This window comes from Schistocerca gregaria, chromosome 6 (assembly GCF_023897955.1).
Source record: "Schistocerca gregaria isolate iqSchGreg1 chromosome 6, iqSchGreg1.2, whole genome shotgun sequence".
NCBI classification, from domain to species: domain Eukaryota; kingdom Metazoa; phylum Arthropoda; class Insecta; order Orthoptera; family Acrididae; genus Schistocerca; species Schistocerca gregaria.
In genome coordinates, this window is record NC_064925.1 from 549,279,334 (window position 1) to 549,351,422 (window position 72,089).

Below are 72,089 nucleotides of genomic sequence, written 5' to 3' on the forward strand. Positions count from 1 at the left end.
TTATGACCTCAGAAGTGAAGTCCCAAAGCGCTCAGAGTCATTTATATATTATTTCTTACCTAAAACGCTTCCTCTTCCTCTGTTTTCATATCAAACGAGTAAGCAAACTGGTAAACGTACTGGTTAGATAGCTGCTTACCGACCAACCTAACGCAATTCTCATGAAAAGTATCACGTAAGTTATTGAATACTGATCGGAAAGAGGTACAACTGAGATGCAGGCGGTCGCAGAGGGTGGGCTTACTGGCAGTTGGGAGCTCCAACGTCAGGCGCGTAATGGGGCCCCTTAGGGATATGGCAGCAAGACAGGGGAAAAAACCAATGGGCACTTTGTGTGCATGTCAGGGGGAGTCCTTCAAGATGTGGAAAGGGTCCTTCCGGATGCCATGAAGGGTACAGGGTGCACCCATCTGCAGGTGGTCGCTCATGTCGGAACAAATGATGTATGTCGCTATGGATCGGAGGAAATCCTCTCTGGCATCCGGCAGCTATCTGATTTGGTGAAGACTGCCAGCCTCGCTAGCGGGATGAAAGCAGAGCTCATCATCTGCAGCATCGTCGACAGGACTGACTGCGGACCTTTGGTACAGAGCCGGGTGGAGGGTCTGAATCAGAGGCTGAGACGGTTCTGCGACCGTGTGGGCTGCAGATTCCTCAACTTGCACCATAGGGTGATGGGGTTTCGGGTTCCGCTGGATAGGTCAGGAGTCCACTACACGCAGCAAGCGGCTACACGGTTAGCAGGGGCTGTGTGGCGTGGACTGGGCTTTTTTTTTTAGGTTAGATGGCCTCGGGCAAGTACAGAAAGGGCAACAGCCTCAACGGGTGGGGGGCAAAGTCAGGACATGTGGGGACCAAGCACCGATCGGTATTGTAATTGTAAACTGTCGAAGCTGCGTTGGTAAAGTACCGGAACTTCAAGCGCTTATAGAAAGCACCAAAGCTGAAATCGTTATAGGTACAGAAAGCTGGCTGAAGCCAGAGATAAATTCTGCCGAAATTTTTACAAAGATACAGACGGTGTTTAGAAAGGATAGTTGCATGCAACCGGTGGTGGAGTGTTCGTCGCTGTTAGTAGTAGTTTATCCTGTAGGGAAGTAGAAGTGTATAGTTCCTGTGAATTATTATGGGTGGAGGTTACACTCAACAACCGAGCTAGGTTAATAATTGGCTCCTTTTACCGACCTCCCGTCTCAGCAGCATTAGTGTCAGAACAACGGAGAGAAAATTTGGAATACATTTCACATAAATTTTCTGAGCATGTTATAGTCTTAGGTGGAGATTTCAATTTACCAGATATAGACTGGGACACTCAGATATTTCGTATGGGTGGTAGGGACAGAGCATCGAGTGACATTATACTGAGTGCACTATCCGAAAATTACCTCGAGCAATTAAACAGAGAACCGACTCGTGGAGATAATATCTTGGACCTACTGATAACAAACAGACCTGAACTTTTCGACTCTGTATGTGCAGAACAGGGAATCAGTGATCATAAGGCCGTTGCAGCGTCCCTGAATATGGAAGTTAATAGGAATATAAAAAAAGGGAGGAAGGTTTATCTGTTTAGCAAGAGTAATAGAAGGAAGATTTCAGACTACCTAACAGATCAAAACGAAAATTTCTGTTCCGACACTGAAAATGTTGAGTGTTCAAGGCAATCGTAAAATGCGTTTTAGACAGGTGCGTGCCGAGTAAAACTGTGAGGGACGGGAAAAACCCACCGTGGTACAACAACAAAGTTAGGAAACGACTGCGAAAGCAAAGAGAGCTTCACTCCGAGTTTAAACGCAGCCAAAAACTCTCATACAAACAGAAGCTGAACGATGTCAAAGTTAGCGTAAGGAGGGCTATGCGTGAAGCGTTCAGTGAATTCGGAAGTAAAATTCTATATACCGACTTGACAGAAAATCCTAGGAAGTTCTGGTCTTACGTTAAATAAGTAAGTGTCTCGAAACAGCATATACAGACACTCCGGGATGATGATGGCATTGAAACAGAGGATGAAACGCGTAAAGCAGAAACACTAAACACCTTTTTCCAAAGCTGTTTCACAGAGGAAGACCGCACTGCATTCCCTTCTCTAAATCCTCGCACAAACGAAAAAATGGCTGACATCGAAATAAGTGTCCAAGGAATATAAAAGCAACTGGAATCACTCAACGGAGGAAAATACACTGGACCTGACGGGATACCAATTCGATTCTACACAGAGTACGCGAAAGAACTTGCCCCCTTCTAACAGCCGTGTACCGCAAGTCTCTAGAGGAACGGAAGGTTCCAAATGATTGAAAAAGAGCACAGGTAGTCCCAGTGTTCAAGAAGGGTCGTCGAGCAGATGCGCAAAACTGTAGACCTATATCTCAGACGTCGATCTGTTGTAGAATCTACTCTGTAGGAATCAACATGGATTCCGGAAACAGCAATCGTGTGAGACCCAACTCGCATTATTTGTTCATGAGACCCAGAAAATATTAAATACAGGCTCCCAGGTAGATGCTATTTTCCTTTACTTCCGGAAGGCGTTCGATACAGTTCCGCACTGTAGCCTGATAAACAAAGTACGAGCCTACGGAATACCCAACCAGCGGTGTGGCTGGATTGAACAGTTTTTCGCAATCAGAACACAGCATGTTGTTTTCAATGGAGAGGCGTCTACAGACGTTAAAGTAACCTCTGGCGTGCCACAGGGGAGTGTCATGGGACCATTCCTTTACAGAATATATATATAAATGACCTAGTAGATAGTGTCGGAAGTTCCATGCGGCTTTTCGCGGGTGATGCTGTAGTATACAGAGAAGTTGCAGCATTAGAAAATTGTGGCGAAATGCAGGAAGATATGCAGCGTATAGGCACTTGGTGCAGGTAGTGGCAACTGACCCTTAACATAGACAAATGTAATGTATTGCGAATACATAGAAAGAAGGATCCTTTATTGATTGATTATATGATAGCGGAACAAATACTGGTAGCAGTTACTTCTGTAAAATATCTGGGAGTATGCGTGTGGAACGATTTGAAGTGGAATGATCATATAAAATTAATTGTTGGTAAGGCCTCTATCAGGTTGAGATTCATTGGGATAGTCCTTAGAAAATGTTGTCCATCAACAAAGGAGGTGGCTTACAAAACACCCGTTCGACCTATACTTGAGTATTGCTCATCAGTGTGGTATCCGTACCAGGTCGGGTTGACAGAGAACATAGAGAAGATCCAAAGAAGAGCGGCGCGTTTCGTCATAGGGTTATTTGGTAACCGTGATAGCATTACGGAGATGTTTAACAAACTCAAGTGGCAGACTCTGCAAGAGAGGCGCTCTGCATCGCGGTGTAGCTTGCTCGCCAGGTTCGAGAGGGTGCATTTCTGGATGAGGTATCGAATATATTGCTTCCCCTACTTAAACCTCCTGAGGAGATCACGAATGTAAAATTAGAGTGATTAGAGCGCGCACGGAGGCTTTCAGACAGTCGTTCTTCCCGCGAACCATACGCGACTGGAACAGAAAAGGGAGGTAATGACAGTGGCACGTAAAGTGCCCTCCGCCACACACAGTTGGGTGGCTTGCGGAGTATAAATGTTGATGCAGATGTAGGTATATATCGACGCCCTTCAGCAGCTGAAGGTTGTTGTTGTGGTGTTCAGACCTGAGACTGGTTTGATGCAGCTGTCCATGCTACTCTATCCTGTGCAAGCTTCATCATCTTCCAGAAACTACTGCAACCTGCATCCTTCTGAATCTGCATAGTGTATTCATCTCTTGGTCACCCTCTACGATTTTTACCCTCCACGCTGCCCTCCAGTACTAAGTTTGTAATCCCTTGATGCCTCAGAACATGTCCTACCAACCGATCTCTTCTTTTAGTCAAGGTGTGCCACAAATTTCTCTTCTCCACAATCCTATTCAATGCCTCCTCATTAGTTATGTGATCTTCAGCATTATTCTGCAGTACCACATTTCGAAAGCTTCTGTTCTCTTGTTGTCCAAACGGTTTATCGTCCATGTTTCACTTCCATGCATGGCTGCATTTCCATACAGATACAAACGACTTCCTGACACCTAAAACTATATTCGATGTTAACAAACTTCTCTTCAATCAGAAACGCTTTCCTTGCCATTGCCAGTCTACATTTTATATCCTCTCTACTTCGACCACCATCAGTTATTTTGCTCCCTCCTTTGCAAACCTCCTTTTCTACTTTAACTGTCTCATTTCCTAATCAAATTCCCTCAGCATCACCCGATTTAATTTGACTACATTCCATTATCCTCGTTTTACTTTTTTTATGTTTATCTTATATCTTCCTTTCAAGACACTGTCCATTCCGTTCAACTGCTCTTCCAAGCCCTTTGCTGGCTCTGAGAGAATTACAATCTCATCGGCAAACCTCAAAATTTTTATTTCTTCTCCATGGATTTTAATACCTACTCCGAATTTTTCTTTTGTTTCCATCACTGCTTTCTCAATATACAGATTGAATAACATCGTAGAGAGACTACAGCCCTGTCTCACTCCCTTCCCAACCACTGCTTCCCTTTCGTGTCCCTAGACTCTTATAACTGCCATCTGGTTTCTGTACAAGTTGTAAATAGCCTTTCGCTCCCTGTATTTTACCCCTGCCACATTCAGAATTTGAAAGAGAGTATTCCAGTCAGCATTGTCAAAAGCTTTCTCTAAGTCTACAAATGCTAGAAACGTAGGTTTGGCTTTCCTTAATCTAGCTACTAAGATAAATCGTAGGGTCAGTATTGCTTCACATGTTCCAATATTTCTACGGAATCCTAACTCATCTTCCCCGAGGTCGTCTTCTACTATTTTTTCCATTCGTCTGTAAAGAATTCGAGTTAGTATTTTGCAACTGAAGGTATTAATATATTATTCTATATTCGTTCTAGATGACTGCAGGTCACCATATCCATACAAGTATGTAGAAAGTTAGTGATATCGGAGGTTTCAGACAGTGGTAATGCGGCTCATCTTCCTTCTTCCTCGTGATATTATACATTCTTCTTTACAAACTTCACAGATATTAAACACTAAAGTAACGCCATAAAGATGTCTACACAAATATGTTTGCTTCATTAAGGTGGAAATTTCTCTGGGGTGTACCATTAAACTTAAAACTTCTCCTAAAACAATACCAATTACAGTTACTTTAAAGGTAATACTTCAGACTAATCAGGAGTTGTCACAGAGGGGCCACGTAACTGCCTCCTGCAGCGGCCTGTAGAGCGATGTTCCAGTATTATATCCTTTGGCATTCACCGTGGCTCTCTCGTGTTTTACGTCTACTCGATGGTTGATGATTCAGGTCGTCTGTCCCTGTGTCTCTTACACACCAGCTTTACATCTGCCACTGTTTCTCATGTAACTTCCGTCTGCTTCTGTTTTTATTATTTAACTTTCCCTCTTGAAACATGATCCTTTCGAATACCATATAACTTATGGCCAGTACCCCTTTTACGCATGAGACTGTCTTAAGATGTCTGTAGAATCAGAAACCCTGACTCATATATTTACTGTGCTTTTTTTTCCACTTTCAATCCCCCTGACGACCGCCTTTTCGATCCTGTCCACACCTCACACTCAGTCCTGAACAAACTGGTGTCTGTAAGTGGGATGCCTTGCATCTATTTTCATTTTCTTCGGCCTTCAATGCGGCTGTCAGATATACTTCCATATACAAAGCGTGAAAATGCACTGTTGTTGTGACTCGTTCTTCTCCTTGCCATTTTCGAGGGACCAGTGAGTTACTCGAAGCTACTACACGTGGAGCATACGCACACAGTTAGTCCACACTGCACGGCCATTGGCACAAGATTGCGCTGCAGTCAGGTGCAAGCCGGCATCCCATATGCTGGTGCTACCACGTCGCAACGCTATGCATTCCACTGCCGCACCAGAGCTCAGCCAGGCTTGCATCAGCAGTCTCGAGCCACTATACTGTTTGTCGCACCCATGTCGACCACGGGAGACTTCATGTCGCAGACTCCCTATAATACAGTTCCACCGCTGTCCGCCTCTAAGCATGTTGTACGTCTTAAATTAAGAAAATGCATTTCAGTTCTTGTACCTAGCTCGCTGGAAGCTGCACATGAGAAATCGCCGCACGCAAGATGTAGTTACCACTTTCTGCTGACGGAAAAAGCAGCTTCTCAAGAAAGGCCTTCATGTCATATTTTATTTGTGACTTGCTCTTTACTCGTGGCTTCACCCACACACTTTTGTGTCACGTACTGAGTACACATGTATTCCTCAGGGCCTGAAATACATCGACATAGTTACGTTAAATTTATCTGTGGTTATTAGCCCTGTAGCGTGCTTTTTAGTCCCGAAACAAGTTCACAATTTTACTGCCTCGCTGAAGTGCTCATTTTTTTGACCCGGTTGACACAATGGTCAGCACAAATAAGAGATAAATTGCACTACATACTTTTAAACAAGCCTGCTACATCCAGGAAAGAAATATAAACAGTTTCTTTTCGAATATTTTTACATAACACTCCCGTCTCATACGCATCCGAATCCATAGGAATAGTAGGTACTACCTAACTACACTGATACAAGATGTGTATCGTGCATATACCACATTTTTTTTCAAATGAATTCATCAAAATTATTACGGAAAAATTGTCTCTCCTTTAATTTATCTTTCCCCTTCCATTTCCCTCTACCCCCTTCGACCTGCTTCATTATACTCAGTCTCTTTCCCACCTGTCTTCTCAAACTCTGTCCCCCTGCCTCCTCGCATTGTTCCCATCTTTCTCCCCTCTCCTCTTCTAACTTCCACTGTCACCTCACACCCTTCATTCTTCTTGCCAATACACTTCCTTTTTAATATCCTCCCCCTCCTCACCTTCTCCACTTTCTACTTGCTTCCTAGACCTCCACCTCCTCCCCAGTCCCAATGTCCTTCCTCTCTCTGCCCATCTTTCCCCTCTCTCCGTCCATCCGCTACTCCTCCCCCTCCTTGTTTCTCCTCAAGTCACCCTATTTTGGACCGTATCATCACTCCCAAGCGAGGTATTTGGTTCTTACCCCTACAGTGCTTCCGTTTACTCAATGATTGGTATGTGTACGAAGTGCAGTTGGACTGACCCGTGGTTTTGTGACATGTATGGATTCGCAGACCATTCGATTAGTGTTGTGAACTGAATTATTTTGTAGATCTACTTTAATACATCCTCTTTTCTGTGCCATGAAATGCTACTGCTACTTTGCTAATTCTGTGATAGTGGTTTAATATTATCCTCAGAGTTAGTATGTGATTGGTAGTCACGAGATTCTCAGTTAGCAGTAGCATGTTACCATTTCAGTGTTGCAGTTCTATCCTTTGACTGTCCTATACTCTTACAAAACTTCGTTAATTCCTAAAATACATGAAATAGTGCATCTCAGTTATCTTAAATGAGCTGGCTTTTACTGAAACTTTAGGCTTAGTCGGAATTTTCGTAATATTTGGAACGGTAAATATTTTTGTAGCCTCAGATGTCACATGTATTTTACTTTACGGTATTTATGAATTTAATGTCGATACAGAGCTTCTGTTATGTCAGGAGTTTCGTAGAAAATAACATTATGTGTAGGAAAAACTGAGCTACAATAAATGGTAGAAAGAAATGTTGAATTGTAGCTTCAGTTAATTTTCTGTAGTTTGTTTTCGTGGAAGCTATTATTTGGACAACTGAGTTTTCTTATTTGGTGACCTCAAAGTGGGAGTGTATGAATATTACAGTATACTGAGTAATACAATATGTTTAATGTAGTATTACACGGAGATCATGTTGCCACACCACAGTTAACGTCGCAAATCGATACCACAGACATTAGAGAAAGCTCGCTGCAGTCCACAACGACGTATTTTAAGCGGCATCTAGCGATACGAGGGAACCATATTTCAAAAACTGAAGTATAAATCAGGGTGACACTTGGTCAGTATTTCTTCTGGAAATTCATTTTAAAATTTCAACAACTCGGCAGTCTTCCAACGTGAATGTGCTGGAATGCTTCCTCTGCTCGGTACGTTCACTGTGTAGCTTTCAATGCACTTATTAAGCCACAATGTATGAGAATTTTGCAGCTCGAGCAAATATGACCTATTCTAGGGGCTTCAAGATCACCTCCACCACTGCGTCGTCCACAGTGTGGACGTCTGACAAGGTCTGGGTAAACCGCACGACAAACAACGTTTTCATCGCTGGTTTACGTCCATCACAGTAGACAAATATCTGCACTGCAGTTTCAAACATTGTATTACGTGATTTTTTGCTTCCTCTCTTATAATCCGCTAATTTTAATATAATGTTCTGCCTCATCAACAACCTGAGTATCCGATGATTCAAAAATTTTGGAACATTTCATCATGAACTGGTTCCACGACCCCTCCTTTTGCATGTATTGGAAATGGCTTTGCAACTGGTATATAGTTTGCGAAAGCCTGTTCCATGGGTGGTCGCGTAACTGTATAGAATACTGCTGGGCACCGGAACGTGTGGGAATTTCAGTTAACGAATTGGTGGATGTAGCAGCCAAAGTGCCCTGCACAAATCGACAGCGTCTTTATGTATGGTAACCACTCTTTTGAGGGAACAGTTACTGAATCGTTGGGAGAAAGAGTGGCTGAAAGTGTCAGACAATATACTGTGATTGGTGAATCCCATAACAAGACGGTTGAGCAGTTCCTTCCATCAAAGAAGCCGCGTCAGCACACCTCCATTAGTTACTATTTTATTTACGAGTAAGCAGACAGCTCGTCCACTGCCCAGACACTCGCACTCTATTTTAGTTGGCTGTTAGACGTACCCGTGGTCTAGAGGGGAAAAAAAAGGGTCGCGTTTTTGATTCATACTCAAAAAGGTTCGGTCCCGGGTTCGAATCCTGCCGCTGCTTAAATTTTAATTAATAATCGGCATTGGCAGCTGAAGACTTTCGGCATGAGAAGTCATCCTCATTCTGCCAACGGCCTTGTCAAAGAGGGTGGAGGAGCGGACAAAGGTTCAGGGCTCTCTCTTGCCATAGGGGTGGGAAACTGCTCCTAAAGTCGGAAGAACAAAAAATGATCAAAGGTATGACGATGCAGAAGGCAATGGGAACCACTGCATTAAAGACACGTATCGAGTATTAACAGGACATGTGGCCTGTAACCGAAGAAGTGTCATGATGATCTACCCATTGACAAAAGATTCCGAAATAGTCCCCTATTCGGATCTCCGGGAGGGGACTGACAAGGGGGAGGTTACCATGAGAAGAAGATTGAATAACCAACAAAAGGATAACGTTCTACGAGTCGGGGTGTGAAATATCAGAAGCTTGAACGTGGTAGGGAAACTAGAAAATCTGAAAAGGGAAATTCAAAGGCTCAATCTAGATATAGTGGGGGTCGGTGGAGTGAAAGGGACAGAAGACTAGGATTTCTGGTCATATACGTTCATGGTAATATCAAAAGCAGCAGAAAATGGTATAAAGGGAGTAGGATTCGTTATGAAAAGGAAGGTAGGGCAGAGAGAGTTTTACTGTGAACAGTTCAGTGACACAATTGTTCTTGTCGAAATCGAAAGCAAGCCAACACCGACAACGATAGTTCAGGTACACATGCTGAGGTAGCAAGCTGAAGGTTAAGAGATAGAGAAAGTCTAAGAGTATATTGAAAGGGTAATACAGTATGTAAATGGGGACGAAAATCTAATAGTCATGAGGGACAGGAATGCAGTTGTAGGGGAAGCAATAGAAGAAAAGGTTACAGTAGAATATGGGCTTGGTACAGGGAATGAGGAAGGTGAAAGACTAATTGCGTTCTGCATCAAGTTTCAGGTAGTAATAGCGAATACAGTGTTCAAGAATCACAAGAGGTGGGGGTATACTTGAAAAGGTCAGGTGATACGATAAGATTTCTATTAAATTACATCAGGGTCTGACAGACATTTAGAAATCAGATACTGGATTGTACAGTGTATCCAAGAGCATATGTAGACTCAGGTCACAATATACGAGTAGTAGTGATGAAGAGTATGCTGAAGTTTAAGATATTAGTCTGGAAGATTCAATACGCAAGGAAGTAGGACAGGGAAGTACTAAGGAATGATGAGTTACGATTGAACTTCTCTAAGATTATAGATACAGCAATAAGGAAAAGCTTAGTAGGCAGTACAGTTAAAGAGGAATGGACATAACTAAAAAGGGCTACCATAGAAGTTGGGAAGGAAAACGTGGGTACAAAGAAGGTAACTGGGAAGAAACCATGGCTAACAGAAGAAATATTTAAATTTATCGATGGAAGGGGGAAGTAAAAAAATGTTCCGGGGAACTCAGGAACACAGAAGTACAAGTAGCTGAGGAATGAAATAAATAGGAAGTGCAGGGAAGCTAAGACAAAATGGCTGCAGTAAAATTGTGAAGACATCTAAACAGAAATGATTGTCGGAAGGACAGTCTCAGCATACAGGAAACTCAAAACAATCTTCAGTGACGTTAAAAGCAAGGGTGATAACATTAAGAGCGTAAAGGGAATTCCACAGTGAATTCCAGAGAAGAGAGCGGATAGGTGGAAAGAATACACTGAGAGCCTCTATGAGGGAGAAGGTACATCTCATGTGATAGAAGAAAAAAACAGTCGATTTAGAAGAGGTAGAATCACAATTACTTACGATCAGATAAGGCAGATGAGATAGATAATATTCCTTCAGAATTTCTAAAATCATTGGAGAAAGTGTTAACGAAACAACTGTTCACGTTGGTGTGTAGAATATATGAGTCTGGCGACATACCATCTGACTTTCGGAAAAGCATCATCCACCCAATTCCGAAGACGGCAAGAGCTGACAAGTGCGAGAATTATCGCACAATGAGCTTAACAGCTCATGCATAGAAGCTGCTTACAAGAATAATACACAGAAGAATGGAAAAGAAAATTGATAATGCGCTAGGTGACGATCAGTTTGGCTTTAGGAAAAGTAAAGGCAGGAGAGAGGCCATTCTGACGTTACGGATAGTAATGGAAGCAAGGCTAAAGAAAAATCAAGACACATTCATAGGATTTGTCGACCTGGAAAAAGCGTTCGACACTGTCTAACGGTGCAAAATGCCCGAAATACTGAAAAAAGTAGGGGTTAGCTACGGGGAGAGACGAGTCATGTAAAATATGTACAACAGCCAAGAGGAACTAATAAAGGTGGACGATCAAGAACGAAGTGCTCGTTTTAAAAAGCGTGTAAGACAAGGTTGTAGCCTTTGGCCCTTAGTGTTCAATATGTACATCAAGTAAGCAATGATGGAAATGAAGGAAAGGTTCAGGAGTGGAATTAAAATTCAAGGTGAAAGGATATCAATGATACGATTCGCTTATGACATTGGTATCTTGATTGAAAGTGAAGAAGAATTACATGCTCTGCTGAACGGAATTAACAATCTAATGAGTGCAGAGTATGGATTGAGAGTAAATAGAAGAAAGGCGAAGGTAATGAGAAGTAGTAGAAATGAGAACAGCGAGAAACTTAACATCAGGATTGATGGTCACGAAGTAGATGAAGTTAAGAAATTCTGCTACCTAGGCAGTAAAAAAAACCAATGACGGATGGAGCAAGGAGGACATCAAAAGCAGACTAGCAATGGCGAAAAGGGCATTCCTGGCCAAGAGAAGTCTACTTGTATCAAATATCAGCCTTAATTTGAGGAAGGAATTTCTGAGAATGTACTTCTGGAGTGCAGCATTGTATGGCAGTGGAACATGGACTGTGTGAAAACAGAAACAGAAGAAAATAGAAGCATTTGAGATGTGGTGTTGCAGACGATGTTGAAAATTGGGTGAACTGATAAGGAATGAGGAGGTTCTGCGCATAATCTGATAGGAAAGGAACACTAATAAGGAGAAGGCACAAGGATGATAGGACATCTGTTAATACATGAGGGAATGACTTCCACGGTACTAGAGGGAGCTGTAGAGGTCGAAGACTGTAGAGGAAGACAGAGATTGGAATACATCCAGCAAATAACTGAGGACGTAGGTGGCAAGTGCTTCTCTGCGAAGAAGCGGTTGGCACAGGAGAGAAATTCGTGGCGGGTTGCAGCCAACCAGTCAGAAGACTGACGACCAAAAAAATAAAAAAAAATGAGATGTACACCGTTGTAACAATGATTTCAAAATGTAGTCAGTTAAAACGATTAAATCCTAAAACATTACAACTGAACTGAAAATGAGTTACTGAATGTTTCAAATTTTTATAACTGTAATCAGCCAGCTACAAGAATTCAACCAAAAAATATTTTAGGTAGTTTCTTTGACCACCTAAGTTTTTATGAGCTGGTGAGTGAAACTTAAGGTCGAAAGTAACTTTCATATGCTATGTCACCTCCAAGTAACATAGCTTGATGATACTTTGACCATATACAGAAAGAACTGCAACAGTATAGTAAAGAAGGTAATTGAAAGAAATACTCAATGACACCAACAGCAATGAGAGGTGGTTCATATTTCTCTGAGCACAATGGGACTTAAGATCTGAGGTCATCAATCCTCTAGAACTTAGAACTACTTAAACCTAACTAACCTATCGACATCACACACATCCATGCCAGAGGCAAGATTCGAACCTGCGACCTTAGGGGTCTCGCGGTTCCAGACTGAAGCGCATAGAACCTCTCGGCCACAGCGGCCGGCTAATAGGAGGTGGGAACACATAATGCTCCAAAGAACGTTTTCGAATATAATCGTTTTGATAGCATTGGTATTATTGTGTGGAGAGGCATGGTACTGCATGGTCGCACCGGCACTCATAGGACAACGTTATTTTGACACCTTACTTCTTCCCCAATACCCTACCAGAAGAAATCTTCGCCAACCTTCTGGCCAGCAAAGGGAGCATGTCACAGCGCACCCACTGCCGTTCGTGGTGATCACACAACAACATTGCCCCGCCTTTTGTAGTCTCTAGGGAACCATCAGACCAGAGAGGTAATTTCACTGTAATTGGTGCCTTTGAACAATAATGTCATTTCTATTCGTCTTTCTTCGTTATTCATTCACTTATCTTTTGCACTGGACTGTAGCAGTTCTTCTGCGTATGACCGTAGTTTCATAGAGCTGTATTTGTTTCAAAGTGACGCATCAAGCGAAAGTTTTTCACGTGTATTTCAGCTCATACAGCATCTTCGAACAGTGAGGTTGTGTACCTGAATGAGTATATGTGTATATTTCTGCGTATGTGTGGGATCCACATCAAAGGCTTTCACGTGTTTTAACATTTCTCAGAAGCACTGATTCTCTCTCTCTCTATTGTTAGTGGTCAACCAACACCTACTTTTAAGGCTTCTACAACGTTAATGGATCGTCCATTGGATGTTATTTTATCCTATGTCCATTCATGTTGTTTTAAGGATAGTATATGAAACATTTTGTTATTTTTTAAGATCACTAGTCTAAGGAGTCTGACAACACTAGTCTACGGGCTCTGACAATACAGATAGTAACTGTGTGAACACAACAACGGCAAATGACACAAATGGCGATGGAATATTCTGGGTCGTCACCATCAGCTCTATCCGATGATGAACTCTACATCAACATTACCGAGACACTTCTTCCTGCAAAGGTACTGTAGTTCAGGGACATGCAGTTGACTCACAAACAGACACAGCTAGTGTAACTTGTCGAGAATCGTCTGCTTGAAGCCGGCACATCTGTTACTAAGGGACTTTCACACAGCGCTGCAGTAGTAAGACACACGCCTCTCAGGTAGTCTTCAGGAGACTGCACGATGATGTTATGAGAGAACATGGCAGTCACAGAAGGCATTTGTACTCAAAACTCATCACATCAAGACAAGAAGTTGAAATATTTTGACAATGTAATCACAAAAAAAATGGTTCAAATGGCTCTCAGCACTATAGGACTCAACTGATGAGGCCATAACTCCCCTATAACTTAGAATTACTTAAACATAACTAACCTAAGGACATCACAGACATCCATGCCCGAGGCAGGATTCGAACCTGCGACAGTAGCAGTCGCGCGGTTCCAGACTGTAGCGCCTACAACCGCTCGGCCACTCCGTCCGGCTGTAATCACAACCTGAAATATAATGGAAGTAGTAGATCATAATAAAAGACCTACTTGTAATTCACTATATAACGGCCAGACAAAATGAAACCAAATGAAATGAAAAAACAGAAAGTTCGCTTACTCCACAAAGTAGTCAGGACACACAGAAGAAGACCTTGCTGCCGTTCAACTACTGCGTTGATGGTCTAACGGTCTTGTCTGGAGTGGCAAAACCATAAGAATACGCACACCATTATATATCCTACTATAGTGGGATGAACGTAATTTAGCCTAAGTCGTAACAATCCAGAGCTGTTCCAATAAAAAGTGTTACGTACCTTCGCTGATCGTCATTCCGTTCGGACACTGTCGCGATATCGCTGTGCATAAAATCGAACTATTTATTTGACGTTCCTTCTCCTTTCTCCACAAAGAAGTATACTGTGTAGTATGTGACATACACGTTTCCTTCAAAGGAATCAGAGATCAGAGATCGATAATCGTGAAGTACCCTGACGTAACATAAGCTTTATTTCATATATGTCAAGTTTGAACTGAGGTAACAAAAGTCATTAGATGACAAAAGTCATGGGATGATGAAAGTCATGGTATACCGATATGCACACATGCAGATGGCTTAAGTGTCACGTACGCAAGGTAGAAAAGGGCAGTGCATCGGCGAAGCTGTCACTTGTACCCAGGTGAATCATGTGGAAAAATTCCGGACCGCTTGGCCACCCCGGCCAGCTGGGCTGGTCAGATGAGTCCCCATTGCAGTTGGTAAGAGCTGGTGATAGGGTTCGGGTTCGAGTGTGGCGCATACCTCACGAAGCCATCGACCAAAATTGGCAACAACACACTGTGCAACCTCGTAGTTTTTCCCTAATGGTGTGGGCTGTAGCCGCGCGGGATTAGTCGAGCGGTCAGGGGTGCTACTGTCATGGACTGTGCGACTGGTCGCAGGAGGAGATTCGAGTCCTCCCACGGACATGGGTATGTGTGTTTGTATTTAGGATAATTTAGGTTAAGTAGTGTGTAAGCTTAGGGACTGATGACCGTAGCAGTAAGGCCCATAAGATTTCACACGCATATGAACATAATTACATATGCCGCTACTCGGCTTTCTTAAAATTTTACTAATATGTAATTATGTAATAGGCGTATTTAAACTGTTTTAGCATGTAATTATCTGAACTGTTTCTTATTTAAATTGTTTTGTTAATTAAATTGCATTCTGTATTATTGAGAAAGAACGGGAAACCGCGCATAGATACATTTTGAGAAAGAGCGGGAAACAGCGCGCAGTAATACATCTGTAATGGTAGCAGGGATTGTCTGCACCAAAAACCATTGTTGGCGGCGAGACCGCACTTTTGTAGCATTGAGCGTTGGAAGCGAGCAGTTGCGAGTAAGATGTGAGACGAGGCAGTCGTAGCTAGCGAGACATGAGAGGAGGTCGCTGTAAGCGAGGTATGAATTAACACTTTGAAAGAAGCGGTGTGCTCGCCAGCCACTCGCTATATGTAGCGCAATGCTAGTTTTTAAGAATTTTTGTAAAGAACTATGCCCCTTGTAATTGTTTGTCAAGATCGTTCTCAGAATATAGTTATGTAATTTTGATGGAAAATTAGGTATGTAGCGCAACGCTACTTTTTAAGAATTTTTGTAAAGAACTATACCCCTTGTAATTGTTTGTCAAGATCGTTCTCAGAATATAGTTAACTTCTACCAGATTAAATGCATTAAGAATTTTCTATCCCAAAATCATTCACGTAAATGCTTTACGGAATTTATTGTTATCTTAAAAGAAAAGTCTAAACTGAGCTTCAGCTTTTATCAAATCTAAATTAACTTCAACTTAAAGAATTCCAGTCACAAAGTATTATGAAACTCCACCAGCAGCTTATTATTATGTTAAAGAGAAGTAAGTATATTCATTCCACAGTTTGCTGTAGCAGTCAGATGGCGATCCAGTATAAATAATTAAAGGTAAGAATCAGTCTTAATAATTTCAGGTAACGACTGAGGGCCACGGCGACAACACATTTTATGTTTCGTCGTAATAATCAGCAGGTAGTCTTGACAGAGCAGCAGTTAAAAGATTTTAAGAGACGCAGCGTTCAGTCAGCAAGCAAACGTTCATCCAATATTAGACGGGAAGGTTTCACTTTGAAAAAAAATAAAGTTCCTTCCAATATGCCTGAAACTAATGTACGGGGTGGTTACAATTAAAACTTCCACTGCTTGAGAGAGCCCCATTAGAAAAGGGGTGATTGAAAGCCAATGAAACTTTTTGAAAACATTTGTAAGAACATTTGGAAAAGAAATAACGAATAAACCAATGAAAGACACAGATTTGGACGGCCACGTGGGAGGTTACCATTTGTTAATTGTGTATCAGGTTAAAAAAAGTTGTGACGATCATCTGGACCCTCACAGGCCTGGAAACCCACTAGATACGTTATCATTTAGCTACAATATAGCAGGTAGGGAACTGGAAACATTTAATTCCGTAAATTATCTGTGAGTAGGCGTTAGGATTGATTTAAAATGGAATGACCATACAAAATTAATCGTCGGTAGAGAAGACGCCAGAGTGAGATTCATTGGACGAATCGTAAGGAAATGTAGTCCGGCAACAAAGGAAGTAGGTTACAGTACAGCTGTTCGCCCACTGCTTGAATACTACTCACCGGTGTGGGATCCGTATCAGATAAGGTTGATAGAAGATATAGAGAAGATCCAATGGATAGCAGCGTGCTTCGTTACATGATCATTTAGTAATGACGAAAGAATTACGGATATCACAGATACACTCCAGTGGAAGACTCTTCTAGAGAGGGGCTCAGTAGCTCGGTATGGAGTTTTGTTGAAGTTTCGAGAACATACCTTCACCGAGGATTTAAACAGTATATTGCTCCCTCCTACGTATATCTCGGCAAGAGGCCATGAGGATAAAATCAGAGCCATACCGACAATCTTTCTTTCCAGGAACAATACGAGACTGGAATAGAAGGGTCAACCGATAAAGGTATTCAAGGTACCCTCCGCCAAACACCGTCAGGTGGCCTGCGGGGTGTGGATGTAGATGTAGATGCTATGTCCCACTTAGTGAGGTGCCTGAGAAATTACACGTTCCAGATCAATGAGAGAAAGGTTTATCACAACTCAACAGGAATTTAGCTAAACAAACACTTCATCTTACAAACTTAGTACAAAACTCTCAAAGGAATCGGTAGGCCTTCGGCTAGAAAACAACAAGTAACTAAAACGAAGGGACGTAAAGACAACTCCAATGAAGTTAACCACTGGAAAGAAGGACTATGTGCTCTGGAGCAACTAGTGGAAGAGACTTCCCGGAGGCGACGTTGGACAGGTCCGAAATCCCGCTGCAGTGGCTCCAACGGGGCTCAGATTGAAGAGCTAATATTAGCCGAAACATACGTTGGCACAGAGCGTCGGCGATGAACTGCCGATGAATTGAGCTGCACCGATGTAACTAGAAGGTGCGTGAACGTATACTTCTTGATCTAATTACTCGCACATACATTGTGGAGCGAAGTAATTCGCGAGCGAGGAGGACCTCTCGTCCCGAGATCCATCGGTTGGGATGAGACACACACCAGCAGGCGGAGTCCTGTGGGGCGACGCCTTGGCGGTACGCATATGTGCGATGTTGCCCCGTCTGCAAGGTTGCCGGTCCATCAGGCGTACTACTGCTACATTACACTAGAGACAGCATTTGACAATTATTTGCCGTACTTTCCAAACGGTGAACCATGGAATGTTCAGCTGTTGTGACTCAGCTAGTACACTGCATGAAGATCGCACATTGCGTCCATAATTTTCAGCCATGGCAACAGTAGCTTCTTCTGCATTTTGTGGCACAATTGACTGTCAGCTTCGACCAGAAGTAGTACCGAAATCCCCAATTAATTCGAACATCCGAATCAAGTAATGCTACCCCGGTGTGGAAAGAAGACACCTCCGCATTTTCTAAGGCGTCTATACTCGCGAAGAGGAGCAGCATTACTGCTGTTGTTTTGATAAAACAGCTTCACGAGTAAAGGGCCAGTAAGATTGTCCAGACCAATGTTGACTGTCTGCACCTGTAATGAACACTAGCGCTTACTTTTCAGCCCTACGTCGCTGTACCGGTATCGAAGCCTAACGACAAATACGACACTAACGCTACTAACAAGGCAAATCCTCTAGCACACAATTTGAAAATCATTTCTATATAGTTGGGTTCCCATATGCTAAATAGTTTTCCGTCTGTACTGGCTCAAGTACTGAAGGTTTTTAACCACCCCGTTGGGATGACCGACTACACGGCGTGCAGTGAGAACTTTATTGCAATTCATATGGATGAAAACCGACGAACTGCATCAAATGGTTCATATGGCTCTGAGCGCTATGGGACTTAACATATGTGGTCATCAGTCCCCTAGAACTTAGAACTACTTAAAGCTAACTAACCTAAAGACATGACTCACATATATGCCCGAGGCGGGATTCGAACCTGCGACCGTAGCAGTCGCGCGGTTCTGGACTGCGCGCCTAGAACCGCTAGACCACCGCGGCCGGCGACGAACTGCATCATAAGCGGTTTCAGAAATACTTGTACATAACCTAAATTCTACTTTGATACGTTTCTGTGTAATGTATTAAACTCATCTGACGATTACTTTCTAGGATGTTAAGATCGATTTATGATGGTATTTATGTCACCTGAAGTTAATGAATGCAACAAAAGTATTTTGGTTTCACAAATGTTTCACGTAAATAACTTAGGCACACCCGTATCACCTGTATACCCTGTATACTTACTTTCTCTGGAAGAAAACTAAATATTAGTCTTAAATTGTGTGATATTTCTGAAAATATACGTATATTGTCATATTTAAATATAATTTTATATAATAACGTATGACGTACTTGGTTCAATCAGTGACATCAGACATTGTACAAATGAACAATGTACCACGTAACTAACAAACTTGGGACATCCGAATGTGTATATCCGCCAGTAGTTAAAAGTTCTCAGAACACAAACACGAATGTACGTACTAGTGCATGTACCACAAACATGAAAATATTGAATGTTATACACACTTCGTTAAATTTTTGGTGTTGACAGTATAATTTGCAACTATTTCATGTCTGAGCAAACAGTCTTTAAGTTTTCAATGTAACAATTAGGAAACAATGAAGTTGTCCTAGATTCCAAATGGAAGCTGAGAGGTTACTAGGCATTTTATGCGTTAGTGTTATGAAACCTTTTGCCAACATTTCTTAATTATTTAATATTTTTGTGCAAGTGTGAGGTAATAAATAATCAACGTTTCAATTTTCCTCACAGGCGATAACTTGGAATATTGCCGAATGTATGTTTCTTGAGTTTGTTTATATCGAATGTAGGGTGTGGTATAGGATTGCAAATGCCATTTGTGAAACAAAACCCTCAAAATAACCTCGTTTGAAATACGCTGACCGACCGAGGTGGCGCAGTGGTTAGCACAGTGCACTCGGATTCGGGAGGACGACGGTTCAAACCCGAGTCCGGCCATCCTGATTTAGATTTTCCATGATTTCCCTAAATCGCTCCAGGAAAATGCTGGGACGGTTCCTTTCATAGGGCACGGCAGACTTCCTTCCCCGTCCTTCCCTAATCCGATGAGACCGGTGACCTTGCAGTTTGGTCTCTTCCTCCAAACAAACAATAACCCGAAATAAGCTGTTATCTATAAAAACTTAATGTTAGCTTTGCAGTGAGTTATATCCCACGTATTGTGGTAAATAGCCGTATCACGCACTTACCACATTACCAAAACCGATCACGAGTGGATCAGAACCTCGAGCTATTTATAGAGGGTGTCTGGGAAGTGGGGACCAATATTAAAGTGTTATAGAACATACAAAATTTGTTGAAATTTACTGTTCTTTATGGAACATATTAAATAACTTCTCCCATTTACGTATGCAAAATTGTATCCTTCCTATGTCCGAGCGGGAAGGAGCGATGCGTTCATTAATCTTCTCGATGATGCGTTCAGAAACATCTGGTTGGATGCCGTTGATAACTCTTTTAATTTCATCCTTCAATTGGTGTATTATTTGTGCATTGTTCACCTGCACTTCTGATTTCACAAACCCACAAAAAAGAGTCTCCATGCGTAAGTTAATTTTATCTGGCAAGCCACTCCTGGTTGCCACGTAAATAGATAATTTTTTGACGAAACTTTTCATTCAGCAGAGTAATAGTTTCACGGGATTTGTAATATGTCGCACCTTCTTGCTGAAACCAAAAATAGTTATTTTCATCAATAACTGGGAAAAACAGTCAGAAAGCATGTTTGGGTAACGGTTGCCGTTCACAGCTACGGCAGCTCCCTCATCAGTTTCAAAAACTTACGAGCCCATCGCTCCTCGTACCTAGAAACCAAACCACTTATCTTTCATAGTCACTCGCGGATTTTCGTTACTCCAAACTCTGCAGTTTTGCTTATTGCGTACCCACTTGGATGGAAGTGCGCCTCACCTCCGAAAATTGTTCTTTTTATGCAGTTCTAGTTTTCCGCTTGTCAATGCAGTACCTATACAGCAAATCGATGTCCCTTTCCACGATCTGTAGGCTTCAACTGATGTGTAACTTGAATCTTGTGTGCATGCATTTTCAGATCTTTTGAAAGGATATCATGCAGTGAGTTTGGTGATAAATTCACTTGTTGAGCTCGCCAACGAACCGATTTTGAGGGGCTTATGGTCACATTTTCAAACACGACAGCAATGTTTTCTTCTGTTCGTACAGAACGCTGTAGTCCAGTTTTATTAGCGTTTCAATGAGCATCCGTAGTCTCAAATTTCCGGATCAACTTCCGAAATGATGATTTGGTTGGAGCAGTATTACTTCCAAGTGTCACATGCAACTCAGGAATGGTTGCCTTGGGACTTTCACTGTTTTTGTAATAACTTTTTATCACGTTGATACGGTGCTTAGTTGTCAATCGCTCCACGACGAAGATAAGCATCAAACGGCAATGCTCGCCACACGAAACCTATCAGTCGACTAATGGAAGGGTCGCAGATAAACAACATCAAAAAACCACGGCTACCAACAATCATGAAAAAATGAGGCAAAATTCAACTTCGTCCTCACTTCGCCGGCCTAGGTGGCCATGCGGTTCTAGGCGCTGTAGTCCGGAACCGCGCGAATGCTACGGTCGCAGGTTCGAATCCTGCCTCGGGCATGGATGTGTGTGATGTCCTTAGGTTAGTTAGACTTAAGTAGTTCTAAGTTCTAGGTGACTGATGACCTCAGATGTTAAATCCCGTAGTGCTCAGAGCCATTTGAACCATTTTCCTTACTTCCCGGACTCCCTGTTGTAAGAAACAACTACTCAGCACTGTACAGACACGAAAACAAAGTGAACTGGAATATTTGATCCTCTGTGGTCTGCACTGTAGGGAAAGAGACTGATCCTGGAAAATTTTTAAGAAAATAATTTCAATTTTTCACCCACATAATTTAGATTATTTCAAGGGGGTGGTTCAGTGGGAGCATGAACAATTATTTACACCGTCTCAGACAGGGAAGAACGATAGCGCTGATAAGACTGAAAACAGGAGAAGTAATTAAGCAACTTTTAAAAAAAAAGGTTTAACAATATGCTCACGCGAAGTTTCATGTGATCCACGAATGACTGGCTAATTAATACACACAGTGACAGAAGTCAATAGACGGTAATATGATTTATTCTGAAGCCCTTCACTTAATGTGACAAAGGAATAGTGTCAGTTTATTGTTGTCAGGTAAGATATCAAATGACTTCAAATGCACATTAAATAGGCAGTAAATACATTTATCATTTTTTTCAGTCCAGTGAATTTGGTGATCTTACCTTGAAAACGATAGTACAATTGTGACCATCATTTAGGTCAAAGCAAAAATTTAAGACGGCGCTGAATCTCTCTCTCAATAAGAGAAATAAATTTTTCACCTACTCTTTTATATGTGGTTCCTTTCACACTTGAATAAAACATACTGGTACATAACTATTAGAGTTATTATTCTCACGTTTTGGTGCTTATTCCTGTTATATGACTCTATCTCCACTAGTATTTAACAGTCATTGCCTCTTTCCTTCTGCTGCCTCACTATCAACCACCGGATGGAATCCAAAACTAGTGAAAAATTATAGAACGTTAATCGATTGTACTGCTCACCAAATGTACGAATGTACATTTTTCAAATCTATATCCTTTCGGTAAAAGGAAATATAGGAACGCCCTGTCTCAAAGGATACAGAATCGCCACGTAGCGTCAGGCGCAATACCTCCTTGTAATCAGAAAGTGTCTCACACAACTACCTTCTACGTTTTCCCTGAAGTCGAACAAGAAAGAGCTTAAGCGCTCTGCGGAATTAAAGAGCTTTAGTACTACAAGATCCAATTTCAGTTGCTGATCCCCTGTATCTTTCCTAATGCTCCATTTCTTATCTATGTTTTTCTTTCCTTACTTCAGGGAATCGCTGCGACTACTCACAAGAAATCTTATGATTCTTAGGACGTAAATACCAACATCTGTAACGAAACCAAAAGCAGTTTCTGAATTTTAATTTTTATCTGACAAGTAACGAAACATCGAGCCTTCTAAATTTCAGCGTTATGTGGCGTCTGCAAGCATTTACAGTGTATTTCGCTATGGCAACGACAATTCTGGTACAAACTTAATCAGCTTTATAGACCTAGATATGGAACTGATTACACACTTAAACGATGTTGTAATGAATGAAGACCATTTACATTTATATCTACATGAATACTCTGCAATTCACAATTAAGTGCGTGGGAGAGAGCGTTCATTGAACAAGCTTGAGACAATTTCTCTATCGTTCCATTATTGAACGGCTTGCTAGAAAAATGAACACTTAACTCTTCCTGTGCTAACTTTCATTTCCCTTACTTATAATACGATGTTCATTTCTTCCGATGTAGATTGCCGACAAAGAAATATTCGTGCATTCAGAGGAGGAAGTTGGTAATTGAAATTTCATGACAATGTCCTACAGCAGCGAAAAGCACCTTTGTGTAACTGACTGCCACCGTTGAATCATACACTAGCATTCTTCCCCCTGCTTTGCGACGATTCAAAACGAACTGCCCTTCTTGAATCTATTCAGTGTCCTCCGCTAGTCCACTCTGATGTGGATTCTACACCGCACAGCAGTGCTACAAGAGAGAGCAGACTAGCGCAATGTAAACAATTCCCTCACCTTATCTGTAGCTTTTTCTAAGTGTTCTGCCAATAAATCACAATATTTAGTTTCCTTCCACCAATTTAACTTATTCGTTGTTGTAATCACTAAGTACTTAGTTAAATTTACAGGATTTAAATTTGTGTCAGTTACCCTGTATTCGAAATGTAGCGGACGTTTTTTAGCATTCATGTGGACGAATTCACACTTTTCATTATAAGTCCACTGACATTTTCCGCACCATACATCTATCATATCTAAATCATTCTGAAATTGGTGTTGATCATCTGGTGACTTTACAAGACAGTAAATGACAGTATCATCTACAAACAGTCTTAGAGAGCTGCTCAGAGTGAGTCCTATATCGTTTACGTTAATCAGGAGCAGCAGAGGGCCCATGACACTACCTTGAGGAACGTCGGATATTACTTCTCTTTTACTCGATGGCTTTCCTTCAGCAATAGGATTTTGGGATATATACTGTGTTGGAATATTATGGATTACTTCGAAAAAAACAAAGTGTCGACAAATAGCATATAATCAGAAAATATCGTTCTTGTGAAACACCACTGGCTCTTTATTCTCACAAAGTACTGAGAGCCATCGACAAGGGATGTCTACTTGATTGCACATTTTTATATTTCCAGACGGCTTTTGACACCGTTCCTTACAAGTGACTTCTAATCAAATTGCGTGCAAATGGAATATTGTCTCGGTGGTATGACTGGATTCATGATTATGTCAGAAGACTGTGAGAGGAACCTAACTGGTGTACAATTTGGATCAGAGATCTTGCCTTCGTGTAGTAAGTTAAGCTACTTCACTACACCGCGGATATCTGGGTCTAAGTTCCTTATATTGGCAGTTGTTCTAGATTCGATTTCAGGAATATTTACTTAGTTTTCTTTGGAGAAGGAGTTAGGAAAAATATGATTATTAACTCTGGTTCAGTGACACTGTCATCGGTGGCATCACATCACCACTGTTATAATGCTGTGAAGGTATTGATTGCTTCTTGCCGATGGCGTACTTTACACATGACCAGAACCTCTTTATGTTTTCTGCCAGATTTCGAGGCAGAGTTTCGTTCTGCAAACTATTAGAAGAAGAAAGAAGAAAAATCTGATATTACTCGCAGGGATGTGGTACGATCTTCCGCAGTGTTATTAGTGTCTAACTGTTATTAAATAGCGGTTTATGTCCTTTCATTGCGAAAAGCGAAATATATGGCTCTGTCTCGACAAAGCGTGGTAATATACCACTGCGGTAAATGATACGGAACATCTTCATAGCTGGAGATAAAACTGGAAATATCTCATATAATCAGGTTTTGAGTTCAATTAATATAAAAAAAATAGTAGGAAATACACAACTTTCTAATTTTTGTACTGATTTACACTAATAAAAACACTACTTTTACTACAGTGGCTTATGTACCGAATTGGTTGAGTTAGCGTCATGTATTTTTGGATAATACTTTATATTTTACTTGTATTTACACTCCCGTAGCAATCCCTATGGCTCTGTGTCCCATCTAGACTGTCATCAGGTAGTGAAGTAACGCCACGCTCTAAAAGATTTCGTTATCTGCACTCTCATGGGTAAAATGACAACGGTATTCAACAATCAGCCTAACAGTACTGAAAACTGTGTTACAGACTAATATTAATGGTTTTGGAATTTTTCTTGTCACATAATTACCCAAGTTGATTCCTCCTGCCCATTCTATCCAACATGTGCTAGGGCTGTAACACCGCTATATTTTCTTATAAATATGAATTTGTACACCACATTGAGAGAACATTTGGTCTTGGGGTAGTGCCTATGCTTGGTCATTAAAACCCCATGTGTCTAGGTTTTGAACCTAGCAACTGATTACATTTTGTGTAGCGGGTCGGGGTTTAGTGACACCACATATTGAGCCTTAGTGACAGAGGGGAGCAAAGGAATTATTTTGAAAGGTGAAGGCGGGAGTGAAAGCGATATTTTGTGGGCAGTCGAAGAGGCATTTTCCTCAGCTCAGTGGCTGAGGTATGAGCGAAACATTGGAGGTTCCACTATCAGCCATTTGTTAAGACGGAAAACCCTTTAAGGATTCAGAGTGCTTTTCTGGCTCAATATTATGTAAAAACCAACACCTATTTCTTTCAGGCACTGTTTATAATTTATATGTTTTACAGATTTTTTGTTGATATCAGTTACTTCAGAACACATTCTAAAGAAAATAGAAGTATTCTGAATATTTTCGAACTTCCTTAGAGCTATTAAAAGAAATTACAATGTAATTGAGGCATTTTTTTTTCCCCAAAATGCTTCCTCAAATTGAGGTACCGTTTAATCCAACGTTATACATTTGAAGGAGACCAAATTTTTAGCAGATATGCATGACATGATGGCTGAGGTACTACACCTATTTAATTCCACATAGTGTGTATATTACCAACATAAAAAATCACATTTTATATTTTAATTTTTATAGTTTTTTCCTAATAAAAAATTTATTTTTTCTATAATTTAGTTGATTCTGCAATAAAGCTTAAGTCTACTATACAAGTATGGACTATTGGAAGCTGGAGAAAAAATTAGAGTAATTCTTTATAAACTTTAGGAAATACTTGTATCTGAATTCTGAAAAATACAACTTGTGTGAAATTGCGATTGAAGATATGAGTCCAATTAAACTGTGCCTCAGAACATTCCTCAAGCAAAGCCTTCATCCTGCAGCATTTCTTCATCTTCAGGCGTCCTCTTGAGATTCCTTTTAGCACTTCTTGCTTCTTTGGTAACTTGAGAAGTGAACCTTTCAGCTTCATGCACTCGTTGTCTGTCACACGCAAGCAGTTGATCTTCCATATTAAAGCCACATCATTCATAAATTTCTCAGGAGTTCAAACCGTCCTATCACTCTATCATTGAAACATAGCACTGCATCTAGTACACCTACTTTTAATGTATTGAGTCCTACAAAAACATTCTTGGGTAATCTTGCCCATATGCAATGGTTGACTTCGTTTTGTATTCTGAGTGCCCTCCTGAAGATATTTACTAAGCAAAATAGGATCACTCAGCTCTCTAACAATTAGTTTTATTTCATTAATAACAGGCTCAGGAAGAGAAAGCTTATAATGGTATATCTGACCCCTTTCTTTTGCTTTTTGGTAACCACACCAAGAATCTGCTCCTTTAGGGCAAAGTCCGTGAACATGGTGGTCATCTGTGGACAACTTGTGTAATTAGGTGGCCCATACAGCTTTTCTTGAGGCGTAGCATATTTTGTATTTATTGTACACCAAAGGATAGGTACTTCCACAAATATATGTAGCACTTGGGCAACAAACATGCAGTGACACGTGAAGAAACTGCTTCAGCGAAACAAAAGTAAATACTAGCAAAGATAATCATTTACACACACTAGAAATCTGTACTGTTACCAACATATACAATGTATCATACGTATAATCGACGGAAAGAGAAAGTTCACAGGTCTTTTCGAAGTAATACTGGTTTCTGTAACTAAGTAAATGAGGTGCTGTATATGTAGGTCATTTCTCATTTGGAACCCTATACTGTATATATAAATGTACTCAGTAAGGACCATAGAATTTAATAAAGTCATAAAAAATGTCGATTTTGTTTACCATTCATACGTGCCCTGTATCCTTAAACACACAGAATAATACAGTGTGTTTTAACTCACTCAACTGCTTGCGACAGCAAAGCGGCGGAGGTGTAGCATGCAGGCTCCGGTGACTGCTGATGCGGCGACGGTGCTAGTCGCACTGGAGCGCCCGGCGGCGAGTCTTCTTCTTGCGAATTCACTCGTCGCGTTATTGACAAGCGGCTTCAGGGTCCCTCGGAGTGCTGAGTACCAGTATATCGAACCAGCAACCTTCAGTTTCGGCGTCATCTGGAGGAGTTCATCAGCCTCTAGGTTCACAAGTGACCCATTTGGTGAAGTCTCTGTCCCTTCGTCCTCACCAGCTAGCTGGGTAAGTACCATACGAATTTCATTCTGGTAACATCTGGGAAGATATCTTCTGCGTTGACCTATTGGCGGGGCACCGACGTATTCTTCTGTCGAGCAGCGTAGTCGTTAAGTCGTTGTAGCGAAGTATGACGGCCGCTGGCTAACCACTAGCCCGTCTGTCGAGGCGACGTTTCTTCACATTTTGTTTCTCCCCTTGAAGGGTCCTCTCATGCCCGTTTGTCAGAGGTATTCATTCGGTGTTTTCGCCAATGTTATGAAGTTTCTAGGCCGGCGAATGACTCTTCGGTCGTTGACCTATCGTTCTCAGTTTGAGCAGAAACGTGATCAATGCCGACACACGTGCCGGCATTCGTTGATCGATTGCTGCCGCATCCGAATATTGTAGCTTAACGTGTCAAAGTCTCTAAAATGTTCACTACATATTTTTCTGGCGGATTTCTGCTTTGAACAACCATAAATAACACATAATTTATCAACTATACGTTTCAGCGATCAACCGTCCTTTTTCAATTTTATTGGCAGATATAGATTTCAGCTAGCTTCTATCCATTCTCAAGGCACTATTACTTATGCTCAGTGCATGGAATGCCTCTTGGTCGGGCTTCATCCACAGTTCATTGAATATCACTGAGTATTCAATGAACTGTGGATGAAGAGCGAGCAACAGGCATTACATGCATTGAGCATAAGTAATAGTGCCTTGAGAATGCCTAGCTACTAGCTGCAATCTAGATCTGCCAATAAAATTGAAAAAGGACGACTGATCGCTGCAATGTATAATTTACCGTTCAATATAATAGTCGCTGAGTGCAACAGCTTTCCCAATGGAAGGCAACCTGATAACACATAATTGTTATGCAGAACCATAAATAACACATAATTATTATACATTATTATTATACACCTTACATTCCTCCACCAACCGGACAAATTTGCCCTAGAATTTTCTCCTATGTCCATCTACAAATAACTAACAAACAAGAAACAAAAACCAGTGGCAACCTTAGTCTGTCGGCAAAATTATACATTACATTCATTCCATAATAGCTTGAAATATTCAACATTAAGAAAACTTCTGTAAATATTGATAGAAATATGGTATAATGACGATCAATAACAATACAATGAAGATGCAAGCAACAATTATCTGTGCATATATTTCAGCAGTACACGTGTATCGTCAGGATTTTTGTAGCCATTCAACTGTAATTTGATGTAGTGATATGTTATTGTTTGTCTTGGGTTTTCGTCCGATACACAGGAAAGCAGTACAGAGTACGTTTATGAGCAAGAAGGTTGCAGAAATACCTATGCCCAATATTACTATTCGAGTTTTGTGTTCCTCTTTCAACTGTTCAATATGTTGTATCACAGCATGGGGATAAATCTTGCCTTGTTGTGCAGTGATAAGAACATCTAACGACTGCAGGATGGAGAATTAAGGGAGTTGTTAGCTAAGCCAAATTTTGAGGAATCAATAGTCGCATAGATGTTCCTGGCCAGTAAATTAGGTGGTACTATGCGGTGACAATGGTTGAATCAGTTATGATTGCAGGTAAGTGAAATTTCACGCCTGGAAGATAACATAATGTGCCATTAATTATCGGTCCACTATACCCGTAATATGGAAAGTAGTATTGCTAAGTGCATTTTACGTAATTGTTATTATGTGGCAAAAGAAAAATTATTCTGCACTTTCTATGACCGAGACACCTTTATCAATACAGTCTACTCAACTAACTATACTTGTTTAAAAACACAATATGTCGGTACTTCCTATTTAAAACCCAGAATTCCCCTTCGTGTATTTTGCTAATTCCCTTTTCTGTACCTGACTCCCTGTATGTACGTTATTACTAGAATCTGTAGTATAAAAAGCACATTAATGTTTGCATTAGAATTGTATTTTTTTTTTTTTTTTTTTTTTTTTTTTTTTTTTTTTTTTTTTTTTTTTGAGGACGCGTAACTGACTGCATGTGGCAAAATGTTACATGGGGCCGTGTGTGTGTTTTGTATAGGTGGATCAAAGGTCTTCTGTTTTTGTGGTGCAGCATGCTTTGCAACAGTATTTTCTGTTGTTGGTGGCATTACATCTGTTACTCCCCTAAAAGGTTTCAACCGGCTCGCATGAAGAATAGTTCTTTTTGTGAGTAACTGTATTTGACATTAACTGGTAATGTGATGTTTTTCGTCTTTTCTATAACAACGTATGGAGCGGACAAGAAAATCCATTGTTCAATTCTGAAATCCTGATACTTACCGTGTACGTTGCCTAATTTCTCTTGCTGTTCTAATGCTCTGGTACCTGCTTTCTGTATTTTTGCCGCACATTCTTAATGATTCGAACAAATTCCATAACTGCTTCTCCATTATTTCCTTTTTGGCTAAATAACATCGTATGGCGATGACATCTTTCTTCCATAAATTACATCATAAGTCGACAAGCCCGTTCCTTCGTTTATTTTGGCATTGCGTGCGCTTACACGGTACTGAATGACGATATAATAGTTGTATTGGTCACTGATAAAATAACTGTGGTGTCACCGCCAGACACCACACTTGCTAAGTGGTACCCTTTAAATCGGCCGCGGTCCGGTAGTATACGTCAGACCCGCGTGTCGCCACTATCAGTGATTGCAGACCGAGCGCCGCCACACGGCAGGTCTAGAGAGATTTTCTAGCACTCGCCCCAGTTGTACAGCCGACTTTCCTAGCGATGGTTCACTGACTTCTAAGCTCTCATTTGTCGAGACGATAGTTAGCATAGCCTTCAGCGACGATATTTGCTACGACCTAGCAATGCGTCATTCTCAGTACTATTGATATTGTAAACCATGTATCGTCAAGAGCGACGTTCGTCATTAATGGATTAAAGTTAAGTATTCCACCAGCTACGTCCGTTTTTCTCAATTCTAATTCCCTTGTCATGTTCCACACCTCACGCCAGCCTGCGTGAGCTAAAACGCGTGCCTTTGGGCCTCCTTTAGTAACCCTGTGTTGGTTCTCCTGGCAACCACAACATTGGCGACGAGAGTAAAAGTGTTCTTCTCTAAATTGCCCTGATTTACTTGTGTAATGGCTTCGCCACAATCTCCAGCTGTACTCTCCGAATTTTATCGCTTACATAATCAGCAGACGCAGGCCTTACTGGATGCACTTGGACAGCTCATCCAGGGTCAACTTGCGTCTCAAAACGATGCGGCAGCAGCCGCTTCACCGCTAACGCGGCCACAACACGCTGTTGCACCCACTTTTCGACCTTCTGATGCTGCACTGGAAAGCTGGACGTAGTGGTCACGCCAATTTGGATTCCATCTCGCCGCCTACAGATTTCAAGGTAACAAGCGGCAGCCTTTTTTGTTATCTTCCGTCGGGCTGAACACGTACCGTGTGATAGTCAAATTGTTTCCCCGACGCGACGTAGCAACTCTGTCCTACGAAGAAATTTTCTCGGCATTAGATGCATATTTCAAAGAATCAGTCCTTGTAGCTGCCAAACGGTATACCTTCTTTCGTACAAAACGTACGTCAGGTCTGACTAATCGGGAGTGGGTTGCAACCTTGCAGGGCCTTACTAGGGATTGTGCTTTTGAGTGTCAATGTGGACTCTCTTATTCAGATACTATGGTACGTGATGCAATTGCAGAGAACGTTTATGATGTTCGTATAAAGGAACAGATTTTGAAACTAGTAAATCCCTTCCTTCAACAAGTGATGGACATATTGGACCGGCAGGACACACTTGACTTTTCTCATGAATCATTTGAAACTTCGCCAGCAGTGTGTCAGGTTAACCGGCCCGCCGGGCGAGCTGCACGGAGCAGTAAACAGCCCTCGCGCCGCTGCCGCCAGGCTCTCAGCCACGTGTGCCGCGCCAGCACGCAGATGCAGTGATCAAATCATGCCCGCGATGTGCTACTAAACATTCGCGTGAGAATTGCCCGTCACGCCAAGCTATTTGCTTTTATTGTAATAAAAAAGGACATGTTCAGAGTGTTATTGCCAGAAAAAGCTCAGATCGGAAGCTCAAAACCGTTCTAGGCCCTTTGCTTCGCGCCGGAATCGGAATCGAACCAAGGACACTCAGGCTCGCGAAACTTCGCCCATGGAAATTCATGTAGTTCATTCCACTCCGCGCAGTGCCACTCTCTCTAACAGTGACTGTGTTCGTCCCAAAAAGAGTGTGCGTCGACATCGCCGGCACCCCCGTCAAGTCGCAAGTGATTATGTGCAAGTGTCAGTTCACGTTGCACCAGACAGTCGCTCTTGTCGTCAGCAGGACAATAAACTTTTTGTGGACTTGGACATCAATGACAAAGTGATTCCATTCCAGCTCGATACAGGAGCTGCAGTTTCCCTGATCAATCAAGACACTTACAAACTGCTGGGCACACCTTTGTTGCGTGCCGCAAATGTTCGGTTACCCATTTATTCAGGTCAAGAGATCCCTGTTTTAGGACAGTGCAGTCTTCTTGCAACATAAAAAGGACAAAAAAAACTTGGGTCATTTTACGTCCTTCGTTCTTCTTGTGCAGTGAACTTCTTTGGTTTCGAGTTATTTCAGTTGTTTAACTTACCTATAGTAAATCAGGTCCTATCAATGAACCAGACGGTGCCTTCAGACAGTATTTCTCGTCTTTTTGAAGAATTTGCAGACATTTTTGCACCGAGCCTCGGTTGCGCTAAGAACTATAAAGCACATTGCGAACTGAAAGTAAACGCACAACCGAAATTTTTCAAAGCTCGCAATGTTCCCCACGCATTGCGTAATGAGGTCGCAAAAACATTACACGATTTGGATAACAAGGAGTAATTGAACGTGTGCAGGCTTCTCTCTGGGCATCACCTTTAGTAATTTTGCCAAAACCTTCCGGAAAGTTGAGACTTTGTGTGGACTTCAAGGCAACAGTGAATCCACAACTAGTGATTGCCACTTTTCCTTTACCCCACCCGGAAGATCTTTTTGACAAACTGCGCCCGGGAAAATATTTTTCGAAGTAGGACCTCGCAGATGGATACTTGCAAATACCGGTCGACGAAGAATCCCAGCGCGTTTTGGTGGTTAACACGCATCTTGGTTTGTATCGATTCCAACGACTGCCTTTCGGGTGTGCATCCGCCCCTGCATTGTTTCAGCAATATCTACAAACTGTTTGTGCGTCGGTCCGTACTGCAGCAAGTTATCTGGACGATATTGGGATCTCCGGAAAGACGGAAGAAGAACATTTGGCCAATCTCAGAACATTATTTCAGGTTTTGCGACAAAATGGTCTTCGCTTGCGGAAGGACAAATGTGTGGTTTTTTGCTCGGGACTTGCCATACTTGGGACATGTACTCAGTGCCCAAGGCATACATCCCAGTCCCACGCACCTTCGTACCATCCAAGACTTGCCGTCGCCGCAGAATTTGAAGCAGCTACAGAGTGTGTTGGGAAAAATTAATTATTATCACGGTTACTTACCACACGCCTCTTCCATTTCAGCTCCGCTTCATCGCTTACGCCGTAAGGGTGTTCCGTTGGTCTGGACGACGGAATGCGAAAGCACCTTTCGCCAGTTGAAATCGGCATTGCTTTCCAATAGTTGCCTTACGCCATTCGATCCCCAGAAGCCTCTCTTGTTGATGGTGGATGCATTGGATTTCGGAATCGGTGCTGTGCTTGCGCACAAAGATGGATCGCACGGTCGCCCTATTGCCTTTGCGTCCCAATTGCTCTCGTCTGCTCAAAGAAATTATTCACAAATCGAGAAAGAATCATTGGCTCTCGTATTTGGTGTTACAAAGTTTCATGATTTCTTGTATGGTCGTCACTTTACCATAATCACAGACCACAAACCTTTGGCATCGCTTTTTCATCCGACCAAGCCTGTACCTCCACGTACAGCGCAGAAATTCATTCGCTGGTCTATTTTCCTTCCGCAGTACCACTACGATATCTTGTATCGGTCCACTGCTAAGCACGGAAACGCCGATGCGTTGTCCCGCTTGCCTGTTGCTGAGGATAGGGCATTCGATTCCTCCGAACTTGCTTGCATGTTCATTGATGCTGAAACCGATGACGTGGTCGAATAGTTTCCGATTGATTTTCGTCGTGTAGCTACAGCCGCAGCTGCCGACCCTGTCCTTGCTCCCGTTCTGCGTTTTGTTGCTACGCAATGGCCTTTGTCGAAGTCACGGGTCGGGGACCCGTTGGGTCGCCGATTTTTTGCTCACAAAGAGAGACTTTTTGTGCGACGTGGTGTTTTGCTGTTGCGTTCTGATAATGATTAGTCCAGGGTCGTGGTACCACGTTCTTTACAGTCCTCTGTCTTACAGCTTCTCCACCAATGACATTGGGGTATAGTGAGAACGAAACGACTTGCTCGTCAGCACTGTACTTGGTTCGGAATCGATGCCGCGATTACGAATATGTGCTCTTCTGGCATGGTGTGTGCCGAACAACAATCTGCGCCACCACGGAAATTCTTTGCATCACAAAAGCCACTTCCCCTTGGCAACGCTTACACATCGATTTTGCTGGTCCTTTTTGGAATGCTCGATGGTTGGTTGTGATAGATTCATTCAGTAATTTTCCTTTTGTTGTCCGAATGTCTTCCACGACGTCATCTGCCACCATTCAAGCGTCATCCGCTATCTTTTGCATTGAAGGCCTTCCACAGACTATTGTTTCCGACAATGGCCCGCTATTCATGTCCGCAGAATTTCAGTCATTCTGCAGGGCCAATGGTATTCAACATCTAACGTCCGCGCCGTTTTCGCCACAGTCAAACGGTGCCGCTGAACGATTGGTCAGGACTTTCAAGTCACAGATGTTGAAGTCGAAAGAGTAGCATTCTCGGGAGGAAGCGTTATTGCTCTTTTTGTCCTCGTATCACTCTCAGCCCCGAGATGGTCGATCGCCGGCTGAGTTGCTCCACGGTCTTCATTATCGAACCTTGATGTCTTTGCTACATCCGCCGCATCAGGTTCCTGTGCAGCTTTTGCTCCAGGCGACATTGTCTACTATCACCACCACCGAGGTTCACGGCGTTGGCTCGAAGAGCGTATTCTTCCCTGCCTCGGACGAGCTATGTATCTGGTTTTGGGGGCCTCTGGCGAGGTGCGCCGGCATCTCAAACAGCTGCGCCTCTGTCGTCGCACGGGATCTGCCACTCGCCGTCTGCTTTCAGCGACGGTGTCGTCCGGTCAGCGACCTGCCGACCCATCTACTGGCTCGCCTCAGCCCCAGGTGTTACCGAAGCTGCCTCCATTTTGCCCCATGGTGACACGCCGCCGCCACCGCCGCCGCCGCCGCCTGTTCTCCCCCCGGCGACACCCTCAGTGGACGCGTCGCTGCAACCGCCGGGCGCCTCCCTGGGTCACGCGCCGCCGATCGCTTCCCGTGACCAGTTGTCCTCCGACATGGAACTCTTGCCCCCTCCGGACCATATGTCGTCTTCCCCCGTCGGGTGCCCCGACCCGATGGAGGTCGACCCTTCGGCCCCTCCTGTCTCTCTACGGGCGCATACACCGCATGTTGGCGCACGCCCTGGAGCAGGTTTACAGGCGTTTCCAAGCTCCCCGCGGTCCGAATGGCAGGGTGCCTCGCCTCGCCTCGCCTGTTGTTAGGCTCCCCACCTCGTCGCATACTTCAACATGGGGTCCTCCGCACGGCCGGCGGAAGCCTTATGCCACAACCGTACGCCGATTTGCGGGGGAGGAATGTGGTGTCACCGCCAGACACCACACTTGCTAGATGATAGCCTTTAAATCGGCCGCGGTCCGGTAGTATACGTCGGACCCGCGTGTCGCCACTATCAGTGATTGCAGACCGAGCGCCGCCACACGGCAGGTCTAGAGAGACTTCCTAGAACTCGCCCCAGCTGTACAGCCGACTTTGCTAGCGATGGTTCACTGACTTGCCGAGACGATAGATAGCACAGCCTTCAGCTACGTTATTTGCTACGACCTAGCAGTGCTTTATTATCAGTACTATTGATATTGTAAACCATGTATCGTTAAGAGCAACGTTCGTCATTAATGGATTTAAGTTAAGTATTCCACCAGCTACGTCCGTTTTTCTCAGTTCTAATTCCCTTGTAATGTTCCAGACCTCACGCCAGCCTGCGTGAGCTAAAACGCGTGCATTTGGGCCTCCTTTAGTAACCCTGTGTTGGCTCTCCTGCCAACCACATCAATTTCCCCCATGCCTGTCAATTGTTTCCTTATGCTCTCCCTGAAACTCTGTGCAACCTCTGGTTTAGTCAGTTTATCCAGGTCCCATCTCCTTAAATTCTCACCTTTTTGCAGTTTCTTCATTTTTAATCTACAGTTCATAACCAATAGATTGTGGTCAGAGTCCACATCTGCCCCTGGAAATGCCCTACATTTTTTAACTTGGTTCCTAAATCTCTGTCATACCATTATATAATCTCTTTGATACCTTCTAGTATCTCCAGGATTCTTCCATGTATACAACCTCCTTTTATGATTCTTGAACCAAGTGTTAGCTATGATTAAGTTATGCTCTGTGCAAAAATTCCATCAGACGGTTTCCTCATTCATTTCTCTCCCTCAATCCTTATTCACCCACTATGTTTCCTTCTCTCCTTTTTCCTACCCTCAAATTCCAGTCACCCATGACTATAAAATTTTCGTCTCCCTTCACTACCTGAATAATTTCTCTTATCTCATTATACATTTCATCAATATCTTCATCATCTGCAGACCCCGTTGGCATATACTGATGTAGTAGGCATTGGATTCGTGTCTATCTTGGGCACATTAATGCGTTCACTAAGCTGTTTGTAGTAGCTTACCAGCACTCCTATTCTTTTATTCATTGTTAAATCTACTCCGAAATTACCCCTATTTGATTTTGTATTTATAACCCTGTATTCACCTGACCGAACTTCACTATTTCCCACTATATGTAACTTTAACCTATCCATTTCCTTTCTTAAATTTTCTAACCTACCTGCCCGATTAAGGGATCTGACATTCCACACTCCGATCCGTAGGACGCCAGTTTCTTTCTCCTGATAACGACGTCCTCTTGAGTAGTCCCCGCCTGGAGATCCGAATGGGGGACTATTTTACCTCCGGAATATTTTACCCAAGAGGACGCCATCATCATTTAACCATACAGTAAAGCTGCATGCCCTCGGGAAAAATTACGGCTCTAGTTTCCCCTTGCTTTCAGCCGTTTGCAGTACCAGCACAGCAAGGCCGTTTTGGTTACTGTTACAAGGCCAGATCAGTCAATCATCAAGACTGTTGCCCCTGCAACTACTGAAAAGGCTGCTGCCCCTCTTCAGGAATCACACGTTTGTCTGGCCTATCAACAGATACCCCTCCTTTGTGGTTGCACCTACGGTACGGCCATCTGTATCGCTGAGGCACGCAAGCCTCCGCACCAACGGCAAGGTCCATGGCTCATGTAATGAGAAAGCATTGTGTCAATTTATGTATGTATATTATCTATTTATTTCTGGAAGCTTAGGTCCAGTGCAAAAATGGTATCTGTGTAAAGACTTCACGAACGAAAAGAAGACATTTGATGAGCGAATTGCTTCAAGGAGGGACTGTGTTGTGTAAGATGAAAAGTTGCGAGAGTGTGGCAGTTTTGTGAGAAGAAGAGTTAATTAAGTAATGTGAGAAAAAGGAACAGATAAGTTGGGAAGTTCAAAGAGTATTGCAAATTTTGTTAAAATTTGAATGAATTCAGTATTGTCGAAATAAGGAAGAGCTGGGCGATAGCAAAATTCATAAATGCAGATGGCGGTGTTACTACGTACACAAGGTATAAAAGGGTAGTGCATTGCCGGAGCTGAACTTGTACCCAGATAACTTACGTGCATAGATGACCGACCTGACTGTGTCCCCACGACAGACTTTGAATGCGGAATGGTAGTTGGAGCTAGACGCTTGGGACATTCTGTTTACAAATTGTTAGGAAATTCAATATTCCAAGATTCACAGCGTCAAAAGTGTGTCGATGATACTGATATGGCCCCGCAGGCGTTAGCTGGGACAGATGTAGGGAAGACACCAGACGGCGCCCAAAGACCAATGCTTTGAATAACTGGAAGTAGGGACGGGCACCGTTTATGTAGTAAAAGATTTTTTTTCTTTAAAATCTTACAACTTTATCAACTTCATTTTAAAATAGTAGGTGAACAATTGTCATCATGAACAACAATATCTTCAATATAGTTTTTTTAAGGAAAGCTCGTGAAGTATTATTTTAACAGATCAAAGAACAGCTTGATTTTAAAATAGTAAGTGAACATTTGTCATCATGAACGACAAGATCCTCAATATAGTTTTTTAATGGAAGTTCCTGAAGTATTATTTTAACACATCAAAGAACAGCTCTCAGAATCATTATATAACGCTTAAAACTCAAAATTCCATTTTAAGCAAAGGGAAAAAGAATACAAATCGCATAACGCGAAGTCTAATAAATGATTCTAACGCTACATGGCAATACAAAATTTTTTGTAGATATCACCTGTGATCGGTAAAGTAAACAAAATATTGGTCACAAAATTTTTAATTAACAAAACTTAAATGCAATGCAATCTGATTACTATGAACGCACATTCAAACCCCGTAGCCTCTACGATGTGCAGCCAATCACAAAATATTTTCCTTCCTCTTAAACAATTTACACCATAAACCTCCCTACATGTGATGCATACCTCACTGAAAGAATTATGACAATTAAGCATAGATGTTACAACTGACCTGTTATATAATCGTTTCCCTTCAAAATATATAAAAAACACACATATCAACTCTTATTCTCTGTGGATACATCGGTTAAAAATATACAATACATATATTTTTTGATTTCGTCGTGGTCATGGGCTGTTGTGCACCGTGCTCTCCTTCAGGATCACATGCGGCACGGGATATATTTTCTGTGATGTACACAACGTTAACAGGACGCAACCAACTTACACAAAGAGCATACTGGGATTATACGTCGATGTAAATGCGGCTCGCTAATCTTAAAACGGGCAAGGGAGTAGATGCGGTACTTCTGAACACTTTGACTGTACTGCACCACACCCAACAGCAGTACGATGGGATAGAGAAGAGACAAATCGACAACTGTCGCAAGGCAACCTCAGCAAGGAATTAAAAAATATTTGGGACTTGAAACTCTTGGGAGGGCCACACCAAACCACAGAATGACGTCCCAAGCTAAATTATGATAATAGTATCGGTGATTTCGCCACGACATCTAGAACCGTAAAATACCATTGGGATTGAACTGCAATTAACATGATTGAAAAGTTCCACAGTCAATGTTACTCTTACTACAAACACTTAACAGTACCACCAACGTTCACTTGTGGATACTACCAGAGTCATTTGTTTCAACTGTAGATAACAGAGTTTAACACCCCGCGGCCGACTTAAGTCTCTTAATAATACAACCAACGATTCGGTGCCTCACTTGGATCCGCCACGGACCCAAAACAGTCGTTTACTTTAAAGCAGCTAAATAGATGGCAATGCCGATATCAAAGCTCTCTTCCCAAGCAGCGTTCTAACTGGAGACTGCAGTGCCGAAGCAAAGCTTACACCACTCACGAGTCTCATATACGCGCCATCAACGTACATCTTCAGAACCAAGAAATCATTTTCCAACCCATGAACGACGACGCGATGATCGCTATCGGGACAATACCGGCCCTCCACTATAGGCCTTCGAGCCCACGGCGTTCCGTCTCGAACCGACTGCTTCTGCGGGGCCCACCGACCAAGTGGCCTTGCCTTCCGACACCGACATCGTTCCTCACGCACAGTGCAGAGGTAACTACCTGCAGCCCCCTTCTTCCTCGTCCTGTCCTCCTTGCGGCGTGCGGGAAGCCCTCTCGCCAAAGATATGCGGTGACCAGAGACTCCAGTCCAGTCGATATTGACATCGCGGCGAGCACTGAGAAGGCGGCAGGTTTCAAAAATAAATAAATAAATAGCAAGCCGTACTGGTTCAGATACCATGATTCAGGCATGCCCTTTCACCACGGACAACGTCCTTCACTTAACGAGAGAGAGCAGTGGCGTTTTCGTAGAGTTGCAAGCAACACTGCATGAAATAACCGCAGACATCAATGTGAGACGTGTCCGTTTGGACAGTGCGGCATTAATGGGCTATGGCAGCAGACGGCCGACGCGAGTGGGTTTTCTAACAGCACGACATCGCCTGTAGCACTTCTGCTGGGCTCGTTACCGAATCGGTTGGACCCTAGACGAATGGAAAAGCTTGGCCTCGTCAGATGAGTATCGATTTCAGGTGCTGAAAGCTGATAGTAGAGTTCGAGCGTGGAGCACTCCCCGGAAGACACTGAGGCACGTTGTCAACACTGCACTACACAAGCTGGTAGTGTCTCCAGAATGGTTATGTTCGACTATCTGGAGACCACTTGTTGCCATTCATGGACGTAAGCCGGCCTGTGTGTCCGAGCGGTTCTACGCGCTTCAGTCTGGATCCGCACGACTGTTACGGTCACAGGTTCGAATCCTGCCTCGGGCATGGATGTGTGTGATGTCCTTAGTTTGGTTAGGTTTAAGTAGTTCTAAGTTCTAGGTGACTGATGACCTCAGATGTTGATTCCCATAGTGCTCAGAGCCATGGACGTAAAGTTCACGAAGAACTATGTTATTTTTATGAATGACAGTGCGCCATGTCATCGGTCCGCAACTCTTTGCGATTAGTTTGATGAGTATTCTGGACAACTGGACCGAATTACTTTACATTACTTTACTATCCAGATCGCCCGACATGAATCCCATCGAGTAATTACGGGACGTAATCGAGAGGTCCGTTTGCACACAAACTCCTGCACTGCTACCTGTTTCGCAATTATTAACGGCTTTAGAGTCAGAATGACTCACTATTGCTGCAGGGAAATTCCAACGACTTGTTGAGTCCAACCCATGACGACCTGCGGCACTACGACTGGAGAAAGAAGGCCCGACATGGTATTAGGAAGTCTCCCATGACTTTTCTCACATCAGTACATTTCATCAGGATTGACACTTAGCAACCAATTGCGTTTCGTTTTCGTGATACACAGGGTGCGTCAAAAAAGTGTATACACACTTTGAACTATCATAGACAATTTATTTTCCGTTCTACAAGGTTACATATCTGTGAGAAAGTGAAGTTATGTTTCTTCAACAGGTGGCAAGGAAGTAACTGCAACTGCGTTTGGGCTTTGAAGTGCGGAAACAGATAATTAAGTGGTACTGGAAGTTTGAGAATGTAGCTGCGGTTCGAAGACAGTGGATAAGTGAGTATGGTACAGAACCACCTTCAAGGTTAACAATTACACGTCTGCGAGACAAATTCGAAATTCATGGAACAGTGTGCAATGTGCATAAAGGTCGATCTGGGCGACCTCGTACAGCCACAAGTCATCATTCCACTACTGCGGTCTTGGAACTGTTTCAGCGTTCGCCTCAAAAAATCTTCAATGGAAGGCACGTGAGAGTAATGTAAGTTCTAGAAGTGTGCTACGTATTGTGAAGAAAGGCAAGCTACGTGTGTACATTCCAAGGCTGGTGCAACAGCTAAGTGACGACGATCCAGATGGAAGGTTAGAATTTTGTGAATGGGTTCGGGAGATTGTGAGACGTGAACCGGGATTTACGGGTAGCATAATTTGGTCGGATGAAGCCCAATTCAAACTCAGTGGAACTGTCAATAGGCACAACTTTTTTGTACTGGGCTGAAAATAATCCTCACATTACAGTTGAGAAGGCTGTGAATTTGCCTGGTGTAAATGTGTGGTGTGGTTTGTCTGCAAGGGGACTCATTGAGCCTTTCCGCTTTGAAGGTACTGTTACTGGAGAAACGTACCTAACAATGCTTGCTGACTCCATATTCCCTGCCATTCGTGCATTATACGGCAATGACGAGTTTTATTTCCAACAAGATGGGGCCCCGCCGCACTATTATAGGGACGTACGAGCATACCTGGATCACAATGTGCCAGACCAGTGGATAGGGCGCAGGGCACCAATCGAGTTTCCTGCACGCTCTCCAGACCTCACGCCGCTAGATTTCTTCTTATGGTGGACAGTAAAAGATGAGGTGTACAAACATAAACCACGTAACCTGGACACACTTTAGAATGAGATTCAGGCGGTGTGCGCAGAAATCGCATTGGACACTTCGGTACAATGTACGGAATCAGTGGTGACTCGTACTCAGAAATGTGTTGATGCTGAAGGCTACCAGTTTGAAAATTAATCACATTTGCAAAGTATATTTATTTTTCCAATTGGTCTTCAAGCTTTCTACTTCCAGAAATTTAACCTTGAAGAACGGGAAATAAATTGTCTATGACACTTCAAAGTGTGTATACATTTTTTTGACGCACCCTGTATAAGGGGAGCTACAGACTATGATCTCTGTTGTTTCCCGTTTCTAACGAGTGTAAATTTCACGGCATTAATTCCGATACCGAACTGTCAAAACTGAGGTGAGTAGTTTGAGGTCCTCCGCCCTTTGGTTTTGAGTGTAATAACAATCCGACGGAAAGAAAACTTGGTAAGTAATTAGTCTGCCGTTTTTGCTTAAGTGCAATATCTGGGTTTTCTAACCCGATAACATCCAGTTCCATATCCTGTCTGAAAAACAGGTAAAGTAGGTTTCTATTATGAGTTCTGCCGTTAACCGCCACAACGAGGCAGCAGTAATTTTTTTCAGGTTTTGTCATTATTTTAATAATTATAAAGATTTTCACCGCCACCTTGCAGAAGATCAGCGATCTTCAAGAACAGCAGAGCGTCGTATCCAGAGTATACGGTTCACTACAGCGGCGACATAAGCGAGATAAGCGAATACCTCACCTTTTTTATATTAAGTGAAAACAAAATGGTTATCTTAAACTGAGACTAACTGCATGGACAATGATAGTAATTCGTTTACCAAATGAGTAACTGTCCTCATCCAAATGTCATTTACATTTTTCGCATATAGTTTTCCTCGCAGCGGGAACATCACCAACAGAGAACACAATTGAAGTTGTGTTTACTTCGGAATTTATACAGTATGTAATTTGTTGTTCCTTCGTTTTTTGTGACACATTGACAGTACGAGAATTATTTATTTAAATACATTTTCTGGGAACTAATTATAAGATTAAAGGACATCGTAATTTACTCAGATGAGTATAATTGAAGCTGGATGTTGCTGGGAAATGTAACGGAAGATTGCGATTGGTACACAGCTACTTTGAGACTACATATAGAGGTGCCATTGACCTTCACTGTATTCAGGTACTAATCAACCTTTCGAATAATCTAACTCCACATAGAATCCAGATCGACGGATGCCACTAGTACACAAAATTACTGACTTTTCGTTATTACGAATGATCTGAACTTCTGTTACATAGCCTGCTAACACACGGCAGCAAACTTACTCAACACGCTTGTTCCCGGTATAACCATTTCAGGTAACATGTTTCAGAAGCTCTCACATACATCACGTTTCGAATCTTATCGTTAATTGATAGCATTTATAGTCACTGCAACTTGCATATGTATACTCAGTAAGGTGTTGTGGAATTTACATTTTGATTAGATTAGATTAATTATTGGACTAATCTCACTATAAATATTGTGTCTAAACTAAGGTAATGCATAACCCGTTCCGAAACCCATATTAGGATAAAGCAAGTTGTATCACCATTTTATTAGATTTAATTTAGCCCTAGTTCCACCTATCCGAGCACAACATTCTTCATAAAAAGGCAGTCACACATTCTCATATTCATAGGCAAATACCGATAAGACATTCATTAAGAATTATACGGAAGTTTTAATCATTCTTTTAACTTGAAACTTTTAATCTCTCTTATTCTTTTGCGAATATTTTCATTACTCTGTTTCATTAAAACTATTCTTACTCATTCTAGAATCTTCGCAATAATCACAAACGCTTTCAAGCAAGTTGAGTATGTCAAAGGTCGAGGGAATTATGTGGTACTTAGGGAGAAACTGAATTGTGAACATGTCGGACGCCAAATGGGATATGACAAGTGCCACGAAATTTATCAATTTGGACAACCTTTTATAAAATGCGGAAAGTTAATATCTGGTAAAATTCATAGTACGTAACTATCATGGACTTGGTTTATTACAAAAGCCAGTATTAGATACATTTTTCATAGCACATGTCGTATCACATGCCTCGAAATCCACAATACGACTCTGCGACGTACCACAACAACTGAATTGCAAGGTATGTCCAAAGTAAGGCAACAGTTCACAGAGAGATGGAGCAATGTTACATAATTGAGCAGCAGTCTCTACAAACGAGGTCTCGTTAGCTCGACAACAGCAGCTTGTGTGCCTCACCTCGCTACTGTTCGAAAAACGAACAGTTTCCGCCACACTTCCTAACAGTATCTTGTACTGATCACGAGGGCGAAATACCAATCCAAGAAAATTTCGGCCAGGAGGATGGCAACTAAACAAATGGTTACGTCGCTGTCCTCTGCTCTTTAGAGGTGGAAATTGATTAAAACGCTGATGTCCATTAATCAGCTCGAACTTGACATTGTATCGCCGTCTGGCGTGGGCATGCATAATACTGAACTGACAGTTGCAAAAAAAAAATCGCAAAAAATATTGACAGCAAATGATTTAATAGTACCGGAGAACACAAACAAAAACAATCTCGGTTGCGAAATATTTGAATGCCAATAATGCGTTTCATCCTATTGGACATCATCAGATTATCTACAAAGAAAGAAACCAATCTATTAGATGCAATCAGAGGGAAAGGAGCATGTCCTATCATCCACGGCTACAACAACAAAGTGAACTGAAAGTAAGAAAAACATATGTAAGACGCAATATGTTTTGGTTTACTTATTCTAGGATTGAAGACAACTGTGTGAGCTGAAATGACATGTTTAAAGTCGCAATATTACCACAAAATACTCGCTTTTTGCACAGATTTCAATGTGACAACAACAGACAGTTGTCAGGATAACGCATCTCGTCAACATCAAAAAGTGAAATAGTCATAAACACGACAATATCAAATATTAACTCTCAGAACGTAAAATTATCGTAAACATGAAAATATTGAAGTTTAACTACATGTTTCTTCACAAAATTGTTCCTACACATACGTTATGATATTAGTCAGTACTACGAAAATCGTTCGATTCCGGTTCAAAGTTCAGTACTACTTTTATGATGACAATCAAGCCTACATTAAGGGTTAGTTATATGGCAGATTCAGCAAAAGATTACCCAAGGTCCCTCGAGTTTTTATGCGTCTGCACGCGATATTTATTTTATGCTGCGATGCGCTGTCGTTTGCTAGGCCGGTCTCTGCCTCTGAAATGCCCATAAAATTAATAACACTTTTTCTGAATTTTCCAGCAGAAACTTTCCCTATGTTTTCGTTATGCGAGAGGACATGTACTCTTCCCTAGTCTTAGAATATGACGATATACACAGACATGGTTGGAGCAGTGTGCATATTATAATGCCCTCAAAGGTCTCGTAAGATTAATAACTAACTGCCTGGTTCCTTTCTCCACAGTAGGAGGTAAACGATGCTACAGATAATATCTAGCTCGATATAGCCGCTGTGAACGCAGTGTTCACAGAAATGACTCCTCTGCGTCGTACAGAGAGTTATGCGTTCCGTTCTGCACTTGACGCCAGTTTAGAGAGGAGTCCTCAAAAATTTCCGTCTCGTCTTACTAATAGACGAACTGTCTCCCCACCTGGGTTCTTTCGTTCTTCACGTTAAGGATTTTTTCGACCAATAGGAGCGTTCCTATTATTTTGTGGAAAATCTCTGTCCCAATCGCAAGGTCCCTACCATTAAACTGCGTCGAAACTTCGGCTCTCTTCTCCTTCCTAGCACGTTTCCACCAATCGGAAGTTTTGTGCCCATTCCAGACGCCTGAACGTGTACGTTGACTCTCTCACGTGTGTACCACTTGCTGGACATGTGATCGCAGATGCGTCACTGGACTTTTCTGTATCCATTTGGAATTCCAAATCGCAGTTTTCTTAAAGCTTTCTTTCCTGTCCTCCCTCAGATGGGCAGTTATACTCGCTCTCCTCATCTGAGTCACTTGGTCAGTCGTTGACTTTCCGCCTGGAACACCCCTGTAAGTAGTTTCCATGGTACCCCCTGTCCTGCGACCTTGCTTCTATATCGCCCTTCTGAATTCCAAACTAAAACGTCTCTCGCTGCTTGTTTCACCTTCCACTCAAACATGCATTATGGAAACGGTGTGTTAATTAGCATCGATTGAATGTCATCCGCTTTTGCATTACATACTGCTAGGCAACTTTGCTCATTACTTCCGAATTAAGTTAGGTGACATATTCACCTTCCCGTTGCGCTGTATAAAGCTCTCATGTAAGGTGCGAATCAGACCTTCATTTACTTTACCACCTTACACTTAGCAGTAGCTGGATACGTGACCCATCAGTCATAAACCACATACTCCATAATGTAGACACCAAGGCAACCGTATATACAATCCATCTGTGATGAAACATCTAAACCCTGAAGTGGAATTAGTGAAAGGAGAGAAACAGCTAGAACAACGCTGATAAAATACAAATAAGTGGTTGAAAATTATGATGATGGATGGATTATATATCTGCTTACCGTGGTGTCTATCTTACATTATATGTGTTTTTATGACTGGTGGGTCTCGTATCTACTCATTTTTATGTACGTTTTTATTACTTTTAGTTAGCGTTGTCTGAGTAGCCGGACAAGGTAATACCATGGCCATTTTCCTTAGTTTGTAACAAATTGCTTGGTTTCTTGCTTTTGTAGACAATGCTATGATGCCCCAAAATGGTGACATCCTTCATTGACATTAAATACACTACTGGCCATTAAAATTGCTACACCAAGAAGAAATGCAGATGATAAACGGGTATTCATTGGACAAACATATTATACTAGAACTGACATGTGATTACATTTACGCGCAATTTAGGTGCATAGATCCTGAGAAATCAGCTGTACAGGTACAGCTGCGAGTGCAGCTTCAAGACGATACCACAGTTCATCAAGAGTAGTGACTGGCCTATTGTGACGAGCCTGTTGCTCGGCTACCATTGACGAGACGTTTTCAATTGAAAGGAGATCTGGAGAATGTGCTGGCTAGGGCAGCAGTCGAACATTTTCTGTATCCAGAAAGACCCGTGCAGGACCTGAAACATGCGGTCGTGCGTTATCCTGCTGAAATGTAGGGTTTCGCAGCGTTCGAGTGAAGGGTAGAGCCACAAAACATCTGAAATCTTACGTTCGCAGTTCAATGTGTCGTCAATGCGAACAAGAGGTGACCGATACGTGTACTAGCACCTCATACCATCACGCTGGGTGATACGCCAGTATGGCGATGACGAATACAAGCTTTCAATGTGCGTTGATTGCGATGTCGCCAAACACGGATGCGACCATCACGATGCTGAAAGCGGAACCTGGATTCATCCGAAAAATTGATGTTTTGCAATTCGTGCACCCAGGTTCGTCGTTGAGTACACCTTCGCAGGTACCCCTCTCTGTGACGCAGCGCCAAGGGTAACCGCAGCCACGGTCTCCGAGCTGATAGCTGCTGCAAAGTCGTCGAACTGTACGTGCAGATGGTGGTTGTCTTGCAAAGGTCCCCACCTGTTTGATTAGGGATCGAGACGTGGCTACACGATAAGTTACAGCCATGCGGATAAGATGCCTGTCATCTCGACTGCTAGTGATACGAGGCTGCTGGGATCCAGCACGGCGTTCCGTATTACCCTCCTGAACCCACCGATTCCATATCCTGCTAATAGTCATTGGATCTCGACGAAAGCGAGCAGCAGTGTCGCGATACGATAAACCCCAACCGTGAAAGGCTACAATCCGACGTTTATCAAAGTCGGAAACGTGATGGTGAGCATTTTTCCTCATACAAGAGGCATCACAGCAACGCTACACCAGGCAATGCCGGTGAACTGCTGTTTGTGTATGAGAAATCGTTTGGAAACTTTCCTCGTGTCAGCATGTTGAAAGTGTCGCCACCGGCGCCAGCCTTGTGTGAATGCTCTGAAAAGCTAATCATTTGCATATCACAGCATCTTCTACCTGTCGGTTATATTTCGCGTGTGTAGCACGTAATGTTCTTGGTGTAGCAGTTTTAATGGCCAGTAGTGTAATTTCGCAAACGAGACTTTTTCTGTTCTGAAAAAAAGTCAATAAACTCCGATAAAATGCAAGATCTAGGCGCTACAATCTGGTACCGCGCGACCGCTACGGTCGTAGGTTCCAATCCTGCCTCGTTCGTGGATGTGTGTGATGTCCTTAGGTTAGTTAGGTTTAAGTAGTTCTCAGTTCTGGAGGACTGATGACCTCAGAAGTTAGGTCCCATAGTGCTCAGAGCCATTTGAACCATTTTTTTATGACAGATCCTCTATGGACGATTGATTAAAATGACACTGAAAGGCATTTCCTTTAATAACTATCATTAACTTTAAAATGGTCGGTCGAGAGGCGCTTAGCATGATCTTACTGACGGAAAATAATTTTTTTGAAGCAGACGAATAAACTAAGACTTTATTCATCCTTGGTCTTTGTAGTCTGTTGCTCCAAGTGTGTTATGTGGAAAGGCATTTGATAAATCATCATTAGTGAAACACGTGTGAAATGCGGAGTTAGAAATTTAATGTTTACGCGAGACGGAGAACCGCATCCTCAACCCGTGCCTAGTCCACTAGAGAAGCGTGCGCTTCCCGTTGAGCGGCCATTGCTCTGGCGTCATTAGCTGCGGCGGTGCTGCCGCGGGCGAGCAGTACGTGCTGTTGAGACTGTGACCAATGCTCCGCCCTAAGGGCAGAGGGTCGCCCACACACGCCTAGCGGAAGCCTGCTGGGACGGCGATCACAGGGTCGCACTGCGCTGTCCCCAGTCACAAGTCTGTACACGCGTTCGCTGTCTGCATAGCGACCACATACCGCTGCACACTGTACGCACATGCGCTCATTACCGTTACTTAGCTTTGTAAGTAGGCTGTTTAGGTTTTTATATTGGTTACGCCACGTAGCGCTCGGTATGAAAATCACTGGCTGTGCTGTGTGGTAAATACATTGTTTGTTCAAGCGTTTGTTCCATTGAGTCTAACTCTTTACGCTGTTGCTGTGTTTGTCTCTGGCGTTGTTCCATTGTGTCTATGTTTGGCTGTGTTTGTCTCAGATTTTGCTTCATTTGATGCATTAATTCCAATAATAATGTATTAGTGTCTGGAATCTGGAATCTGTTTCTCTATGCTTTTTGGCAGTGCATTTTCACCTGCAACATTCAGATTTTGACAAGCAGAAAATGTGTCTTGACTCATTTGAGAAAAACGTGAGAACCCGAAACCTGAATCTGCAGTATTTGCAATGTTGTGTCCTGTCATTCCCGATTCCTGATGCAAGCTGTTGCCGACCGATCGATCGATAATTCTTCCCTGTTCACTAATTGTTTCCCTGTCTACGATATTATTTTCACCCCACTCCATTTCCCTATGCAGAATTACCAAATTACTATGTTGAACAGTAGTTAATTCATAACACGGTGGCGCTAACACACTGCTTTCGTCTTCACAGTCATTTCTCAGTTTACTTTGGAGCCTAGTATTACTTTTTTCACATGCCTTCATTATCACGTATTTCACACGATAACAAGAAAAGCACAATTTGAAGAGCAAAAATAAGAGAACACATTAACATAGGACTGAAAATTATATTTAGTTAATCGCAAGCGCAGCTGCGAAATACTTGGTGCTAATCTACATGCATACCACAACTGTTTTACTTTACAACAATGAAAGACTGCAACTACAAAGGAGATTCTCTCTACAATTACGCTCTAGCAATAAACAAAAGCTACACTAATTACACGAACTACAAGGGAAAAATCAGAAGACTCCAGTGAGTTATCCTCGGCTAAAAGTCGACATATGTAACGTCCCCTTAGAAAAACTTATGAATGACTGTGCTGGTAAACCCCTTACGTTATTTGCTTTTCAAACAGCTGAGCAAAACTGAAGGTACTAAGACATTACTCTCTTTACCTAATCTGATCAACAGTAAACTGACACACAATATTTTTAGCGCAACGCAGTCTGACTTTTAATAATCCCTGAAAAGGAATGGCCCTGACTGTCAATAACGTATACCTTTCATGAATCACTTACCTCACAAAAATCTTCGTTACTCAAACTACTGCAATTCAGCGAGTGCCAATACTGCCAGCTAAATAAAAGATTCTAACTACTGAAGCCACTAACTACTGACAAGCATAGTTAGCAAATCAAAGAAATCAAAGATTTTGATAGAGAACAAACAATGTACTTACCTTAATAGTGTTCGGAATTCTCTCTCATGGACACACGTCCAGATCATCCGTTCTCAAAACTCCGCCATCTCTCTCCCCACATCCACCTCTGCAGGCGGCTCACATCCAACTGCCTAACACTTCAATAGCGAATATTACAACAATGCAGTGATTTTATTACCGAGCGCTACGTGACGTTACCAATATGAAAACCTAAACAGCCTACTTACAGCTTTAACTTCACTACTCGAAGGCAAGGTTTCCTTTCTGTGGAAAAACTTGAGTACACATCTCCAAGGTATGCTTTCCGTTGTTCTTACGGAAGATGGTTATCACTTAGACTTAGCTTCCTGAAGATTGCGACCAACGTATTAGAGAATCCTTCAGCATCATGCACTCCACTTTTCGTGTCCAGTTACCCTCTCCCATGTCTATCCAGTACCAGCTGGTAAGATTCCCACAAGCCTGCACACATCTGGAATACATTCGCCAGAATTGCACGTCCAGCAAAACTGAATTCTAGCGCTCTACTGTGTCTCTCATGTTTGAGAACCCTCCTCTGCTCCGACATGCTGCTACCACTCCAAACTTCCCTGTATGTCCACACGCTCCGTATCACTTCTTAGCATAGCTACACTCTGATCAAAATTAGAGACATTTACACTAAGTGTTCAGTGGCATAAACAGTCTATTGAGTAATGAAAGTCGAAGAAAGACAAATGAAGGGTAGTGAATTCTAGCGCTCTACTGTGTCTCTCATGTTTGAGAACCCTCCTTTGGTGTGACATGCTACTACCACTCCCAACTTCCGTTTACGTCCACACTCTCCGTATCATTTCTTAGCACAGCAACACTCAGTTAAAAATTAGATAGAATCACACTGCGTTTTCAGTGGCGCAAACAGTCTATTGAGTATGGAAAGTCAAAGAAAGACAAATGAGGGGCAGCTTCAGCGCAGGCGCCCGGTATTCGATCAAGGTCTGTGTCTCTTCATGTACATTTAAAGTGGGTTTCAAAGGTGTGCAGGTATGATATAGTTAAGAGGGCAGGGAGATGACTTCCCCATCATGTGACATGTCCTCTCCCAGAATTACAGTGGTATTTCGTGATAATATGAGCTCATTATCCCGCCTTGACATGCACTTCTGAGTTCTGGCCTTTTCTTTTGCATGTGTCAACACTCAGTTTTTTAAGGTTTCACTCAACCCAAGGTTGACTTCGCAGGCGCCCCTTTTTGCTCCAATACAGAGGAAGATTGCAGGCAGCAACAAATCAGCTGGACATTAATATGAGGCGTGTGTACGCCTTTCGCCTGGTACAAAGATGGGAACGATTACCCATCACTTTTATTTACGTACGAGCTAACAGTTTGTGTATAATAATGGCCTCTGTTTGAATTTACTTAAAAGTATATAGCTACACAAAGGAAAGAAAAGCATACACACCTCAGTATCTCGAATGATACAAAGATTTAGTAGTTTGAACATGCAATAGAATTGTGTGCCTCTCTGCTAAATGTCATTTGCCGTGTTTCAATGTCTTGAATTTAACGAGACAAAACGGGTGCCCTTCACATACAACATAGCTTAGAGACAAGAAATCCATCAAGCATCAATAGATGCTCGCTGTAAACATGTACTAAATGTTGGAAGAAATGACACTGTTGTGGTTGGCAGGAGAGCCAACACATTGTAACTGAAGGAGGCCGAAATGCACGCGTTTTAGCTCACGCAGGCTGGCATGAGGTCTGGAACATGACAAGAGAATTAGAATTGAGCAAAACGAACGTAGCTGGTGGAATACTTAACTTTAATCCATTAACGGAGAACGTCGCTCTTTATGGTACATGATTCACAATATCAATAGTACGGATACTGGCGCCTTGCTAGGTCGTAACAAATAACGTAGCTGAAGGGTATGCTAAATATCGTCTTGGCAAATGAGAGCGTAGCAGTCAGTGAACCATCGCTAGCAAAGTCGGCTGTACAACTGGGGCGAGTGCTAGGAAGTCTCTCTAGACCTGCCGTGTGGCGGCGCTCGGTCTGCAAATCACTGATAGTGGCGACACGCGGGTCTGACGTATACTAACGGACCGCGGCCGATTTAAAGGCTACCACCTAGCAAGAGTGGTGTCTGGCGGTGACACCACAGACACTCCCATCACACTTTTGCATTTGTAACAACTTCGTCTTTGGCAAAAGGTTGTCGAAAACGTCCTTGAGAAACAGTGTCTCCCTCCTAATGAGGAGCTGTAAAGAGTTCTAGTATTTGGTGAGGCTTATCATAATCTTTAGCACAAGTTTCGTTCTGGAACGCTTCTAAACATTCAGCTAATTTTAGCCTGGTTTATACGCTCAAGTGAGTGGAAGCAAACACAAGCGAACCACCATTGGCAGATAATTCACCAGTGTTCAGTACTATCTGCTTGTGGCTGTGTACAAGCGTTCGTATTAGAGGGAGTAGAACACGGGTTAACAAACATGTCTTATAAACACTGCGCTATTGTCACAAGCTGCGACATCGTCGCTAAAAAAATACAGTGACCCGTATATGTGATACGTTTCCTTCCATTTACTATGGTCACAATCTTTTCTGTTTAACAGATTACCGGTTTCGGTCTTTAATGACCATTATCAGATCTGTCTCATAAAATCAAAGTCCTAATGCACTGCATTAGCACTTTGATTTTATGAGACAGATCTGATGATGATCATTAAAGACCGAAACCGATAATCTGTTAAACAGAAAAGATTGTGACCATAGACGTAAATTAAAGGAAAATGCGCTATTGCTTTTGGCGTAAATAACTGGCACACACGATACAACGTTGTATATACTGAACGAAAGTATTACGAGCAAATTTCTCTGAAACCCTGTCAGTTTCCCTTATTGTGACACTGAATTGAGAAATTTGCTTCAACGATGACTACGAACCTCCTCTGTAATGGAGCAAAAGCGTTGCACCCTGTGACGTCCCCCTGGGTTCGGCGGCGCTTCAGACAGCATGCTGTCGACATACGTTAAAAACAGGCGAGAACTCAGAAGTTCATGTGAAGTGTGAGGTGGAGTGACAGCATTTTTTGTGACGCCATACAGGGGGGATCTACAATGTGCCAACTGAGCAACTTTGATGAGCACTTTAAAAACGTACGTGTACTGAGACAACTTAATATTGTTTAAGAAGCGCCTGCAGACAGGCAACCCCCTCTACACTACTCATGATACCACACGTCTACAAGCAGATGCTAGAGAAGCAGTGCAGTGCCACTTAGCTGTAGGATGTCGGAGGGGTTGCCTATCCGCAGGCACCTGGGAATCGGTCAAGGTTTGTCGCTGTTCGGGTACATTATCAAAGTTCTCATCGCATGTGTCTGGGTGTGACATAATTATGACGACACTCCCATCATGTGATATATACGCAATGACCTTCAGTAGGATTGTGATGAAATTTGGTGCCAAAGTGTCCTCATTAACCTACTTTACACTTCAAATGAACTTCTCAGCTCGGACTTTGCTTTTGCATGTACCAACACCTTGCTGTTTAGAGTACCATTCAATCTAGGATTGACTGCGTACGAACCTCGCTTTTGTGTATTACAGAGGAACCTTTGAGTCAAAGTTGGCGTTTGAGATGCGACGCGGTTTGTGGGCGACAATCTCCAGCCGAGGCAGAGGCCTTTGGCTTATTGTGTGCTATATAGTGACAGCTCCGGGTCCCGAAAGGAGGCGGCCGCGGAGCCGTTTGGCTGTCTGGGGTGACTGATCTCTAACCAGTGGGGATATTTGGGTCTTGAAATGAGCGGACATGTTGTCAGATGTTTTTCTGGCACACACAGTAGTTTCACTTTTGCGCTCGTACAGGATAAAATGCAATCGGTACACTGAAGGGCAATATGTCGTATTAAAGAAGGCAACACCACGATTCTGTCGGTGTGCAGATATTAATTGTTATCAGAATACGTAAAGAAAAAGTCAAATGAAATGCCCGTGTGACACTGATGGTCGGGAGGCATCATTTGGGGATATTCGGCGGCAGAATTGCAACTCTTATTTCAGGTGAGGCCACAATCGATGACTTACGTGTCGGTGATGAAGAAATGATAATGAGGATAACACAAAACCCAGTGCACGAGCGGGAAAAACGTTCAACCAGGCCGGGAATCGAACCTGGGGCAGCTGCGTGGAAGGCAAACACGTTAGCACTCAGCTAAGCAGGGGCACAATGTGTAAATAAAAAACCACACGTACAAGCATTTTGTAACTACCACTCAGCAAATATTTCGTAAATTTTTTATTATTTACTTTACAATGGAGATTGAGCACTCAAACTGTTGATCTCAGCGACACGTTTCGGTTAATACAATCACATGATATGTACAATGAATCCGTGAGGTGCAATGTAATTGGATTTCATTTGCCAGTTAAAAAAAAATAACACAAGAAAAATGCATATCCAGCAAGGCAGCATGTATTGCCGAATGGCGTTACATACAATATTCAACCTTCAGGTCTTTTTATTGCGTGTTCTCATTATTTGTTTCTAGATTTGCGTAGCATCAGAGATATCTTAATTATGAGTAGTGCATTGGAAAGAGGAGTAAAAATCAGTTCAGAAAGTGATGCCACATTTATAATTCTTCTAATACTCGTATTTAATGGCCCGAAGGGTACAATCTGTTTTCAAGCACTGCAACGAAGTTTTCGATCTGCTTAAACTTAAATATTTGGCTATCTATTGACTCTGAGTTAAATGAAATATGTGCCAGAAGATGTAAGCTAGGCTAGTGAAACTGCGAAACTCATTAAATGAGGAACATGAGGTATTTCCGGGACAGGGACAGACGAAGGCTACTTAAGAACGGCGGCCATCTCGTTTTTGGACACTGTTCAGTGCGACCTGTTTGAGGCTGGACCTGTGCTGGACAGGAGAGTGTTCGAAACAAGTTGGTGTGAGTCTGAGTGGGGTTCCAGCCGCGTGTATTTAGGAAAATAGAAGTTTTTCGAATATTCTTCAGGAGGCTTAGTATAATTCGGCACCAGTCTGGTCAATGAAACTTTTTTCTCCTAGAAGATCGAGAGAATTTGTGATTTTCGTGTGCCGTCGGTTTCGAACTCTGATTCTGTACAGTGAGGTAGCACTCTGACACAGTTTGCCGGAGTTGGACTCAGAATATTTCGCCTAGATTCAGTATAGGTATGAGCTCGTACACGATTCATTTATCGCTTTGTATTGAAAGGAATAGTTTACCTACATGTTAATTTCAATGAAAATAAGCGATTTTATGCAGGACTATACGCAAGACTGCCGACATGGATAGCAATTGAAACTGCATAACAAACATCCAATCAAAAGACAATGCATGTTTAAACGGTCAATTATAGCTGGAATGTATCTTGTAATTACGAGTACAGACTGTTTTGTAAATATGTTCTATATACTAAGTAATTAAACTCTGGAAAAACACAGTCCCCAACATAGCTGAAGCATGTTCACATGCTTGAAAAACAGAACAACAACATCTCTGTAAACGTTTACGGCATTCTATGTGCTGATTAAAAATGGACGGTCGTAGAGGACAAGAGAGATGCGAAAGAATTCCGAGTTGTACCGCTACGTATCAGACAGCATCATCGCTAGAAACACGTATACCTGTTCACGTTGCAAGCTACAAATACAGATACATGTCATTTCTACTATTTATCAGCATTCACTTGTGGTATGTGAAGTCTGCCAGTGGTTTTGTCATTCCAAGAAAACAGACTGATGCACATGTACCGTAATTGACTTATACCAGTCAGCAGTATTACACCAAATAACAAGAACAAGCTTAAGCTGCCAGTTGTAATTTATGCTACTTGTAGTCCTAGCAGCGATTGGTTCACATGCCGATCAGGTAAACGTGCATACACAATGAAGTATTGCATGCGACATACCGTACACTGAGGCTACAGTGAGGAATATTCCAAGTATTAATAGTACGGAGGCAATGATTCACTAAGAAGCTGTGTGAAATCGCTGACAACATGAATGACTTTCTATTGCAAAATAAAATGAAGAATATAACACCTTAAAAACAATTTTTGTTGCTCTGGGTAGAAGTCTGCCATATTTTCTGAGATACATTTGAGGAAGACGATATGAAGCACAGAGACCACTGCCATTTCTCCAGTATGTATCGAGGCGTGGAGCTTGAACTGAAGGCATTACTACACAGCCCCCATGATATTCCACAATCAGAGTAATTATAGCTGGCATTGATCACAAATATTTATGAACAAACAAAAGCCGATAGCGACAAATAAATTAAACAAAAACCTGATCTCATTTCATGTAATATACACACATCAAAGAAGCTTTGCGTCACCCCCGTACCCAGATATTGCGTCACAGACACAGTCCGTTTGACTGTTCACAGATGTCACGTCAAACGCTCAAAGTTATAAACAAGCATGCATGAGCAGCGCCTGTTAGACGGAGGGGAACCGACAGCCAATCAGTTCCAGCCATTCCACCTGGAAAGAGGTACGTGGCTCGTGTTATCTACAGTTCAACCATGCCTTGACGGTCAATACTGCGGTTTGATCGCAACCGCATTGTTACTTTGTGCCAGGAAGGGCTCTCAACAAGGGAAGTGTCCAGGCGTCTTGGAGTGAACCAAAGCGATGTTGTTCGGACGTAGATGAGATACAGAGAGACAGGAGTAGTCTGACATGCCTCGCTCAGGCCGCCCGAGAGCAACTACTGCAGTGGATGACCGCTACATACGAATTATGGCTCGCAGGAACCATGACAGCCACGCCACCATGTTGAATAATGCTTTTTGTGCAGCCACAAGACGTCGTGTTACGTCTCAAACTATGCGAAATAGGCTGCATGATGCGCCACTTCACTCCCGACGTCCATGGCGAGATCCATCTTTGCAACCATGCAGCGCAGTACAGAAGGGCCAACCAACATGCCGAATGCATCTCTCAGGATTGGCATCACATTCTCTTCAGCGATGAGTCTCGCATTAGCATTAAACCAGACAATCGGCGGAGATGTGTCTGGAGGCAACCCGGTCAGGCTGAACGCCTTAGACACACTGTCCAACGAGTGCAGCAAGGGTCAGGGTGCCTGATGTTTCGTGGTGGAGCCAACGTACGCCGCTAGTGGTAATGGAAGGCGCCGTAACGGCTGAAAGATACCTGAATGCCATCCTCCGACCGGTAGTCCAAGCATATCGGCAGCATATTGGCGAGGCATTCGTCTTCATGGACGACAATTCGGCGCCCCTCACCCCCCCCCCCCCCCTCTACCTCCTCCATCGTGCACATTTTGTGAATGACTTCCTTCAGGATAACGACATCGCTCGACTAGAGAGGCCAGCATGTTCTCCAGGCATGAACCCTATCGGATATGCCTGGGACAGATTGAAAAGGTCTGTTTATGGGAGACGTGACCCACCAGCCACTCTGAGGGATCTGCACCGAATATCCGTCGAGATGTGGGACACTCTGGACCCACAGTGCCTTGATGAACATGTGGATAGTATGCCACGACGAATACAGCCATGCACCAATGCAAGAGGACGTGCTACTGGGTATTAGAGGTACTGGTGTGTACAGCAGTCTGGACCACCACCTCTGATGATCTGGCTGTATGGCTGTATGGTGGTACCACATGCAATGTGTGGTTTTCATGAGCAATAAAAAGAGTAGAAATGATGCTTATGTTTGTCGCTATTCCTATTTTTTGTACAGGTTCCGGAACTCTAGGAACCGATGTGATGCAAAACCATTTCTGATGTGTGTAAAATAATGCAAATCTTTTTTTCAAATGCTTTGTTGCACCCAGAACTGTATTGTGATTTACATTCCGGCTTACCGAGTAACTATATTTCTACTAATTCTCACTCGAAAAGAATGCATGATATCTGAAAATATATGAATTAAAGGTAATAGGGACACATTTTCATGGTGATTGAGAGTTTAATCAACTTAACCATAAAGGAGTACATGACCAAAGAATTGATTTTAGTGGATGGTCACTTACCCTCAATTAATATATATAAAAGTTTATTGACAGGCGAAAAGATAACAGAAACCGGGATCCTAAGAGCATTCAATGTGTGAAACGTATTAGGATGTAAAACACTGAGAGACTATTGCAGTTTATATTTGTAAACAGACGTAATAATCCTTACCGAGTAACTATATTTCTACTAATTCTCACTCGAAAAGAATGCATGATATCTGAGAATATATGAATTAAAGGTAATAGGGACACATTTTCATGGTGATTGAGAGTTTAATCAACTTAACCATAAAGGAGTACATGACCAAAGAATTGATTTTAGTGGATGGCCACTTACCCTCAATTAATATATATAAAAGTTTATTGACAGGCGAAAAGATAACAGAAACCGGGAACCTAAGAGCATTCAATGTGTGAAACGTATTAGGATGTAAAACACTGAGAGACCATTGCAGTTTATATTTGTAAACAGACGTAATAATCCTTGTTGATGTCTCGGTAAACTTTCCCAATCTGTGTCTTAAATCATTTGAATTGTATCTTGCGCATTACATTAATTTGCCTATCTTGGTGCGGTACGCTCTGTTTGAAATTACGAAAGCGACATTGCAGCTTACTTCCGGTACCGAACAACTACTGTTTGTAGAAAAAGGCATTAGAGGCAACGTTGGTTATTGTTCATGCAGAAATACAGTTGCCAACAATAGACTCATAACGAAATTGACAAATGTTACATCACATAGTTTGCAGTGAATAGCCTTTACCATTGAGTGAAGTTCCAATATGTTCCATTGTTGAATTCTGTATGGCTTTCACTAGTTAATAAAGAAACTTTATATGTGGAAATCGTTTCGGATAATTCAGGCGAACATAATATTTTAGCAAACAATCTCGAATATCCCTAGAGTAGTCATGATTTTCATTAGTATTGCCTTTATGGCTGGAAAAAAGTCACCAACATCTGATCATAAGAAAGCAAAACAATTTTTCTTCGAATTGTGTAATAAGGAGAATTGTGTTATTCACCACACAAAATTGAAACAATGTTCACAAAGCATATTATTTTTAAAAAATATTTATCAGATTTTATCATTTGATCAAGCCCTGTGGATGAAACCATATAATAAGCCGAATATTGTGAACTGCAACTGTACTGAACTGATGTGGTTTCGTATATTAAACTTCGTGTGTTCCTGTGTTGTAATCCTGAACAATGCAAGTGGTGTAACTTCGGAAATGCTGTCTGATAAGACTTATTCGCCAAAAGTACCTCAAACTGGACGACTGTAACTGAATTAATATTTTACTATATTAATTATAAAACATAGAACTGTATGTTAAATAAACTGTAATGTGAAACTGTATATACTGAGCAATGCAGTGAACAGTTTTAGAATGTGTGGCATCATAATACACGACATGCAGTTCAGACACACAAAATTAGCAGAATACAAAATGCTTCGTGAAACTACGAAACGAATTTCGAAAGGATAAATAACCATAACGTTTTCCTCAAAATGCTCTGTGATTGTACATAACCAAACGACTAAATAAAATTTCAAACTCTGGGTAATATGTACGCAAATGCAACACTTCACTGTGTCAATGAGAATGTCTGTATAATAAATGTAATCTCAACTGAACTTCACCTGAACTGAACCTGATATTAATTTTGAAATGCAACCCACGGCTGTGAATGATTTGTCTGTGTAATGGCTGAAATTTTAAACTACCCATAATAAATTTCTGTGGCTACCTGTGACAACGAAAGCTTGGTACAGCTCGCTGCTCGAAAATGATGAACCAAAAAATACAGCGCAGCAGCAACGCATTCAAATAAAAGAAAATTCTTGAACCTCGCAATGCTGGGACACGCAGCTACGTGCAGCGCATTAAATTTCAGGTTTACTTTTATGCAACTGTGTTCCACTCAGTGAAATGTGCGAACACACAATAAAAAAAAAAAAAATTAAATTCGTGAGGAGACGGTGCACGATATTGCATTTACTGAATAATGTAAAGAGACTAGCATTGAAAAATTACTCTGAAATACTAATACGTTCTGTACCAATTAAATCCATCCTCACAAAACAACTTCTTATTGCAAATATGACTCTCCCATGAAATTAACTACTTAAATCGCAAAGGAGCGACAGTTCCTTAACTTCTTACCGCAAGCCACGTGAACAGATAGGTTTACTTAATGACGTCTCAATAATCAAACTAACTGACTCCGACTAATGAAGAGAAATACACTACTGGTCATTAAAATTGCTACACCAAGAAGAAATACAGATTATAAATAGGTATTCATTGGACAAATATATTATACTAGAAACGATATGTGATTACATTTACACACAATTTGGGTGCATAGGTCCTGAGAAATCAGTACCCAGAACAACCACCTCTGGCCGTAATAACGGCCTTGATTCGCCTGGGCATTGGGTCAAACAGAGCTTGGATGGGATGTCAGGTACAGCTGCCCATGCAGCATCAACACGCTACCACAGTTCATCAAGACGGAGTGTGACGAGCCAGTTGCTCGGCCATTATTGACCAGACGTTTTCTATTGGTGACAGATTTGGACAATGTGTTGGCCAGAGCAGCAACCGAACATTTTCTGTATCCAGAAAGGCCCGTACAGGACCTGCAACATGTAGTCCTGCATTATCCTGCTGGAACGTAGGGTTTCGCAGGGATCGAATGAAGGGTCGAGCGACGGGACGTACCACATCTGAAATGTAAAGTCCACTGTTCAAAGTGCCGTCAATACGAACAAGAGGTGACCGAGACGTGTAACCAATGGCACCCCCTACCACACGCCGGGTGATACGCCAGTATAGCGATGACGAATACACGCTTCCTATGTGCGTTCACCGCGATGTCACCAAACACGAATGCGACCATCACAATGCTGTAAACAGAAACTGGATTCATCTGAAAAAGTGACGTTTTTCCATCCAGGTTCGTCATTGAGTACACCATCGCAGGCGCTCCTGTCTGTGATGCAGCGTCAAGGGTAACCGCAGCCATTGTCTCCGAGCAGATAGTCCTTGCTGCTGCAAACGTCATCGAACTGTTCGTACAGAAGATTGTTGTCTTGCAAACGTCCGCATCTCTTGACTCGGGCATCACGACGTGGCTGCACTATCCATTACAGCAATGCGGATAAGATGCCTGTCATCTTGACTGCTAGTGATACGGGGCCGTTTGGATCCAGCACGACGTCCGTATTACCCTCCTGAATCCACCGATTCCATATTCTGCTAACAGTCATTGGATCGACCAACGCAAGCAGCAATGTCGCGAAACGATAAACCGCAATCGCGATAGGCTACAATCCGACCTTTATCAAAGTCGGAAACGTGATGGTACTTATTTCTCCTCCTCACACGAGGCATCACAACAAAGTTTCACCAGTCAACGCCTGTCAACTGGTGTTTGCATATGAGAAATTGGCAGGAAACTTTCCTCGTGTCAGCACGTTGTACGTGTCGGCACCGGCGCCAACCTTGTGTGTATGCTCTGAAAAGCTAATCATTTGCATATCACAGCATCGTCTTCCTGTCGGTTAAATCTCACCTTTGTTGCACGTCATCTTCTTGGTGTAGCAATTTTAATAGCCAGTACTGTAATAATAGAAGTTTCTGTTTTTGATACTCATCGTAAACTATTCACAGGCAAGCCATGCGGGAGCAACATTACACGAAAATCTTCACTGCTCAAATCAATTTTTACCAAACAATATTCCGAAAATTCAACTTCATCTGTACCTTTATATCTGTGCCCTGCAAGTTGTTTCCAGAACTCTCAGTAGTGTGACCAGCAGTCGACTCTCTCTCTCACTTCTCACGCAATGCTACGGGCAACGACAATGCTACCAACAACCAAACGTCACATGGCTGGCACTCAGAACCTCTGTGGTGTATCATATCGGTTATTCAAAACTGCTGTTTATAATATCCAGTGCACAAATATGAGCAGTGACATATCAACTGAAATATAGAGCTCACAATACGTTCCCTAATTAGCAAAACTAAACTAGAAACCTCACATTGTGTGTGTGGAAAAAGTATGCAAAATATGTGAAAGATGCGGAACCTAAGACTGGTGACATCTCGGAAAGATATATATGAAGCAGTAGCATAAACTGCCAAACCAAATTTTCTAATGATTGTATTTTTAAGAAAATTCGGTCTAAATTGAATTGATGTTCTTCATCTTCTCTTTCGTAAACCCACTGCAGTGGGAATGGTATTCCCTTCTTATAGACTTTTGTTATCGACACATATGAAACAAGTTTCTGGCAAATGACGTAAAACTGTGCTTCACCGGCACTGATGTATGACATAAGAACTGCAGATGCGTACGAGGAACGCTGTGTATGCAAGCTTTGATGCTTCAGGTTTCCCTCGAAATAACAGATAAAGATTCCGCTAGTAAATAAATAAAAATTTCGATTAAACAAATGCGAACAGAGTGGTGAATGTATTACAGCATTATTTGGTCTACGAGTCAAAATATATGCAATGAAAACAGAGTCTGGATGCATAAAGTGCAGTGTAAAATTCATAAAACATAAACTTCAGCTAGGAGGTTAGCCATTGATGATACAGGCAATGTGTGATGGAATCAGAAGTTAAAACAACAGTGCGGTATGTAGTTCAGTGCAATCAAAATATAATTTCCTTTTTATACGACAAAACTTTGCACATCTATGCAGGATGGTAAATGATTTACACTTACAGATAAGGTGATCATATTGTCTTTGTCCCATTACAAACAATGTTGTTATTGCAATAATAGAAGAAAACGTAAATAACTGGAAAACGTAAAATGTGTTTGTATGAGTGCATGTGTGTAAAAAATTTAAATTGTAGACTGACAAGATGAAAACTTTTTGCTGGAAATTTGTGTAATTGGGTTTGTCTATGGTTGATAGTTATTCATTATAATTGCTCAGATAGCGAAAATGTAAAACATTGTACAATTTAAACTATGAATATTCCTTATGGAAGCTAAATGATGTGTAATAGGGTATGCTGAAATATGGAGACACAGAATGTAAAATCTTTCTATGTAAAAACACTGGCTGTAAGACCATTGCATGAGATTATAATTTTTTATATATATCTGCAGTAGTTTTTCCCTCTCATTCCCTCTGTAATATAGTGTGTGTATTTTATGCAAGAAACGTACATAGCATTTGATGTGTATCATCTCTCTCCTAGCATCCAGCAGCTGTAGTGTCAGACACCTCTACCACTGAAACATAAAGAAGTATCTCTTTCTGTCACACTGACTTCCACAGGATCTCTCTCTTCAGCAAGTGGCTGCATTTGAATCCATAACATGTCTCCCTAGTGTGTTTGTGTGTGTGTGTGTGTGTGTGTGTGTGTGTGTGTGTGTGTGTGTGTGTTAGTGTAAGAGAGAGAGAGAGAAAGAGAGACAGGAAAGGAATTTACAGAGGAGTATAAACAGAGAACATTACACTATAATCGGTTGCCCCATTTTAGTACTACACTGAGGTTGACTGTACGGAAATATGAGGTGGAGGGCATGACTTCCTATATGGTAATAATGACGTCAGTGATAAGGGCAACGCCATCTTGGACTGTGATGTCAATGCCCCTGTATGTATTAAAACCACACTAGAACTTGGGCTTGAAACCAATGGCACTGCAAGGTTCAATACCACATTAAGTGCAAAGTATGCTCGAGTCACCGTCGATGGGTGTGGGCTAATAGAGAATGTGTTACCACAATAGTAGTATATTACTATTGTGGTAACACATTCTCTATTAGCCCACACCCTATCGGAGCAATATAAGTAACATTCAGTTAAAAAAAGAAAAAACTACCAGGGAGCTTTAAGTTCTTGGCATACGATGAACGAGGGTAACAACACCGAAATGAAAAACAAGTACGCCAATAAATTGTAAATTTAGATTCCGAAGTTTCAGCAACACATAGACGGTCCCCCGTGTGCCACATTAATTTATCAAAGCTTGTGCCACAGCTGTCCGCATTTAATATTTATGATGCTGCCAGAAATCAGGTTACAAAATTAATGATCACTCCTCTTCAAATGAGAAATGTTATTTGCGTATTTAAGTACCCTTTTTTTTTGTACGAATTTGTCATAACCACGGCAAACGTTATAGTATCAGCAACCACCGACCCAAAACTTCTCTATCAAACATATTATGACACTTTTTTCTATGATGTAATGTAAATTATTTAGAATCAAAATTCCCCAATCACCAGCACTTGCGGCGAAACAAGCGCTGTATCATTGAGAGAGACACAGAGATGAGCGAGTGTGCCGGACTTACCCAAGTTCACTACTACTAGCGCCTAGTGATCACAAAGCGACTGTTCTTAACATACGAAGGATTGTACCATAATCAAAGAGTGACATTAAAAATTAAAATAACTTTTCCGAACTTGGTCATTGTATGCTTAAGAGTATTACAGTAACCATTGTGAAGTCCCAGAAACATCTAATTAATATTGTTTGCTAAATATATGAATTGAAGATACGTTAGTGGCACTACATAATGAAGACAGAAAGAGAGGCATTGTTCAGAATGTGTAAATGTATGCCACAATCAAAAGTTACAAGTCTCAACTCGATCGGTCAATATTTTGATCAAAATCGGCATTTTTTACGAAAATGTTGAGGCACTACATATTAGACTGAGAAAGATCAAAATATGTATGCACCCTCAGTTTGATATAAAAACATTAACTATGTGACTCCATTAAGCTACCTCAATTACTTATCAAGTTATGCACTAAAAACAAAATTTGAACGGAAACATGCTTCTTCCTAATAGCTTAAATAACATTTTTATTTGTTATAGGAAGTTCTGACTACAGCACTTGGGTCCATTGATAAAATAATACGGCTGTACTGTTTCAAGACTCTAAAGGAAACAACAGTCACTTAAATGACAGTTCAGAGGTCTTGTTCTACTGTAGGTTCCATTCTAAACATTCTAGCAGGCAACATTTGTCTACAGTCGAGGTAAAGCTTCTTCAGTAACTATAGAAAACTTAATTATTCTAAAAATTAAGAGGGTTTTAAATTGTTAAACGACAGAGATATTAATTAACACGTGCCCGAGGAAGGGGCCATTTAGGCGGTGCTACCTGTGCCTAGAGCGGTTGATAACAGATGTTCCATTTAGCTAGGCGTTGCTCCCATGTATAAATACAGCCCTAGCAGCAGTAAAAGAAGGCACTTCGCACGGAGATATCAACTTGTCCGCGTCGGTCAAACGCCTTCACATGGTGTGCCTTGGAGTTTTTGGTAGAAGTCGGAAGTGAACTCGCGAGAACTGTACTCTGTCCTGGATCACTTAGTTTTCACAGAAGTAACTGTTTGTGTGCCGCCCGTAACGTTGACAGAACCGCTTGGCATGTGGCGAGATTATTTTCCTCTTTTAAGGTGAGCAGTTAACTTTGATGATTAGAAATCAGGGTGACAGACCATTTCATTTGGAACTTGCAGTAGAGGTCACCTCTGAAATGTTGATGTTGCTGTTTCTGATAGGCGGATCATTATTATTATCAATACTATTATTATGCCTTGTGCCTGTGTACTTCTACTGGATATATCAATTAGTTAAGACTCAAAACTTTTATTTACAGTCATAGTTCCTGATGCTGCTGAGTAAATAATAATTAGGAACATTTTCTTTCAGTGAATACAGTGACTAATGTGGCCTTGCAGACTGGACGGTATTTTCAGTATGTTCTCCATCATTTTCTGGCTGACCGCAAAAGCAGTTTTCAGGCTCTTGTAAACGGCAAGGATACAGTTATTCGCCACCCCAAGCTCTTCTCACAGGTTTTCCAATAATTATCATTATCTACTAAAGTGTAAGCCTTACTATTTACGTGAAGAAATTCGGAACCAATTTAAATAACTAGAATATTGTATTATTTTAGCATGAAAATTCATTTATACAGTGTTGTGGTGATACCAAGTAATTATTTGTTATAGCTACAGCTAAATGTAAAAACAGAGAACGGTCAGATAATGTTTAGAGCATATACAGCAAAGTTTAAAAAAATGCAAAGTCTTTCCTCTTTCAACGGTTTTAACGTCACTTTTAACACAAAAAATCGTAATTCATTTCCTCTGATACTGTATAAAAGTATTTTCCCATCAGGCTAAGTCGAAAAGCGTGTCCTCTCATACGCATTGCTTCTGTATCATGTGATATGATTGCTATTATTTTCTGAGTTTCAGGGGTAGTAGATCAACGGCATCTACTGTCAATAAATGACTGATTCCTATAGACTGTGTAGCAGACATCATCTCACAAAGTATATAATTTTTATCTATATGTTTACATTCCTAATTTTCGTTCACTTACACTTTCACTTCAGTGCTAGTCAATACCGCGCCTCTACGTGACTGGAGGAAAGGGTAAACTTCTCTGGCGCACGCCAACATAGTCATTGCTGTAGCAGTTAAGCTGCGTGCTATTTAATCTGCGTGCTAACGTCGTCGTTGAATGGCGTTCGAAGAGCGTCGACCTATTATTAATAATAGTCTGGATGGTGACTGTTAACAGTTTTTATGATGCTCGCGTTGGAGACTAAACGTCTATAAGGTTAAATTCATGGATAAAATGTAATGAAGTACATATGGGTACCGTGAATAACTTGAATTTTCTGTTTGAAAATACGGTTGGTAGTGGGGCACAAAGCAGACTGTCGCTTGTGATGAATTTAGTGTATACTATCCAGGGACGATAAACAATCATCTTCTTACTTGCGTATTCCAACGTCATCAAACAAAATATATTTTTTAAATGCGAACATTTTTAGGTTAGGCTTTACCGTGACTGTTATTGACATTAAATGAAACAATAAGTTTACTGTTACCAGTCACTGTTTATATTCGAAAATAGCCTTGATTGCCTGACTGGGCAGATTAACTTTAAATGCGAACATTTTTAGGTTAGGCTTTACCGTGACTGTGACAGTGACTGGTAACAGTAAACTTATTGTTTCATTTAATTAAATATATTCTTGTCAAAGTATCCCGGTGAGAGGAAGAAATCCGATTGAAAGTAAGGCAGCAGTGGTGCACGAGAAAGGGGTCTAGTGAAATGACGATTGCACACACCTTATTATTCAGTCAAAACCAAAATTTTTCTGCCACTTTTCTGACTTTTATCATTCCTGGAAAACTAAGTGCATTTACTGTTGTGTATAGGTGTGAGTAAATCAAGTAATCACGGCAAGTTCTCCTTTCTGTCAATGTGTCAAATTGTACCAACGTCAGCAGGAGGCCAGGAACAGACACAGTTCGTTATAACATAATACACTGTGCATGGTGCTGCTACATTAATCTGACTATCACTCTCGGTATCTGATGATGTCAAAGAATTACTTTGAATGTACGACATCCGTGGAGAAGAGTGCTACTGCTTACAAAAGACGGTATCAAACTATCCCAGAACAGGCATTACAATACAAGTTAAAGGCTACATTTTCATACTAGAATTATTTAATTTAAGCATATTACAACCCAAACTAATTCATTATCTTACATCATGGAAAAAATTTTGGCACTGGAAACATCTGCATGCAGATCGTAGTGATTCACAGTGCTTCAGCGAAAGATTTTCAAAATTTTACGTTATGGAAAAGATTTATTTCCATTCTTTAATGCAACCTCAACTAATTCACTATCTTACATCACGGAAAAATTTTGGTATTGAAAACAACATGTGTATGCAGATCGAAGTGATTCAGAGTGCTTCAGGGAAAGATTTTCAAAATTTTGGGAAAGAATAATTTCCATTCTTTAATCTAACCCTACTCATATTCTGGTTGGAATGCCCTTCAGTTAGTAAGCAACGATGACTGCATACAAAAAGCATTGGAAATCTTTAAAATTTTCATCTCCTTATTCATGTTTGAGTCTGGTTCTCAGCCAATAATTACGTTATTTAAAATGTCTTTTGGCTCGTATATAATGACAAAGATAATGCTGTTTCCAAATGGAATCGCCTCAGACAGAAAAACATAGGTCCTGACTGTGATTTCTCTTACAAATCAGGCATTTTCTGATACTGCCGTCTTTCAAAGGAGTTTTCTTAGTAATTTTCGTGTGGCATTATACTATCTGTACGTTAACTTGTAGTGTTTGTTTACTTACGAAGTAAACGCGTAACAAATAACCAGTTTCTATATAAATTTGTTATAATCTAAAGTTCCAGTAATTTTCAGGTAGTGTGCAGAAATTCAACTCTGGCCTACGCAGTCGAGCATGAAGATAAGTATATTCTGCTAATGTGCAGATGGTCACCGCTGTACTTGTGACGTTTACCAGACATCTTGACTTGCCTAATGGTGCACTGTATCTTGTTAGACCACCATGGTGTAGGAGAGTAAGGTAAAACTCTTCTGAATTCGACGTGTGTGCTGATTTAAACGGCACAGTGATTTTCTGGTCTTGGCCCTCTGGGTCGATGTAAGGACATGCGGGCCCTGCAGCAGGGTGCGGGACCCTATTCAGCAAAATGTACTTTTAAACAAGCTGTTCTCCTTCCATAAACATGCTACATGCTGAAGTTTTGCTTCACTAACATAAGGACAAGAATTTGCTCTATGCTTTTAGTTTGCAACCATTTTCTGACAAGAATAGCAAGAATTACTCAACACGCTAAAATTATCGGTCAGCGTTATTTTCATTAGCTCTCTTCACATCGCAAGGAAAAACTTCATTTTAAAACTAATAAGAGTTTCCATTGTCAAAAAGAAGCAGATTTTTGTGACCATCACCTACAATCAAGTGGAGAGAATGTTCTCAATCTTGTTGTCACTGCTGGGAGGAGTAAGGCATCAAGGCTTACTAGTGTTCATATTGCTGATAAGGAGAATTCACAGATGACCGCCATTGATACGCTGCCTCGAAACTGATTATAATATTTTATAGATTACGTTATGAAGCAGACGGTATTGTATTATGAACTTATAGTTTCTGACCTCTGTGTGGAACAAAAAATCGCTAGTTACGCCAGAGGGAAACTGGTCATAGTAAGACATCGCGTTAGCGAAAGACTGAACTACATTGAGCTTGGCGGTGGAAGCTAGAAACGTATTGCTGCGACATTCGGCGTGAGACAGTTAAGCACACTCGCGTATCTGAAGGGGGAAACATGAGAGGGAAATGAGGTTAAAATGGCAGAAAAGCGTGTTGTAAAGACACATGGCCACTGATATAATAATAGTATTAATGCAGATCACGCTGACAGAAACCACTTGTGTTTTGGACATGCTGGAGGCCGCGAAATGCAAATCACTCACAACGACGATGCCAACCGGGGTAGCGTGCCACGGGCTAGCCGGCCGCTGTGGACGAGTGGTTCCAGGCGCTTCAGTATGGAACCGCACGCCCTCAGGTTGGAATCCTGCCTCGGGGATGGATGTGTATGATGTCCTTAGGTTACTTAGGTTTAAGTACTTCTCAGATCTGGGGGACTGATGACCTCAGATGTTAAGTCCCATAGTGCACAGAGCCATTTCAACCACTTTGAACCACGAGCGACAAACATTGTCGCAACCCCAACAACATTTCACAGTCTGTTTGTAGTCCAGGCAGCGAGTATGAATAACAATAGGGCTTGTAGCATTCGAAGAATATAACAGAGGCAGTCGTCGAAATGTCGTGCAGAGAGAATGGAATCAACTGGGATTAACACACGACGGCAGAATAGATTAGATTAGATTAGTTTTTCGTTCCATAGATCCGTGCTGAGGGGATCCTCGTGGATGTGGAACATGTTTTTTTTAAGCTGAAATAACAATACTAATAGTATGAGTATATACAATGCATCATTTTTATTTTTAAGATGCCGCGCGGGATTAGTCGAGCAGTCTTAGGCGCTGCAGTCGTGAACCGTGCGGCTGCTCCCGGCAGACGTTCGAGTCCTCCCTCGGGCATGGGTGTGTGTGTGTGTGTGTTTGTCCTAGGGATAATTTAGGTTAAGTAGTGTGTAAGCTTAGGGACTGATGACCTTAGCAGTTAAGTCCCATTAGATTTCACACACATTTCAAAGTATTTTCAAGGTCGAATAACAATGCTAATAGTATGAGTATATACAAAAAAAATCGTCAATTGAGTAGAAGCAGTTGGCAACTAGTAAGTCTTTAAGGATCCTTTTAAACTGATCTTTATTTGTAACTAATTTTTTTATGTTTGCTGGCAAATTATTAAAGATGAGTGTTCCCGAGTAGTGGATCCCTTTTTTAACTAATGTAAGTGCTTTTAAGTCCTTGTGCAGTTTATTTTTTTTCCTGGTATTTTGTTCCTGGTATTGTATGTATAAACTGAGTCGTTTCTTGGAAAAAGAGATATATTATTTAGGACAAATTTCATTAACGAGTAAATGTGAGAGGCAGTAGTTAGTATACCCAGTTCTTTGAAGAGGTTTCTACACAAATAATACGTATTACACGCTTTTGGACTCTGAAAACTTTTGTTTGACTTGAAGAGTTACCCCAAAATATTGTACCATATGACATTATGGAATGAAAGTAGGCAAAGTATGCAAGCATTTTCATTTTTATGTAGCCTATGTCTGCTAACGCTAGAATTGAAAATACAGATTTCTTAAGGCGTTTATGCAATTCTGTGGTGTGGTCCTCCCAACTGAATTTATTATCAAGTTGTAGTCCCAGGAATATAAGACTGTCAACCTGTTCTATCTGCTCTTCTTCATACTCTATGCATATGTTGCGTGGAAACCTCTTACAGGTTCTGAATTGCATCTAGTGAGTCTTTTGTAAGTTTAATGTCAGTGAGTTGGCTTTAAACCATTTATTAATATCCACGAAAATATCATTAGTAGATCTTTCTGGAACTACACTCGACATACTATTTATTGCAATACTTGTGTCATCTGCAAAAAAAAAAACGAACTCTGCTTCTGACAGTGTAACTGATGAGAGATCATTAATGTACACAAGAAAAAGCAGTGGCCCTAAGATGGATCCATGTTGGACACTCTGATGAGCCATAACATTATGACCACCTGCTTATTAGCTTGTTTGGCCATCTTTGGAACGAAATGCATCACTGATTTTGGGTATAAGGGATACGACAGTTTGCTGGTAGGTTTGTGGAGGGCATGTGCATTAGATGTCTACGCACAGGTCATGTAATTAGAGTAAATAACGGGCTGCTGATTTGCGTATTATAAAGACTCCTTTGAAAAAAAAGAACTACTACTACTAGGCTAATTACTGTTTAGCTCTACAGGACCTTCATACTGAAATGTTTCCCCACACCACCTAGTATTGTCTTTCTATGTGTGTGAGTAACTGTATGGAAAGCCAAGAAAAACCTCGGGGTAGATTTGCCATCCTCGTATTTCTCATTTGCAAAGAAAATTAATTGAATTTCAATGGAAAAAATATTTACAATATGGATTTTTTAATGAATTTAAACACTGTTCACAAAAGAAACACCACATGGTTAATCTTCTGTGTCTTGAGGTGAACCGTCGATGCGTTGGTTTATGTCCATCTACGATTCCCTTCTATCTGTCATCTCCGGGTGACTGATTGAATTCTATTCCCATTTCACCGTTTCCTCGTGGGTATTATGGTTTTCCGCATATGGTTAACAAGAAAATAAGATCAGTGTAATTTCCGTGGAAAAGGTGTTTGACCTATAATGAGCTGAAGTAGAATCTAATCCATAGTTCTTTCTAATTCTCTGTCCTGAATTCGAAATATTCGGAAGTCGTTAGGTGTTCTTCATTTCTATCAACAACCATAGAATGCACTATACACAAATCCAACTGGTGATGCCGTGTCAACTTATGCTTGTCATCTTTCAGATGGACTTTAACACATGATGATGTGCATGTAACTGAAAAGCATTTGCTCAGTTGGTAACTTAGCCAGCAACAATTGACATAACATAATATACATACACAGGTATGTTACAACAGTAGTACAATTATAAAGACAATGTCCATCACAAAGGATTGAAAAAAAGTAATAGGCAGTTTTTTTTATAACTGAGAACGGGTTACCCCTTCCGAACAGCATGACTTCAGCTCAGCGAGAAAAAAAAAACAACAACAAAAAACAAATACAAACATACACTGACATTGTCAAATTGACATAAGAAAAAAAATATCTTGCCATCGACCAGATTCATTTGAGTCACTAACCCATGGTCATTGTGCATTGTGAAACCTGCTTGAAGTTACTATCAACTAAAATAATTTTTTTTAAAAGAAATCATTTATACTATATCTAAATTCTCTGCATACTGAAAAGAAAACTTGACTTTACAGTGGAAAACAAATACATAATGTCTGCATATCTCTCGTACATTATGCCTGAAAAGAAAAACTAACTACTAAATTGCAAAAAGAAAGAAACTATCCTAAGTATGATT